The sequence below is a fragment of the Phyllostomus discolor genome, chromosome X (assembly GCF_004126475.2).
Source record: "Phyllostomus discolor isolate MPI-MPIP mPhyDis1 chromosome X, mPhyDis1.pri.v3, whole genome shotgun sequence".
In the NCBI taxonomy this organism is placed as follows: domain Eukaryota; kingdom Metazoa; phylum Chordata; class Mammalia; order Chiroptera; family Phyllostomidae; genus Phyllostomus; species Phyllostomus discolor.
The window spans coordinates 77,767,001-77,839,089 of NC_050198.1; the positions used below are offsets into that span (position 1 = coordinate 77,767,001).

Below are 72,089 nucleotides of genomic sequence, written 5' to 3' on the forward strand. Positions count from 1 at the left end.
GAGTTAGAAAAATGTAAAAGAATTATTCAGACCTGAAGAATACAATAACTAATATGAGAAATACATTAGATAAAACCAATAGTAGTTTAGATAGAGCAGAGGATAGAATCAGTGATTTGGAAGATAAGGTAGCAGAACCACCTAATCAGAACAACAAAATAATATTAATAACAATAATCCACAAAAAAGAGAATAGTTTAAGAGACCTCCGGGACAACGTCAAGTATAACAACATTCACATCCTTTGGTTACAAGAAGAAGAAAGAGAACAAAGAATCCAAACTTGTTTGAAGTCCTGGCTGGTGTGGCTCAGTGGATTGAGTGTTGGCCTGTCATCCAAAGATTTGCTGGTTCAATTCCCAGTTGGGGCACATGCCAGAGTTGCTGGCCAGGCCCCCATTTGGGGGTACATGAGAAGCAACCACACATTGATGTTTCTCTCCCTTTCTTTCTCTCTCCCTTCTGGTTTCTAAAAATAAATAAACAAATAAAATATTTTTTAAAAAACTATTTGAAGAAATGATGAAATACTTCCTTAACCTGGTGATGTAAATGGACATATAAGTCCACAAAGCTCCGAGAGTCCCAAACAATATAAATCTAAACAGGCCCACACCAAGACACAGTAATTAAAATGCCAAAGATTTAAAACAAAGAGAGAATCTTAAAAGCAGCAAGAGAAATGCAGATATTTACAAAGGAGCTCCCATAAGACTACACTGATTTCTCAACAGAAATATTTCAGGCCAGAAGGGATTGGCACAAAATATTCAATGTGATGTAAAGCAAGGATCTACAACAAAATTGATCTATGTAGCAACACTATTATTAATCAAATAACAGATAAAAAGCTTCCTAGACAAGAAAAAGGTAAAGGATTTCATCACCCTAAAACCAGTATTACAAGAAATGTTTAAAGGACTTCTTTATGAAAAAAGAAAAACATGTAAAAATGTAAATAATAAAATGGCAATAACTATATATCTATCAACAATTACTTTAAAGGTAAATAGATTAAATGCACCAATCAAAAGCCATAAGTGGTAAAAAAAAACAATGATAAAAAATATGAACAATAAAAAGGCAATAAATACTATCTATCAACAATTGAAGAAAAACAAATAACTGAATAAGCAGAACAGAAACAGATTCATACGTATGGAAAACATTTTGATGTTTGCCAGATGGGAATGGGGAATGATGGAATGAGTGAAAAAGTTGAAGGGATTGAGAATTACAAATTGGTTGTTGCAGAATAGCCATTGGGATGTAAGAGTACAGTATATTGGATATAATCAATAACATGCTAATCACTATGAGGGTGGCCCCCAAAACCCAGAATTTTTTTATAACAAATTGTGTACTTATTCTTACATGCTTAGACTTTAGTCACCTTCAAAGCACTCTCCATTTGATGCAATACACCTATAGAGATATTTTTCTCGCTGCTCTAAACAGTTTTTAAGCTTGTCAATTTTGATGCTATTTAGTGCTCCATTTATTGTTTCACCTCCTCCACATTTGAGGAGTTTTTTTTAATCTGGGGAAACAAAAAAAATGTGACTCAGGGCAAGATGGGGTGAATAGGGAGGGCAGTGCATGGAGGCCATGCCTTTTGTAGCCATAAACTGCTGAACACTCAGTGTGGTGTGGGCAGATGCACTTATAAATCACCCACCATAAAATGGGCAAATGCATTGAAAGAGTCTTCAAACAAAAAATTCACTAAAGCCAAACACATCCTCTAGCAACAATGACAGCTGTGCATTGATACAAATAGGATCCCAGAACACTCACCTAGCAGGGGAATCGTGTACAGAAAAATCTACCTGTATAAAATTTGCCAAGAATTGTTTTTTAAAACACATCCTAAATGTTTGTAAATTTGTTATATTAGAGTTTAATTTAGCATGCTTTCAAAAACGTGAATAGAACTTGACTTACGCTATACATCTTTCAATGCATAATAGGTTAGATTATTATTTCACCAAAACATAACTGTAAGTTATAAATACTATTTTTATAGGCTGCTGTAACATAGGTCTTGAACTTGTCTCTCAATACTTCATCATTAGACAGGAAATATAGTTGTGGATTCACAGTCAGGAAGTCCAATAGGATATTTTCTCCATCTAGTAGGCAAAATAACATTTCATACACCCTGACCTTGTCTATGTTTCAAGAAAATTTGAAAAACATGTTATAGTGATTGCAAATTAATACAAAACACTCTGAGATCAGGGTTAATATTTAAAAAATAGGTGGCTTTATAGACTGCTTTCCCTATAGTTCCTCCTAAAATGGCTTACCCCACATTCGATTCTTCCATTCTCTAGTATCTGTTCATTAAATTTGAAAGAATGAGACATGAATTTAGCAAAATATTACCTTGTTACCCAGATCATATAAAAAATGAGTGAACTTATGAAAACATTATGCATTGCTTCCATGCATTAAATAGTAAGAGACATGTTCTCATGAAGAGAATTCATATTTTCTTATGTTTATGGTATTTTAAAATATATTTTATTGATTATACTATTACAAGTGTCCCATTTTACCCCTTTATGCTCCTCTGCCCTGCACATTCTCTCCCACCCGCATTTCCCTTCCCCTCCCTTAGTTCATGTCCATGGGTCATACATATAAATTCTTTGGCTTCTCCATTTCCTATACTATTCTTAACCTCCCCCTATCTTCTACCTAACATTTATGCTACTTATTCCCTGTACATTTCCCCCATTCCTCTCCTCCCCTTCCCTACTGATAACCCTCCCTGTGATCTCCATTACTGTGATTCTGTTCCTGTTCTAGTTGTTTGCTTTGTTTTTGTTTTGTTTTGTTTTAGGTTCAATTGTTGATAGTTGTGAGTTTGTTGTCATTTTACTCTTTGTACTTTTGATCTTCTTCTTTTTCTTAGATAAGTGCTTTAACATTTCTCATAATAAGGGCTTGGTGATAATGAACTCCTTTAACTTTACCTTGTCTGGGAATCATTTTATCTGCCCTTCCATTCTCAATGAGAGCTTTGGTGGATAGAGTAATCTTGGATGTAGGTCCTTGACTTTCATGACTTTGAATACTTCTTTCCAGCCCCTTCTTGCCTGTGAGGTTCCTTTTGAGAAATCAGCTGATAGTCTTATGGGAACTCCTTTATAGGTAACTGTCTCCTTTTGTCTTGCTGCTTTTAAGATTCTTTCCTTAGCTCCTAGTCTTTGCAACAACATGGGTGGAACTGCAAAGTATTTTGTTAAGTGAAGCAAGTCAGGCGGTGAAAGACAAATACCATATGATCTCACCTATAAGTGGAACCTAATTAACAAAACAAACTGACAAAATACAGCCAGAGACATTGAAATCAACAACAAACTGACAGTAACCAGAGAGGGTAGTGGGAAATGACATGGGAAAGAAGGGGAAGGGATGTAAGTGAACATGAATGAGGGACCCATGGACAGAGCCGGGGGGGTTGGGATTGAGGGTAGGAAGTGGGCAAGGGTAGGGTGGAGGAAAGTGATGGTGGGAAAATGGAGACAACTGTATTTGAACATCAATAAAAAAAGTTTTAAAAAGATTCTCTCCTTATCTTTAACCTTGAGTAATGTAATTATGGTGTGCTTTGGTGTGTGCTTCCCTGGGTCCAAATCCTTTGGGACTCTCTGAGCTTCCTAGACTTCCTGGAAGTCTGTTTCCTTTGCCAGAGTGGGGAAGTTCTCCATTATGTTTTCAAATAAATTTTCAATTTCTTGCTCTTCCTCTCTTCCTTCTGGCACCCCTGTGATTTGGATGTTGGGACATTTAAAGTTGTCCTTGAGGTTCCTAAGCCTCTCCTCATTTTTAAAAACATATTTATTTATTTATTTTTATAGAGCGGGAAGTGAGGGAGAAAGAGAAGGAAAGAAACATCAATGTGTGATTACCTGTTGTGTGCCTCCTACTTGGGACCTGTCCCACAACCCAGGCATATGCCCTAGACTGAAAATGGAACTGGCAAGTCTTTGATTCACAGGCCAGCATGCAACCACTGAGGCATATGAGCCAGGGCTCTCCTCGTTTTTTTGAATTCGTATTTCTTCATTTTACTCCAGTTGGATGTTTATTTTTTTCTTTTGTTCCAAATCACTGATTTGAGTGCTGATTTCCTTCCCTTCACTGTTGGTTCCCTGTATATTTTGTTTTATTTCACTTTGGGTAGCCTTCATTTCTTGCTGCATTTTGCTACTGAGCTCCATAAGTTCTATGAGCATCCTGATTACCAATATTTTGAACTCTGCATCAGATAGATTGTCTATGCCCTGGTCACTAGCTCTTCTTCTGGAGTTTTGGTCTATACATTTTTGGACCATATTTCTTTGTCTCAGCTACCTGTTCAGTTGTAAGGGGACAGAGCCTTAGGTATTCACCAGGCAGGTTAATCCTCTCTGCTGCATTGTGGCACTGTCTTTGACAGAGGGGTCAGAGAGAGAACAGTGCGGCTTCCTTACCCCACTGTAGCCCCACTTTCCAATGAACTCTCCTGTGAGATTGGGAGTTTCTCCCACTGTTGCAACCCCTGTAGTATTTTACAGCAGGAGGTTTTGATTCTTTTATTTCCCGTTCAGCCAGCCCTGCTTTAACTGCGAAGTCTGTTGCCTTGCCACATGTCTTCTCCTCTCAGCTACCCATCTCCAGTCTCCACCTCTTCTACCAGTCTGGATGAATATTTCTTTAACTCCTTGGTTATTGGCATTCCATGCAGTTTGATTTTTGGCACTTCTGGTTGTTTATTGTTTCTTAAATTGGTTGTTACCCTTCTTTTGGTTGTGCAAGCAAGTGAAGTGTTTCTACATATGCCTCAGTCTTGGCCAGAACCCTCTGGTGCAACTTTTAAAATCTCAATTCTTATATCTGAAATAAGACTACATGTTTCTATAAAAGAAAGAGTTTAAAAATAATTATGCTTAACAACTCTAACTTGCTCATTATACATTCTCATGCAAAGCTAAGGTAGTACATACTTATTTGATCACTCTGTGTTTATCGGCTGCAATAAATCTGGGAAAATCTAGGCACTTTCTAATATACATCAGAGTAGCCATTATCTGACATAGTTACTAATAGTCAAGTGTAGCTCCTATAAAACTTCATTGTTCTTTTTCTTCTCTCTTCATTTCAAGATGATTTCTTTCTTTAAAATCTTTTCTGCTTCCAATTCAGAAACCCTTTTCACTTTTGTTGTATTTTGGGGGAGTGAGTTTCCATAAAACTGAAATTCCCTAAAACACACAAAATTGAAATTAAATATCTAGTTTCATTGGTACACGCACACGCACATATAGTCTGTCCAGAAGATATCTGGCTATGTAATATTAAAAACAGAGACATCTATTGAAGAAGATACAAGAAATATTGTACATAGGACAATGATGCCTCAGTCCCCTTCAAAGTAGGCACCTTGGGACCTCACACAGTTCTCAAAATCACCATCAGTTGCCCTATCGTATTTTCCTGAATCTCATTGACAGTCTGAAATGTTGTCCCTTTTAAAGGTGATTTCAGTTTTGGGAAAAGCCAGAAGTCATGGGTTGCCAAATATGGGCTGTAGGGGACCTGAGACATCTGGGTGATTTGATGTTTTGTCAAAAACTGTGCATGAAAGGTGATGCATGAGAGGGTGCTTTGTTATGATAAAGTCAACAACCACCAGATGCCCATACTTGTGGCCTTCTGAATTATCTGAATAGTTTGCTTGGAGCAATGTTCAAGCTTAACACAAAATTTGATGCAGATTCACTACTCTACTTGCTCTGTCATTTGACTATACTGGCCACACAGCACACATGCTCACTCAATGGTGTCTACCACCCCCACTGACTAGTACAGTGAAGTCATCTTTGTTCTTGCATATGTGTTCCAATCCACTCTCCTTGGCTGACAGGTCACATTGATGTCATGCAAACTGTTCTTGTTATATTAACAATGACTTCTTCCAGACAAATACGTATACATACACACACATGGTGAAGCAAAAATAGGTTTATGGTTGCAAATATGTGAAATCTAGAGCTTATTCTTGTATTACTATTTATTCATTATTGTATTATCTTTATACTCATTTTACCCTTCTTAAGTTGAATTCTCAAAGGATTACCAAGATGAATGGCATCACACTGTAATTTTCCTAGGTGTATTTCTTTCATTTTGCCAAAGAGATACATTAGAACAGTAGAGAAGACTATGCAATGAGAGGAGATAGAGGTAGGGGTTATGAAAGAGAAAGTGTCTTACAACTTTCCACTGAAATACTCAAGAAGCTATATAAAAAGATAAAAAACCATAACAAAAAGGGTTGAAAGACTCTTGCCATGATTTAAAAATACACTTCACTACTTATAAAGCAAGTGGCACATAGTTCATAGAAATAATTATTGGCTCATCTATGAAATGTTAAATTTTTCCATAACTGGTAAAAAGGTAAGAAGCTCATTTTGTTTTACTTTTCTATAGGAACCAGCCAGGTAATTGGACAGCCATTCCTTTGTCATAGTGATTGTTGCCAGCATATTCTCTCTCTTTCTCTCCCTCTCTCCAACTATCTATGTATATCTATCTATCTATCTATCTATCTATCTATCTATCATCTATCTATCTATCTATCTATCTACCTATTTCTCTAATTTTTCTATCCTGCTATCTGGTAAAATTTATTCTGCGGGGAACTTTGGAGAAATTATACAGGGGTGGGCAAAAGTAGGTTTACAGTTGTCTGTATGGAAATATTTCAGTAATTAATAAATAATAATACAAGAATAAACTCTGTGTTTTGAGTACTCACACCTATAACCTTACTTTGGCCCACCTCTGTATGATGCTCTTGGAGCAGTGCCATAAAGTAAAAAATGTCTCAAAAGGTAAATTAGAAAATGAAGAGCCTGTGTGAGATGTGCAGGTCAATACTATGATTTCTGTCCAAGGAAAAATTAGAAAAAAATATTTTAATTCTTACCTGGATTTATTTTTCTTTATCACTGTCTAACATACTTTTGTAAGTTTTTAATTATAACATAAGTGACAGAAGAGCAGATGTTGGTCACTTTTTGTCTATTTCTTAAATTAGGTACTAAGAAGAATGCCTGGCACATTGAGATGCTCAATCAATATCAAATAGCTAGTTGATGGAATCTTTCTATATACTCTTAAGGAGAAAATCTGAATAAAATTTACATCTATAATTTGTCTCTCTCTGACCTCTACTGGAATTCAATATTCTTCAGAGGAAGGATGGAACTTTACTTTGATCATTTTAATTACTTTAATTCAAAAGTATCCTGTCACCTTTAATTTCCTTTATAGCACCTAAAGCCTATGCTAAACCTAATATCTGATCAAATATCATCTGATCTTATCTATATTTTTATCCCAACATGGTAGATAACTTTTGGAGAATTGGACACAATTAAGCACATGGCAATTATATGCTTTATACATATACAAGAATTTTATTTGGAAATATATTTAATGAACTTGATTATAACAGTGAGATAAATTTCATATGCAAAGTAAAATTCCCTCTGTAAATCATTTGGTGTCATTACCTTTTGCCCTTATTTTTGCCCTTCCCCACCTTTGACATGGATGTTCTTTCCTACATTCTAGAAGGACTCCGCTTTGACAGAATAAGGAAGAAATGAAACACAGTGTGGCTGATTGACTCACTTGATAAGCATGCTTTATTATCAAAGTAAACTTGATCTAGTCCATCATGCAAATGTTAATTTGTGTTTTGCTGAAAACTGAATGTAGTGTTAATTGTTGATTTTTTTGGATTGAGTGGTCTTGCCTATATTAATGTGGTTATACAAATATAGATGAAGTAAGAATTTAAAATGCTACATAGACATAGGAAATAACCATTTCTTGGTATTCTTTGCACTACAAAGCAAACAAATTTAGTCTTTTTGATTATTATCAAGAAACACATCTGGATTTTCTAAATTTTCATTATTCAGAGTTCAACAGAAGTCTTAGCAGGAGACAATGACATGAACATTAAGCCATTTCAATAGCTAGTTCTTAAAAGAATCCTATTTAGGGCTTTGGAGCATTTCAATTTCCCTATGCAGTTTATAAATTTGTGACTTTTGGAGGTCAACCTGGACCATCTGCTAACCATTCTATATTAGTTTACCGGAGCTTGAGATGATGAGGGAGCAGGTGAATCAGAAACAGACGTATGGTTTCTGAAGACAACAAGATATATAACACCTGGGTTCTTTTATTAGTTTTTATATTCTTTCCCTGTGACTGAGAGCCAACCACCTTTTCTTCCTAGCATTATGAGTTTTCTTTCCCTTTATTTCTCTGATTTTCCTGTTTCTTATTTCTATTTTCTGCCTTCATTTCCCCAAGTTACAAGTGGGAAAGGCCATGCACAGCTTGATTTATTATATTATTCTATACCAATCATGAAGTTATACTGATGCATGAGTACATGTGTGTATATGTGTGATAGCAAAAACTTCTATTGTGTACCTAATGTGTCAAGAACAAGAACAAAAGCTTTCACATGGAGTCTCATGTAATCTCCACCCCCCAAAAAACAGATACCCTATGCAGCGGCTGCAATGAAGATCTCCTTTTCACAAGAGATTAAGTAGCCTGCCTATAGTCATACAGCTAATAATGGACACAGTCACAATTTTAAACCAGTAGGGGATGGTTTGCGGATTAAGTCAGACTAAATTTATACCAAGGTAACTCTTAATCCATGCTTTTAACTGTCAACCTGAGTCGTTGGTGAGAATTCAACACCAACAGGAATCCCCTATTTGTAGTATAGTTAAGAAGGAAATTTTATTCATTTCAAATAGCTTAATTATGATACAGCACAGTTGTGAGTACAGCAGAGCTGTGAGGACTCCCATGGATGAGGTGGCCCCAGGGTGAGGACTCTCTAGAGCTAGACAACTCTGGTCTACTGTGATCTGCTCCACCTGCTCGGACTTTGTCCACTCAGTTCTGTTTTGTGCTGATCTGCTTCACTGTGCTCCTGTGAGACACCTTTGGTGTTTAGGCCCCAGCCAGGGAAATGCAGTCTTTTAGCCTTCAGTGAAAAGGGAAAGGGTACTTGCTGAGCCAGAGGGGAAATGAGAGATGTAGACAGAAGTTCTGTCCCTGATCCTTGATTGGTCTGTCCTCATGCAAATGAGCACTCCAAATCATCACAGTTTGATTGGCCCCAAAGGCACTGTCCTAATTGTTCAAAATAAAGATGTTTTGATTGGTTGGTGAAGATGCTGATGGGAATATAGCTGTGCAGCTCTGATTGGATAGGGAAATCCTCTATCCTATTGGTTGATATACAGTTTCAGGAATTCCTTTGTAAGGGCTGGCTCAGATGGCTGAAAAATAGTGCAGGCTGGAAGTTCAGTGCAAGCTTCTTCCTGAAGTGCAGTTTGCATGAGAGGTCTCTGTGTAAAAAATGGCTGCTGGGCTCTGTTTTGTTTGCTTTTTTTGTTTTGAATTTGAGCCAAGTTAGCCACCAGAAGACCTACTTACTAGGTATCTTCTTTCTTAGGGTGTATATAATCACTGTGCTGTGTTTTGTGTAATTTGTTGATTTGACCAACCTGTCATTTAGATTTTTGTCCATATAACTAATAAAAATGTGAGACAGAGCAGGTCTGTGGTTCATTGCTCATCCATTTTCTTATCATTGGTAAGTGTTCTGAAGCATCAGGATTCTAATCTCTGTTAATTTACTGTCAACTTATAAATAGCCAACATTGCTATCCTGCTCTGAGTTATTACCCAGTCCACATATAGTAAGAACATAAGCAGTCCATCTGAGTACTCAGATCTAGCAGATACTATGGTTCTCCTATGATGGTGCCATGGAAAGACCTGATTGGTGGAGATTATGTTTTCCATGTAGACTGGAGCTGCTAATGCCAATGTTTTGGCCCATAAGCAAATTCCACCTGGAGGAGGCAGGTTAACTAAGCAGCTTTGAACTGACCCAGATAACAGCATTAGTCTGTCTAGCTATTTGTTCAAAGTCATTTTATTTTAAAATAATAAAAATATGTATTAAGTAATTATTGTCTACCATACACCGTGGTAAGCACCTTGTATTTATTATCTTATTTATTGTACACAACTATCATAAGAGGCAAGTGTCTTTATTATTCACATTTTACAGATGAAGAAAGAAAGCTAGTAAACTAGGAATTTGAGAATAAATCCAAGACTGATTCAAAAGCCTATGTTTTATCCATCATGCATATTATCTTTATTTAAACTTAACTATTTGAAGGTTGTCATTCATCTTTACAATTTGTACCAAGAGAAGGATGTTATCCCTCAGAGTAGCAATCACCTGTTTGCTTGTGAGATCATGACTGCCCCTGGCATTTTCCTAGTAGTTAACACTTCTTTTCTAGATGGAAGGAAGAATAATAGCCAGTAGCAATCATCCCTTACAACTCTGTCACCTGAGGTGGTGTGATTTTACTCTTACAGGGTTGTGCTTTCTTTCTCTTTGTCATTATCTTTGGCAATAATTCTTGTTTCTTAACCTGAGTAATGTCTACTGCCTTCCTTCTAATATCATAAATGACAATTATCAAGAATTACCACAAATTTTTTGGTACTTTGCTTGAGACAGACTATTTATAAATAGTTGATTAGGCTGATCCAAGAGGAAACCCTTGTGTTGCTTCTATTTCTTCACTGGATATATGCTTAATGGTGATAGGGGACTCAAGGCTTGGAAAATTTTAGCTTAAGGTAATAAGTTATAAGTCTGGAAAGTAATTTGTATGTTAAAGCTTTTATTTCAGACACTACAGATAAGGCCCCGTCCTGGTTCCTGGGAAAACAGCTGACCTCCTGGAGGACTTGCTAAAGATTACTGTCTGGGGACAACTGGAGGCATCCAGGCCTTTGTGTTCCAGGGAGAGACAGATGACCACCCTCCCCTGGAAACAGCTAACTGCCCAGGACAGGAATGTTGCAACTTCTTTCACCTAATTCTACCTGAATCTCAAAGCCCTCACCGCACCTTGTTTATTCCCCCCTTTATAAAAAGTCTGGCTTAGAAAGAGAAGACAAGATGGTCCATTAGGGTATGAACCCACCATCTTCTCAGATTGCTGGCCATCTGAATAAATTAATTGAAAATATTCAGTTGCTGCCATTGCTTATTGGGTTTGGTAGTGACAGGCAGCCCGAATGCCAGTGTCTTTTCCAATTTCAGTGCCTTTCAGGAATTTAACAACTAATTACTCAATAATTAGTTAATTTTTTTCTTGACCTCCTGCTGGGTTCAGACTCAATACTGATTGCCAGTAGCACTGGGTAAAGTCTCAATATTGGAATCTTCACCCTTGATATTGTTACAAACAACAAGAAGGATGAAGACTTTATTAATAATAGTTGTTTCAGGGAATTAGTTATTTCTCAGATTATTTTAAAACATTAAATTATTTCCTTTTTTAGCTCCAGAGTCTTATGAAGTAAACTCATACCTAGAAAATATTTATTTATTTTTACCAAGACTTAACAAAATCACTTAAAAAGTTATAGAAAGGTTTTAGAAAAGTGGCAGTTATGGAAACATGCAGGATATGCACTATCAAGTATTTTTAAGGGGAAATGCACAGCTCAGAGATGGGCATTCAGTATCAGAAAACCTAATTTTTCCAGCAATAAATCAGTGGAAATGATCTCTAATATGACAAATGTGTCTAAATGTATGGTCTAAATATGACATTGTTTACTATTATCACCAGTGACAGTCAACAAGCTCAGAAGCATGAAGAAGCTAAAAAAAGTCTCAGCTTATTTTGGAATGTGGGAGGCCACACTCTCAGTGATGCAGAGGAGAAATCCTTTAATAGCAGCTACTTTTTATTAACTTTTTACCAACTGCCTGCCCCCTTTGTATCCAATATGTGATTTCATTCTTACACAAAAACTATATAGAAGTAAAATTGTTTTTTATTTGGTAGATGAAAACAACAATGGCAGCTCAAAAAAGGGTAATTAATTTAATTGCTTATACATTGTTTTGGATTCAGAATTTACAACTAAGTATTTCAATATTTAAGAACTCAAACACTTCACTTTAGTTTTTTTTTTTTAAGTCATCCCCAGAATCCTTCCATTTACTCTGCATTGCAGCCATATTTCTGTCTGTTACTCTCCTGCCTTCATGACTTTGCATGCACTGTTTCTTTTTTATTTTTTTCCCTCAACATTTGACTGAAAGAAAAACTTATCTGGGGCAAAACTTTTATGCAGATTATTTGTTCTGTGGAAAACTCTCTCTGACCTCCCAACTAACAAAGGTTGGCTACCTTTGAAAATATTTATTTATTTTTACCAAGACTTTACCAAGCAAAGGTTGGCTACCTTTGCTAGTGCTCTTATAGCATATTGTGCTTCCCTTCTTATCACACTCTTTTGTAAAGATTATTTTTGTTTGTTCTTTTCTGTATTATAAATCTTTAGCTATAAGTGCTATATTCAACTTGTTCAGTATTGTGTCCCCAGTCACTAACATAGTTTATTAAACATGGTAGGAGCTTTAAAGTAGTAACTGAATGAGAAAGCTATGCAAAATGGTGTTATTTTTATTCATAGTTTGCACTTATTTCTGGTTTTCCTGTTATTACTATTACATTGGGTTGGCCAAAAAGTACATTCAGTTTTTTCCATGAAATAAAATACATATTTTTCATTTTCACCAATAATTTTATTGATTTGGATATTTTGACTGTGTCAGCTATCTCCCACGTGGTATAACATCAATTGTTCTCAATTAATGTCCTGATGAGATCTCTCTCAACTTCAGCTGGTCTACCCAACCTTTGAGCATCATCCAATGTGAAACCTCCAGTGTGAAACTTTGCAAAACACTTCTTTTTAAAATCTTTTAAATTGCCTTTATTGGATTAATTCTTTTTTTGTTTGTTTTTTCTTGTTATCTATTACAGCTGTCCCAATTTTTACCCTTTGCCTTCCTCTGCCCAGTCCACACTCTGCTCCCATGTCAATACCCACACCATTGCCCATGTGCATGGGCCATTCATACATGTTCTTACAATAGTCCCTTCCCCTTCTTTTCACTATTATCCCCCTCTACCCTCCCTTCTTGTCACTGTTAGTCTGTTCCATGTTTCCATAGTAGCACCATTTACAGTAGCAAACCACTTTGATGCATTTGATTAATCACAGTACCTTCTCCATACACTGCACAAATATTGTTTTTTGCATTTCAGTTGCATTTTTTACCTTTCTTGAAGTAATAAACATAATATACCAAAATATTGCATATTTTCTTCCATATTCAATATTAAAATGGCTACACAAAAATTCACCCATTTTGATACTTTTTTTAAATGAACACTGATATGACAGCTGTCACAACACAATCTAACAATTTTTTTTTCAAATGAATGAAGGTAAAGACAACTAAGGGCTACTAGAGCCATTTTATGGAAAACAAACAAACAAACTTTTTGGCCAAGCCCTATATATGGGAGCCTTTGCATGCATGCTAAATTTCTTTTTTTTTTTTGCAAGTTCCATGTCACTGACCTTGTCATTTATATTTTTTACATCCTATTTTCAGAATATTGGTCTAAAGTTTTGCATATAAAGATATTCAGTAATTATTGTTGGTCACTTATCTAATGCCAGAAACATTGAAGAGAAATTATACATAACATGTTAAAAATAGTTCAGCATAAAATGGATGTGACTTTGTGTTTTCAAATACTATTTATTTTTTAATTTCCAACAATTCTTTTATTATATAAGTTTCAGGTATATAGCATTATAATTTGGCATGTGTTTACACTACAAATTTATCAACACAACTCAAGTTGCTATCTAATACACTATTCTGCTGACTTCCTTCACTCATTTTACCCATCCGCTAATGCCCTTCCCTTCTGGTAACCACTAATAAGTTCTCTGTATCTATGAGTTCATTTTTGTTTGTTTGTTGTTTTGCTTCTTTTATGGTCCATACATGGGCAAAATCATATAGTATATGTCTTTCTCCACCTGAATTTTCTCACTTAGCATGATACCCTTAATGTTCATCCCTGTTGTCTCAAATGGCAAGATTTTATTCATGTTATGGCTAAGTAATATTCCATTGTGTGTAAATATGTATGTGTGCACACACACACCCCATATCTTTTTTATTCATTCAACCATGTGAACACTTAGGTTGTTTGAACACTCCATATCTTGGCTATTGTGAATAATGTCACAGTGAACATAGGGGTGCATATATATTTTCAAATTTGTATTTTCATATTTTTCAGGTAGAAACCCAGAAGTGGATTAGGTGGGTCATATAATAGGTCTAGTTTTAATTTTTTGAGTAATCTCCAGATTGTTTTCCACAGTGACCACACAAGTTTATAATCCTACCAATAGTATACATGGGTTTCCTTTTCTCCACATTCTCACCAACCCTTTTCTCTTGATGTTTTGACAATAACCATTCTAACAGGTGTGACATGATATCTCTTTGTAGTTTTGATTTGTATTGTCCTTATAATTAGTGACATTGAACATATTTTCCTGTGCTTTTTGGCAATCCATATGTTTTCTTTAGAGGAATGTCTATTCAGATTACATACACTTTTTTTTACTGGAGTTGGTACTGTTTATGTTGTTGTATTTTGTAAGTTCTTTATAAGTTTTGGATATTACACTAGAGTCAAAGACAGATAGTTGTGAATGGGACAATCCAATCTCGCATTCTCCTGAGACAATTGTAAATAAACTTTACCTATTTCAAGCCACTGTTTCTAAATCACAATAACTGAGCAACTAGTGTTGCATAACTGTCATTGAGTAAGTAATAGAAAGAAAGGACAAGACAAAGAGAAAGGGAGAAAGAGAAATAAGGTTTCAATATATTGATTTTGTATGTTAATATATTCATTATATTATGTATAATGTATATATTATATATGAATGTATATATTGCACATTGATTTTATATGCATACATGTGTATATGTATATGTACATATAATGTATGCATATTGTATATGTACATGTGTATAAATATTATGTATAATGATAATTTGATCTATTCCAACATATATTTTCTTATTTGAGTTTACTTTGAGAAATAATAATAAATATTTTTGTTTAGCATATTGTTTATTTCTAGGATAAAAATATTTATCCTATTATCTACTGTTAAAAATAAGACTGTTCTCTTGTTGAGGTACTAGTTCTAGAATCAAAACTATCAAAATGATTAAAATGATTTTTCATATATATGATTCTTTTTAAGTTTATATATGTCTTTAAACAAATATGTTGAAAGACAATTCAATATCTTTTAATAATGATCTTGGTGTCAACCTTCTTCTTGCCAACAGCTGTTTCATGCTTCTTTTATTTAATTCAAACACTAAACAAAGTGGTATTCAAGGAAATAAAATATATATGTACATATATACATACACATACATACATACACTTACATACATACACACACACAGCCATATATCAATCAGTGGGTAGATATATAGTGAGTAGAATAATTTCAGCTCTCATTTGTTCTGATTTTTATATATATATATATATATATATATATATATATATATACATTTTTTTGCCAGAGGGAGGAAGGAAGAGAAGGAGAGAGAAATATTGATAAGCTCCCTCTTATATATGCACCACTGTGGACCAATCTTACAACCTACGTATGTTCCCTGACTGGGAATCAAACCTACAACCTTTTGTTGTACAACACTTCAACCAACTAAACCACATCTGCCAGTTTCCAAATTTATTTATTCTTAATTAACATGATTCAAATTATTTCTGGTATTACAATTTTAGTGTCCATTGTTGAGTTGGTCCAAACATTCAAAATTGTAGAATTTTATATGCATTATATGTATTCTTAATATTTAATAAGTCAAAGGGGGAAAATAAAGAATTGAAGTTAGTCATTTTGTTTGTTTACTAATATTAATATCAGAAATAATTTTAAAGTAATTCATATATTTTTAATCTACAGGGTATTCCTCAAATTTTACTACAAATTTCCCCCCAAATGAATGCAATTATATATTCTTTGAAAAAACTCTTTGCTTTTTAAAGGTATCTTTCTTACATAGTTAAAGTATACTGATATTCATAAATGCATTGTTTTTCTATTTATAATTTTTCTTGCTCTATTTCACATTTTATTATATTATTTATAGGACACAAGGATTAACTTCCATTGTTTTATTGCATTGTTTGTTAAACAATGTAACACACTAGAAAACTAGAGTAATAAAATTAAGGTTATTTAGCAATAAAGCACTTCTCTGGATTTTAATTAAATTATGGAAAGTTATGTTCTAAAGACTCTAAACTAGGACTCTCTAATATATGTATGTGGAATCACAGACTTAAGCATACCACTATAAATATCATGTAAACTAATTAGTTAATTTTGATTATGTATTAAAAAATGAAAAGATGGGGTGAAAGATGGCATCTTTGCTCCAAGCAGTGTGATTCTCAGCTTCTGTGAAGAGGAGGAAAAGTCGCGGATTGGTGGAAGAAGAGAGCAAGTGGCCTAGGTTACTGAAACATTTTTTAAAACAGGACATCAAAAATTATAGTGATTATTGAAAAACCAGACGGTAAGGAGACCACTTCAGGACAAAAGGGACCCAGGGATCAGCGCAGGGACCAGGGGGGTTGCAGTCCCCAGGACCGGTGCTCCCGGGTCTGCCTCAGGGCACCCGGGAGAGTGGAGTGGTTGCTCCCTCCCCAGACCATGGGTGTTGAGCAACACCAGGGGAGACCTTGTGGCTTGAAGGCACAAAGAGGGCAGTTGGACTGGGAAACAATCGCCCAGGGGCTGCGAGCACCCACCCATAGCCCTGGGAGAAGTGAGTGCCCCCAGCTGGCACAACCAGGGGTGGCCTGGGCGTGCACCCGCACCCCCAGCCTGGTGGGAGTGTGGATGGTGGAAAACCCAGATATTGCAGCCCAGATCCAGGAAAGGGTGCTGGCATTCTCAGGTTTCTGGAGCCTGGGGTAGTGAATTGTGGAAGCACACGCCCCCTTGGGAATCCTAACTCTCACACTGTGAACCTGGAGGGGACACAGCGCTTACTGCGTTCCTAGAGCCCAAAACTCAAAAATTTGGTGGATGGGCATGCCCTTTTACGATCCCCAGAGATTGCGTTGTGAATCCAGGAAAATCGCAGATGCTTCCTGAGAACATAGCACCTGCCTCGGTGGAATTTAGGGGAAGGGCATGTCTCCTTGCAATCCCTGGAGCTTGCATCATGAAACCGAAAAGACACAGGAGCCCTGTGGACCCCCGGAGTCCAGGAGACCTCGGCAGTGGGTTCCGAAGGGACCTGTAAGGGAAAGCCAGATTGGCTCTGGGGAGAGCTCAGTGCTGGCCCTGGGGATAGTACCTGAGAGACTTACTGAGATTTGACTGGGAAGAGTGATAAGCATTTCAAATGCCCTCAGCCTGCTGAAGCCAGCAAGACCAGAAAAACTGTTATGGCCAGTTAGAAACCAACAAGAGGTTTTTTTGTTTTGTTTTGTTTTGTTTTGTTTTGTTTTGGCTGTTGTTGGTTGATTGATTTTTTCTTGTGTTTTAAGTGACTTTTTATTTTTCAATTCTTACTATTTTTATATCTCTCAATCCCTTATGTTTCTCTTCCATTCATCCTAGTAGTATTCCCTCCACTCCAAATTTATCTCTCCTGCACCTTTATTTCCTTTTTTTTGAGCTTGCAAGTTACTGCAAATTTGTATTATCTTTTTCTCACTTTTCTGACATTTTTTATTTTCATAGTATATTGGTATTCTTTTTCTTTCTGTATAATCTTCTTTGCTTGGCTGATTATACTATCATTTGATAGGTTCCCCCTGGTATCTCAGTCACAGTGTGTTGATAATTTACTATCCTTCATCTGTGTTCCATAGTACACCTCTCAAGGTTCTATACTCCTTAATCTTGTTATATAGATCTCATAGATTCCGCCACAAGATTGTTGCTTTACTATTACTGTAAATAAGACCTAGTTCATACAATTGTAAATACTACTCAACACCCCTCACTGATCTCAGCCCACTTCAAAATTTCCTGAACTATATTATTGTGGGGGTTGTCTCTATTCTTTTACACACTACTCCTATTTACTAATCTTTATTCCCACCCTACCTCAGAAATCTGACCTCCCACAGCCAAAAAGCTTTCTAAATCCAACTAACAATTCTTTCGTCCCCAATAAGAGTCTTACCTTCTTTCCATCCTTTCTAAAATATGGCTAGTAGGGTGGAGGATCACGATTAACACTATAAGGAGCCAAAGGATATCCCATCTCTTCTCTACTGGCTGCCACTGTAAATATCATAGTATATTGTCTTGCTGTCTTAAACCATTTTGCCTTACTCCTCCAACTGATCACAAAAAAGAGTAAGGGGAAGTTGTGAACACCAAGATACATGAAGGAGACTTCACCACTGAATCTCACAGGTATTCTACCACAGAAGTTCACACCATAATCACAGGGAACCAGAACAGATCAATTTACGAAACAGAGGCTAACAAGAAGAATCCCATGAACAATGAGAAAACAAAGAAACAAATCCCCAATTGAAGGGAAAGGAGGAAGCCTCAGAAAAAATGCTAAATGAAATAGAGGCAACTCAACTATCAAATATTGAGTTCAAAACAATGATTATCAGGAAGCTCAATGAACTCACAATGAGCTACCAGAAACCAGAGGGAAGCTACAATAAACTCACTGAAAACTATATAAACATGAAAAAGGAAATAGAAACTCTCAACAAGGGCCAAGAGGAAATGAAGAAGACCATTTCTGAACTGAGGAACACAGTAGAAGGAATGGAAAGCAGGATTGATGAAGCAGAAGACCGGATTAGCGAATTGGAGGACAAAGTAGAAAACAACACCCAGAAAAAGCAAGAAAAGGAAAAGAAGCTCAGAAAGAATGAAGAGTGATTAAGAGACATGCAAGACAATATGAAATGTAATAATATCCATATAATAGGGATACCAAAAGGAGAAGAAGAAGAGCAAGGAATAGAAAACCTATTTGAAAAAAGTAATGAAGGAAAACTTCCCCTAATTTGATGACAGAAATAGTCACACAAATCCAGGAAACACAGAGGGTCCCAATCAAGAGGAACCCAAAGAGGCTCACCTCAAGATACATCATAATTAAAATGGCAAAATTTCAAGACAAAGAGAGAGTCTTAAAGGCAGCAAGGGAAAAACAGGAAGTAACATACAAGGGAGCCCCAAAAGGCTAACAGCTTACTTCTCAATGGAAACACTCCAAGCCAGAAAAGAATGGCAAGTAATATTCCAAGTAATGAGAACCAGAGTTCTGCAACCAAGGCTACTTTACCCAGCAAGGCTCTCAATCCAAGTAGAAGGCTAAATAAGAAGCTTCCCAGACAAAAGATGTCTAAAAGAATACACTTCCACCAAACCAGCTCTGCCAGAGATTCTAAAGGGACTGCTTTAAGGAAGGGAAGGAAAAGAGAGAGAGAGGAACACACATATATAAAAGACCATGAATAAGTACCTATCAATAATAACCTTAAACGTACATGGATTAAATGCTCCAATCAAAAAGCATAGAATTGCTGAATGGGTAAGAAAACATGACCCACACATATGCTGCCTACAAGAGACCCACCTCAGGATAAAAGACCTGTACAGGCTGAAAGTGAATGGCTGGAAACAAGTCTTACAAGCAAATGGACAGGAAAAATAAAGCCGGGGTGGCAATAGTCATATTTGACAAAATAGACTTCCAAAAAAGGAACATAAAGAGAGACCCAGAAGGTCATTTCATAATAGTCAAGAGAAGAATCCATCAAGACATGAATGCTGTAAATATATATGCACCCAAAATAGGAGCACCCAAATACATACAGAAAATCTTAGAGGAATTCAAGAAAGATATTGACACCAAATCAATTATTGTGGGGGATTTTAACACCCCACTCTTCAAAAATGGACAGATCTTCCAAACAAAATATCAACAAAGATATTGTGGCATTGAACAATACCCTTGATGAAATGGGCTTGAGTGATATATATATAGAGAGAGCCCTCCATCCCAAAGAAGCTAAATATACATTCTTTTCAACTGTACATGGAACATTTTCAAAGCTAGACCACATGATAGGACACAAAACAAGCCTCAACAAGTTTAAAAAAATTGAAATCATACCAACCATTTTCTCAGATCACAAGGGACTGAAGCTAGAAGACAACCCCAAGGAAAGACCCAAAACACTCAAAATCATGAAGTTTGAATAGCATGCTATTAAACAATGAATGGGTCAAGAATGATATTTGGGAAGGAATCAAAAGGTTTCTAGAAACAAATGAAAATGAACTCACAACAACCAAAAACTTTTGGAACACAGCCATGGCAGTCCTGAGAGGGAAGTACATAGCAATACAGGACCACCTAAAAAAGTTAGAAACATCCAAACAAACAACCTAACCCTACATCTACAAGAACTCAAGGAGCAACAACAAAGAAAACGCAGAGCAAGCAAAAAAAAAGAAAACGACCAAGATCAGAGCAGAATTAAATGGCATACAGACTAAAAGCACAATTTTAAGGTTCAATGAATCCAAGAGCTGGTTCTTTGAAAAGATAAACAAAATCGACAAGCCTTTAGGCAGACTCATCAAGAAAAAAAGAGAGAAGACCCAAATAAACACAGAAATGAAAGAGGAGAGATTACAACAGATACCACAGAAATAAAAAGGATTGTAAGAAATTACTATGAAGAACTGTATGCCAAGAAATTTGAAAACCTAGATGAAATGGACAAATTTCTAGAAAAATATAATCTTCCAAAACTCAATCAAAAGAAGCAGAAAGCCTGAGCAGACCAATAACAGCAAAAGAAATTGAAGCAGTAATCAAAAAACTTCCAACACACTAAAGCCCTGGACCAGATGGTTTCACAGGAGAATTCTACAAAGCATTTAGGGAAGAGCTAACCCCTATCCTTCATAGACTATTCCAAATAATCCAAAAAGATGGGAGACACCCAAAATATTTTTATGAGGCCAACATCTTCCTAATTCCAAAACCAGATAAAGACACAACAAAGAAAGAAAAATTTAGGCCAATATCACTGATGAACATTGATGCTAAAATCCTCAACAAAATACCGGCAAACCGCATCCAACAATACATTAAAAAGATCATACACTATGACCAAGTGGGATTCATTCCAGGAATGCAAGAATGGTACCATATTCGCAAATCAGTAAATGTAATACATCACATAAACAAAAGCAAAGACAAAAACCATATAATCATATCAATAGATGCAGAAAAAGCAATTGATAAGGTACAGCACCCATTTATGATAAAAACACTCAGTAAAGTGAGAATAGAGGGAGCATTCCTCAACATAATAAAGGCCGTATATGAGAGACCTAAAGCCAACATCATACTCAATGGGCAAAAATTGAAATCTTTTCCACTAAGATCAGGAACAAGACAAGGATGTCCACTTTCACCACTTCTATTCAATATAGTACTGGAAGATTTAGCCACAGTAATCAGACAAGAAAAAGAAATGAAAGGCATCCAAATCAGAAAGGAGGAAACAAAACTGTCACTGTTTGCAGATGACATGATAATGTACATGAAAAATACTACAGACTCCACTAAAAAACTTCTGGACCTAATAAATGAATTTGGCAAAACAGTGGGATACAAAGTCAATATCCAGAAATGAAAGGCATTTCTGTACACCAACAATGAAACAGCAGAAGCAGAAATCAATGAAAAAATCTCATTTGAAATAGCAACAAGGAAAATAAAATATCTAGGAATAAACCTAACCAAAGAGGTAAAAGACCTGTATTTAGAAAAGTACATAACACTGAAGGAAGAAATCAAGGAAGACACAAACAAATGGAAACATATACCATGTTCATGAATGGGAAGAATTAATATCATTAAAATGTCCATACTACCCAAAGTAATTTACACATTCAATGCAATTCCTATTAAAGTACCAATGGCTTATTTCACAGACATAGATCAAACACTTCAAAAACTTATATGAAATCATAAATGACCCCGAATAGCTGCTGCAATTTTGAGAAAGAAGAGTAAAGTAGGAGGGATCACAATACCTGACACTAAACTATACTACAAGGCCACTGTAATCAAAACAGCCTGGTACTGGCATAAAAACAGGCACATGGTCCAATGGAACAGAACAGGGATCCCAGAAATAAACCCAAGTCTCTATGGTCAATTAATATTTGACAAAAGGGGCAGCAACATAAAATGGTGTAAAAATAACCTCTTCAACAAATGGTGTTGGGAGAACTGGACAGCTATGTGCAAAAAAATGAAACTCAAGCACCAACTTACACCTTATACAGAAATAAATTCAAGGTGGATAAAAGACTTAAATATAAACTGTGACACCATTAAAGCCCTAGAGGAGAACATAGGTAGGAAAACCTCAGATATTTCCTGCAGAAACTTTTTTACTGATATCACCCATAGAGCAAGGGACATAAAGGAAAGAATAAACAAATGGGACCTCATCAAAATTAAAAGCTTCTGCACAGCTAAAGAAAACAGTATCAAAATAAAAAGAGAACCTACTGTATGCGAAAACATATTTGCCAATGATACCTCAGACAAGGGTTTAATCTCCAAAATATATAAAGAATTTACACTCTAAGAAGACAAGCAACGCAATTAAAAAATGGGCAAAGGGCTTGAACAGACACTTCTCCAAGGAGGACATACAGAAGATCCAAAGACACATGAAATGGTGTTCAATATCACTAGCTATCAGAGAGATGCCAATTAAAACCACAATGAGATACCACTTCACACCTGTCAGAATGGCCATCATAAACAAAGCAACAAACAACAAGTGTTGGGGAGGTTGTAGAGAAAAGGGGTCTCTAGTGCACTGTTGGTGGGACTGCAGACTGGTACAACCACTATGGAAAGCAGTATGGAACTTCCTCAGAAAACTAAAAATGGATCTGCCTTTTGACCCAGCAATTCCACTGCTGGGACTTTATCCTAAGAACACCAAAACACCAATCCAAAAGAACCCATGCACCCCAGTGCTCATAGCAGCACAATTTACAATAGCTAGGTGCTGGAAGCAACCTAGATGTCCATCAGTAAATGAATGGATTGAAAAACTGTGGTACATTTACACAATGGAATTCTATGCAGCAGAAAGAAAGGAGCTCCTACCCTTTGCAACAGCTTGAATGGAGCTGGAAAGCATTATGCTAAGCCAAACAAGCCAGGCAGTGAGAGACAAATATCATATGATCTCACCTTTAACAAGAACCTAAGCAACAAAACAAAGAAACAAGCAAAATATAACCTAAGACACTGAAATAGAGGACAGGCTGACAGTGACCACAGGGGAGAGAAGAAGGAATTTCAGGGGAGAATTAGAAGGGTTTACAGGAACAAAGTTAAAGGACACATGTACAAAAACTAGGACGAGGGTGGTAATGGGAGGGAGGAGGGGAGATTTGGGTGGGTGGGCTGGATTGGGAGTAAAAGGGAGAAAACTGTACTTGAATGATGATTAAAAAAAATGAAAAGACAAGAAGAGACAAATAACACCTGTATCCTATCTTTTTCCTATGAATGGGGATCCATGGCAACAGGGAGAGCTCCTGACACTTCTGAGGCTCAAAATGAATGTTACTGAATGAATGAGTCCAAATATGAAGTAATTTTCAAGCAGATGTTTAAAGTAACTGACTTAGTTGTTCTTTAATACTCAAATGCAGTTGTAGAATTATTTTCCAGATCTTGTGTAGATAGACTGTACATCTAGGTAGATGATTACAAGAATGAAAAACATTCAATGTTTAAAATGGAATTTGAACATATCAAATAGTTGGGGCATGGGAGAGGCTTACTTTTTGATAAATATTCAATGACACTTTAAATATATTCTAGCAATGTTTTAAATGCTAATTTATTATATAATTTAATCTATATTCATTAAAAATGTCCTTTCTTTCATGTGATTGTCCAAGTTAAAGCACTCTAAGATATTTCACTGCACTTAAACCTTTGCTAATAATTAATTACAATGTACTAACAGTAATTCAGGATGGATAACAAAACACAAATTTATCAATCTACCGAAAATATAAATAGACCAAAGTCTTATTTATAACCAGATAGTCCATTAGTGGGAAGTCTAAGCACAGAGGTTGACAAGAAGAGAGTAAATATAAGATTATGGTTAGGGTGGTAATCTAGTAAGAATTTGTGCTTGTTTCTTCTTATCAGAAACTTAAAATGGTTTCACAAGTGACTGAACTTGTCAAAGTTACACATGCCTACGATTCATTAAAACATTTTTTACAGATTTTATTTATTTATTTTTAGAGAGGGAAGGGAGGGAGAGAGAGAGAGAGAGAGAGAGAGAGAAACATCAATGTGCGGGTGCTGGGGGTTATGGCCTGCAACCCAGGAATGTACCCTGGCTGGGAATTGAACCTGGGACACTTTCGTTCCCAGCCCGCGCTCAATCCACTGAGCTACACCAGCCAGGGCCAAAACATTTTATAATTATTTATCTGAGTCTTATTAACATTGGATTTAATGGTCTTAAATTTTTATTTTAATTTTAAAGACTCCTTGGCCATAAAAATGTCTGATTCACTAGATATAGATGCAAAATGGACCCTAAGAATATGATAGTATCATTTCGTTCCTATTAAAGATAATTTTACTTCATGATTTACCTTTCTAACATATTTGGTGTATTTACATATTATGAATTTATGCACTTATTTTTTTCACGTTAAAGCTTTTGTGCCCACAGTTTTTTTAAACATATTTATTTCTTTGTAAAATACCATTGTAATACATCGATATCCCACTTGACCAGTAAACATTGACATACTACCGATTTATGTGCTTTGCCATTTTCTCATTCTACATGCTCTTCTTCAGTACATCCTCTATTTTACACTGCTTTACTTACTAGTTTTATGCTAATGACTGACAAATATATATTTCCCATGATACACTACCTTAATGATTTAGATATAGTTGACATCTCCTTTTGAATATCTCATAGGACTGAATGTTTATGTTCTTTGAAAATTCCTCAGTGAACCCCTAATCCCCATGTGATGGTATTTGGAGGTGGGGACTTTAAAGATTCATTAGTTTGAAAGGTCAGAGCCTACAGGAATGGGGCTAGTCCTCATAAAGAAGAGGCCAGAGACCTTGCGAGCTTTCTTTCCACCATGTGAGGACACAACAAGACTACTCTCTGTAAACCAGGAAGAGGGCACTCACTAAGAGCCTGACTATGCAGGCACCCTGATGTTGGATTTCCAGCCTCCAAGACTGTGAGAGGTAAATGTTTGTTGTTAAAGCCACCCAGTCTCCAGAAATTTGTTATAGCAGCCCAAACTGGCTAAAATAGGCACTTAAACTTAAAATGTGCCAAATCAACACCCTAAGTTTTCCAACTTGATATTACATTTCATGAGGGCAGAGACTATACAGTATTCATTCAAAAACATATTTCATTACCTTTGACAAAGGAGATTCAACATTTTCATGTGGTAATCAGCACACTTAGATATAATCCATTAAAGAGACAAAGAGTTCAATTTATGTAGTTGCTTTTCTTTTATAACTTCAATAGTTATCTTTGGCATTGTATTAAAGGATTGAACGAGTCAAAAATCTTAAACCCATCTTTTTTTATTAGCATGGCTTCTTGAAGATGGTAACCTGAATTTTTGATGAGTTTGCAAGGAAGAAAAAGGCCTGAAATCTAGCAACTCAGAGTCAATATAATGCTTACTGTAACATAAATGACAAAGTGTCAGTGATGACTGAGATGACAAATGACAACATGCATATTAATAAGCACTAGACAACATTCAATCACTCTCCAATATTCTTAGTCATGTTGAAGGACAATGCGATCTTCAAATGCAACACCTCACAGAGGAGGTGTGACTGTCACCAAACAACTTCTTGAACTTAGAAAGTCAGCAGAAAAATAGCAAGGTTATGACTTCCTTTTGGAGGGGTGAATGACACCTCCATATTTCTTATATTCATACAAAAGGACAAAAACAATGGCTACTAAATTGTTATATAGAATTCATGTTTATACATGTCATCAGTTCATGCTTTTCAAATGAATTTAGTAATAAATAAAAGTAAAATGTCTCTTTCCATCTGTCTGCCTCTCCCTCTCTGTCTCTGTTTCTCTGTCTGCCTACCTATATAAATATTTGACTGAATTGCTTTTTTGTTTATTTGATCAATTCTGTCAAAATAGTCAATATAGCTGGAATTCATGTACTTTCATGTTATTAATCTAATCATGTGACATGTGAACTAAGTGTATGTGTGCATTAATGTAAAAATACATGTATGTAACTTTTAGATTTCAAATGTCCAGAGTCTTATAAGAGTCATCTACTTTATCTTTTTACCTGCAGCATTTTTTCCATTTCAACATAGAGAGGGATTCCTTAAGTAAATTTATTATCAACATATAGTAAGTTTAAACAATGTAGAGACCTGACAAAAACATTCAACAATCTGGCAAGGAGGCCCTGAGTTGAACAATCCAGTCTAAAATCTTATTGTTCAAAAATGACAAACAGAGCTCTGGCTGGCATAGCTCAGTGGATTGAGTGCAGGCTGCAAACCAAAGTGTCGCAGGTTCTATTCCCAGTCAGGGTACATGCCTGGGTTGCAGGCCATGACCCCCAGCAACCGCACATTGATGTTTCTCTTTCTTTCTCCCTTTCTTCCCTCTTCAAAAATAAATAAATAAAATCTTAAAAAAAAGATTAAAAAAATGACAAACAGAAATTCCTTCTGGCAGTGCAGGATGGTTAATATTGTTACTGTTGTCACAGCCCTAATGTTGTTCAACATATGTTTTGGACTAAATATAAAAATGTGTCAGAAAATTATATGTGTACCTAGGTTTGACTATAAATACATATGAAAGACTTATACCTTCAGCTCTTATCCTCATTTCTTTTTTACTAAAATCAACAGATATTTTATTTTTTACATATAAAACAATAATCTATGTTTCAGAGATAGGTGGGCATTCCAAATGTGCTTTCCTGAAATAATATTAAGAATGATTATATTAAATAACCCTTTAACTTCACCCAAGTAACAAGAAATTACCTATCCAAAATACTAGAAATATTTGGCTTTTTTCATCTAATAATTTATGTTTAGCATAGTATAGCAGTCATCTAGGATTTCATAACAAAATGCCCCAGACTGGGAAGCTTAAACAACAAAAATTTATTTTCTTAGATTTCTAGAGGCTAGAAGTCTCAGATCAATATGTCAGCAGGTTTTTTCCCCCCAGAGGTTTCCCCCCTTGCCTTGCAGTCTTTTTGTCCTCTATATGGCCTTTTCCTCTGTGCATGCACTCCTGCTGTTTCTTTCTCTTCTTATAATGACACTAGTCTTATTGTATTAGGATCCCACTTTTTTATCTCATTTATTCCTAATTATCTTTTTAGACGTCTTATCTCCAAATACCATCAAGCTGGAAGTTAGATTTTCAATCAATGATTATAAGGGGAAACATATAGTTAAAAGAAGATTCTATCTCTTATAAGAAAACACTTGGTACATCATTTTCAACTAAATTCAATTTAATTTGGTGACTATTTATTTAACATACATTCTGTGATAAAGCATGTAAATCACATAACACATTTACTGGTAAATAGTACATTTGCAGAAAAATTTATCACTAGCTCCTAGAGCAAAAATTAAAACAGAGAAAGGAATAGGATTAGGGAAGAGAGATTTAGTGAGAGAGATTTCAGCTTTCGAAAACCGAGAAATTGAGGTGAAAGGACAGCCACGTGTAATGAAACAAAGCATACTGTAGGATCTAACACTGAAAGGGACATCAGAGATAATTAGTGATACTAAGAAGGAAAAACAGGGGAGAGGTTTGTAGGCAAGAGAGTGTGAAAAGGATTAATGAAGGAATTGAATTTCTAGAGAGTCTTAAATAAAAAGCAAAGTGGAAATTCCAAGCAGGGAAATCAGCATGAGCAAACACACAGGGATGGGAATGATGACCATAAGGTATTATTGTATGTTCACTCTACACCCTGTTCATTCTCCGAAGAGAAAACAGGCTGACACACTCAACAGAAGCTGCAGCCTATGGAATGTTTTGTGATCATTACTAAACTAGGATACTCCAGATAAAGTATCATTCAGAACTTCAAAAAACATGCATTCATATTATTAAATCAGCATATTTTTGGTTCATGTTTATCCATATTCCTTTATGAATTGGGTAATAGTATATTTATAGAAAATTTAGTCACATGTAGACAAATGCAAAGGAGAAAAGCAATATATCTAAATGAAGTTACAAATTCTTGAAGAGGTTGCTAATAATTGGATATCAAAATGTGGAGTTGGGCCAGATACAAATTTTGTGAAGGATGTTTTTCAAATGAAGAAGTCTAAATTTATATTATGATTCAAATAGCGCATTCAATTTTTGTCAGGTTTTGGTCAGGATTTCTAAGGAAAAAACAAATATGGAACATTTATACATACATAGTTATACACACACAGGTATATACATATTCACATACCTTTAATTTTGGTAGTTTTTGTTTCAAAATTGTCCCTCAATGAAAATGGGAGAATGTCATTAAAAATGTTTCCCTTTCTCAGCAATCCAAAAGGCCCTATGCACTCCAATGTTCATCGTGCAATTTACAATAGCCAAGTGCTGGAATCAATTTAGGTGCCCATCAGTAAATGAATGGATCGAAAAGCTATGGTACATTTACACAATGGAATTCTATGCAGCAAAAAGAAAGAAAGAGCTCCTACCCTTTGCAACAGCATGGATGAAACTAGAAAGCATTATGCTAAGGGACATAAGCCAGGCAGTGGGACCATATGATCCCAACTTTAACAGGAACCTAATCAACAAAACAAACAAGCAAGCAAAATATAACCAAAGACACTGAAATTGAGAGCAGGGTGACAGTGACCAGAGGGGAGAAGGGAGGGAATTTTAAGAGAAAAGGGTGAAGGGTTTCCAGGAGCAATTATAGAGGACACATGGACAATAACAGGGGATTGGGTGGAGGTGGGAGGGAGGTGGAGAGGGCTGAGGGGTTGGTCTGGGGTTGGGGAAAAAGGCAGAAAACTGTACTTGAACAAATTTTTAAAATGTGAAAAAAAATGTTTCGCCTTCTCAGGACTGCTTTTCCTATGTCCCACAGATTTTGGGTTGTTATGTTCTCAATGTCATTTGTTTCAAGGTATCTATCTTTTTATTTCTTCCTCTCATTGTCGACCCATTCATTGTTTAATAACATGTTATTTAGCTTCCACTCCTTTGTGTGTTTTTCAGTTTTCTTCCTGTGATTGATTTTTAGTTTCATAGCATTGTGGTCAGAAAAGGTGCTCAATATGATTTCAATCTTAAATTTATTGAGAGTTGTTTCAGATCCTTGCATGTGGTCTATCCTAGAAAATGTTCCATGTACACTTGAAAGTATGTATATTCTGCTGCTTTGGGGTCAAATGTTCTGAAGATGTCAATTAAACTTATTTGATATAGTATGGCATTTAAGGCCACTGTCTCATTGTTAATCTCTCTAGAGGATCTATCTTTTGAAGTCAATGAGATGTTAAAATCCTCTGCTATGACTATATTTCTGTTGGTCTCCCCTTTTATGTCTTACATATTTACAAGATTTTTTTACATATTTAGGTGATCTTTAACGGTTGAAGAAATGTTTACTAGGGTTATATCTTCTTGTTGGGTTGTTCCCTTTATTATTATTAGTGTCTAGTTGCATTTTTATATGCCTAATGAACTATCATAAAGTAAAATTAAGAAAATAATCACACTCACGATTGCTTCAAAAAGAATAAAATACCTACCTAGAGGTAAATTTAACCAAAGATGTAAAAGACCTGTACTTAAAAATTATATGATATTGAATAAAATACAAATAAGTGGAAGCACATACCATGTTCGTGGATAGGAAGAGTTAACATCATTAAAATGCCTGTACTACCCAAAGCAATCTATAGATACAATACAGTTCCTATCAAGATTCCAATGATGTATTTCAAAGACTTAGAACAAACATTTAAAAAATCTATATGGAAGCACAAAAGACCCTGAAATGCAACAGCAATCCTGAGAAAAACACAAAGTTGAAGGTACATGATATCAAAATATACTACAAGGCCACAGTAATCAAAAGAGCATGGTACTGGCATATTAACAGACACATAGATCAATGGAACAGAATAGAGAGCCCAGAAGTAAACCCACACCTTTATAGCCAATTAATATTCAACAGAGGAAGAAAGCACATGTAATGAGTTCAGATAGTTTATTCAATACATGTTGTTGGGAAAATGGACAGATATGTACAGAAAAAAAATGAAATTAGAGTACCTTTTTATACCACACACAAGAATGCATTCAAAATGTATTAAAGACTTAAATGTTAGAACAGAAACCATAAAAATGCTAGAAGAAAACATAGGCAGTAAAATCTCAGATATTGCTTGCAGTAATATTTTTTCCTGATCTATCTCCTCAGGTAAAGGAAAAAAAGAAAAAAAATAAACAAATGGGACTACCTCAACTAAAAAGTTTTTGTACAGAAAAGGAAAACATCAACAAAATAAAAAGACAACCCATGGAATGAGAGAACATATTCACTGATACATTAGATAATGCTTTAATATCCAAAATTTATAAAGAACTTATAAAACTCAGCCCTGGCTGGCGTAGCTCAGTGGATTGAGCGCAGGCAGTGAACCAAAGTGCCGCAGGTTCGATTCCCAGCCAGAGTACATGCCTGGGTTGCAGGCTATAACCCCCAGCAACCGCACATTGATATTTCTCTCTCTCTCTCTCTCTCTATCTCCCTTCCCTCTCTAAAAATAAATAAATAAAATCTTAAAAAAAAGAACTTATAAAGCTCAACATGAAAAAAACAAACACTCCAAATAAAAAATGGACAAAGGACCTAAATAAACACTGCTCCATAGAGGGCATACAGATGGCCAATGGACATATGAAAAGATGTTCAACGTCACTAATCATCAGAGAAATGCAAATTAAAGCCACAATGAGGTATCACATTACACCTGTCAGAATGGCTATCATCAATTAATCAACAAACACCCTAGTGCACTGTTGGTGGGAATGGAGATTGGTGCATCCACTGTGGAAAGCAGTATGGAGTTTCCTCAAAAAATAACAAATAAAAAATGGATCTGCCGGTTGACCCAGAGATCCTACTTCTGGGAATTTATTCAAAGAAACCTGAAACACTAATTTGAAACAATATGAGAAACCCAAAGAAACCCAAAATACTAATTCAAAAGTACATAAATACCCCTCTGTTCATTGCAGTGTTATTTACAATCACCAAGATATGGAAGCAGCCCAAGTGTCCACTGGTAGATGAGTAGATAAAACAACTATGGTATATATACACAATGGAATGCTACTCATTTATTAAAAAAGAAGAAAATTTTACCCTTTATGACAACATAGATGGACATTGAGAACACTATACTAAGTGAAACAAGCAACTCAAAGGAAGATAAAGTCCATATGATTTCACTTATATGTGGAAAATAGTGAACAAACTGAACTAACAAGCAAAACAGAGACAGATTCATGGATAACAGAACAGAGGACAGCTATGGGGGTGGTTCAGTGGTGGAGGGACAAAGCAAAAAAGAAAAAAAGACCCGTGATCATGGACAACAGTGTGGTGATTGTGGGGTGCAGTAGAGAATAATGGGGACAATCTGCAGAGAGATGGTTGGACTATATATATACAGAAAACTGAGACTGATCAGAGAACACACAAAACACAATGAGTTTGACTTATAAACTATCTATGATGTCTAGTTATCGTTTCTAAAAACCATTTTCAGTTCCTTTGTAATCATGTCCATTCAAATAAGCAAGCTTGAGTTATTGTTACTGGTAATTAAAAAGTCTTGGACTAGAATAGTATTCATTTTTATGATGGGTGTTTTTGGACCTTCTCAACTACCCCAGAAATGAAAATGTTTGTTTGGATACTGCTTGCTTAGAAGGTAATAAATCATTTGCCTATCGTGTGAGGCAAAACCTACAATATATGCTGTAGACTCCCAAAAGATATTGAGTGGATTGAACAAATGTTTAAAGTTTGAACTCATACAGTAGTAACACAAATAATATTATGGGATAGTGGAATTTAATTATGGTATTATGGCATTTAACCCCAATATAATCCTACACTTATGAAAATTGATTCAAAGTAGCCAGAGCATATGTAACTAGTGCATAGTGTATCAATTTGTATAACAGATATTTTAGGGGTCATTCTTAATTAATATATAACTAGTAAGCAAGATTCTTCTTTCCTTTAAATAACTCACTTCTCATTATTTATTCAGGTAGAGATAGCTAACATAACATAAGTAGCTAAGGCTTAGTCAGTGCCTGTACTAGTGTATATTTTTATTTAATGTTTATCAAACAGATGAAGTTACTCAGGATCCAAGGCTAAATATTTATTTTGTAAAGTGCTCTAGTTTTCCTCTGTAAGGTTGATATTTTTTTCTGTTTCTAGTAACTGCACTATTGGGATAGAGGAGGTATATATTTAACCTCTATTCTTTAAGAAATGCTTTTACTTTAGATTTAATATTTCTAATATTGTGTATAGTACAATTGTGGACATAAAGGTTATGACTAACTCAACCCTATTAAATAAAGTGCTGCAAAGATAATATCCTTTTAAATCCTGTTTGTGAAAATTTCCAATAAGTACTAGATTCTAGATTCTATATCTGAGTATGGGGACTATAAGTGCCATTTTGCATCATTGATTTCTTCTCTATGTGAAATGATTTCTCACTGATTTATATAGAATAGCTTTACAAATAATATGCTCTTTAATATGAAGAGAGTTACTACCTTCAGTGTACTATGTTGAATCAAAAGGATGAAGTATGAATAGAGGAAACATGTCACTTCACTTTTTCAGAAGAATTTAACTTATTTTCTTTAAGCATAGGTATGAATAAACAGATTCTAATTTAGGTAAAACTAAACCTCACTACTTGATACTTTAGACTCCTATTGAAGGATAATTATTCAATAATAAAAATAACTTAAAGTGCATTTAATGAGGCTTTCATGGGTAGATCATTCTCCCCATTCCATGTTGTAGTTTATTTTTATTGAAATAAAATTCACGTACCATAAAATTTATCTGTTTATTATTCGATCATTTTTTAGTATTTCAACAGATACGTTCAAATTGCCACTTTTACAAATTTTATCAGTTCAAAAAGAAAACCTAAACCAGCCCTGGCTGGTGTGGGTCAGTGGATTGATTGCCAGCCTGCAAACCAAAGGGTCATGGGTTCAATTCCTAGTCAGGGCATATGTTTTTTACCCCTCCTGTCCCCTATCTCTAAAAATAAAAAAAAATAAAATCTTTAAAAAAGAGAACCTAAACTATTTAGATGTTATCTCCATATACCTTCATTCCTTTAACCAGACCTAATAAACCACTTTTCTCTATCTGTACAGATTTACCCTGTTTTGTACTGTGATACAAATGAAATCATATAATATGTGGTCTTTATTTTTTAAAAGATTTTTTATTGATTTTTAGAGAGAGGGGAGGAGAGGGACAAAGAGAGGGAGAAAAACATCAATGTGTGGTTGCCTGTCATGTGGCCCCCACTAAGAACCTGGCCCACAACCAAGGCATGTGCCCTGTCTGGGAATGAACCAGCAAACCTTTGGTTCGCAGCCTGCACTCAATCCACTGAGCCACACCAGCCAGGACCATATGTGGTCTTTATAAGTGGCTTCCCTCACATGGTATAATGTTTTCAAAGTTTGTAAACATTGTAGAATCTAAAAATATATATTTCATTCCTTAGAACTAAATAATAGTATCTTTAATGAATATACCACTTATTTATCCATTCAACTGATAATGGATATTTAGATTATTTCTACATTTTATTTATTATGTTATCATAAATATTCATTAGAAATTTATCAGGGCAATATATTTTGATTTCTCTTGAGTTTATCTAGGAGGGGAATTGGTGTCAAGTATTATAACACTACGTTTAATTGTTTAAAGAAGTGCCAAACTTCTTTCCAAAGTTACTTCAACATTTTACATTTCTACTGTGTATGAGGGTTACAGATTTGCCTCATGCTGGACAGTACTTGTTATTATCACACTTTTCTTATATTGAGACTTTATTTTACTGCAGTTGTTTTAGCTTTACAGAAAAAAATTGTGTAAAAGGTACAGAGATTTTCTATATAGCCCCTTCCTCCACATATACATAGCCTTCCCCATTATATAATATATACAGAGAATATGCATGGTCTGTCCAGAAGGTATTCAGCCATGTAATATGGAAAATAGAAACATTCACTGAAGAAGATGCAAGATACAAGCAACAGTGTACATAGGACAATGACACCTCAGTCCCCTTCAAAGTAGGCACCTGGGGACCACATACAGTTCTCTCAATCACCATCAGCTGCTCCATAGTATTTCCCTGAATTTCATCAATGGTCTGAAATCACTTCCCTTTCAAAGGTGATTGTAGCTTTAGGAAAAACCACAAGTCCCAGGGCACCAAATTTTGGCTGTAGGGGGATGAAAAACCTGGGTGATTTGATGTTTCACCAAAAATCTCTGCATGAGACATGATGCATGAGGGGACACATTGTCATGATGAAGCTGCCAATCATGAGTTGCCCACAGATGCGGCCTTCTGAATCATCCAAATAGATTCTGTGGAGGACTTTTCAAGCTTAGTACAAAATTTGATGCAGATTCATTGCCCTACTTGCTCAGTCATTTTGAATACAGCAGCCACACAGTACACATGCCCACTCAGTAACCTCTACTGCTCTCACTGACCAGTACAGTGAAGTCATCATTGTTCACACATGAACATTCCAGTCCACTCTTTTTGGCTGTAAGGTTACATCAATGTCACACAAACTGTTCTTCTTATATTTGCAATGGCTAGATTTTTTCCAGACAGACATCACTTTGTGTGTGTGTGTATGTATGTATATACAAATAATGGAAATTATTCAACCATGAAAGCAAATGATATCTTGCTATTTGCAAAAACATGGAGGGAACTTGTGGGCATTATACTAAGTGAAATAAGTCAGAAAAGAAAAGACTAACCCTGTATGACTTCTCTCGTATGTGGAATATGAAACAAACAAAAAAAAAGGGAGTCATGAACACAGAAAGAACAATAGCAATTGCCAGTGGAGTGTGTGTTTGTTGGGGGTGAGTTGGTAAAATGAGTGATGGGGTTAAAAAGTACAAACTTCCAGCTATAAAATGTACATCATGATCATGTAATGTATAGCAGGGCTACTACATTTAATGATACTGCAATGTATATTTGAAAGTTGCTAAGAGAATACGGCTTAAATGTTTTCATCACAAGGTAAAAAATTCTTATAACTATGTATGGTGATGTATGTTAACTAGCCTTGTGATTATCTGGTAATATATACAAATATCAAATCATTATATTGTACATCTAAACCAATATAATATTATGTCAGTTATATCTGAAATTCTACTTAGCTCTATTTTTAGAAAAGACCAATAAACAAATGTCAAATGAAGTAATATGAAGGGTTTTTAAATGATGAAATATGGAATAAATGAAATAGAACAAAAATAGGCAAGTTATGCTGTCCCCAGCTCCATGTGGAGTCCCCAGGTGTCCCTTTGAATCTTTTGAACTCCCATGAGTTTCACTTTGCAATTTCCAAGGAGCAGAATAACTCCTTGGAAACTCCAGGATTATTTCAAACAATAAAATCAGAGGCTCTAGTATCTGGCAAAAAGAGGTGAGACATCAAAATCTCAATACCTATGTATGTATATATCCTCTGCAAATACAATATGATCAATAAGAACAGCATATGAAAGTACACATAAACCACAGCCTCTAGATTACTAGAAGGTAGAGAATATCATAAACTTGAAATTACATTTACATAGAGAAATAAATAATAAATTCTAAGAGAATTTCTGCTCTGAGTACAAGACTATGAATACAGAGAGCAAGGGAGAAGGCTTAAGAGATTTTGTGACATACAGGTGAGAGTATTGGCAGAATTAATGAAGGAGGGACAAAATTATCCTCAGAAATGAAATATCCAATGTTAAGAGCCAAATTATTAAACAATGGCTTGGCTCTTGGTAGTCCACTACACCAGATACAAGGGTGGAGCATAAAATTATAATGACATTGAAAGTGACAGTATTAGAGAAGCTTTATTCTGAGGGAGGAGATAGAGAATGGGGCTGTGCTTTTGAAAATTATAATAGTGAAAATAAAGGAAAAAATAAGAAAGGAAAACAACAGAATCCTGAAAATGGAAGAAAATATTTTCACAACATTTTTTACTCCTACCACTCCCACCATTAATCTTTTATTAAATAAATAACATTTCAGTAAAGCAACAGAAGAGAGTGTGCTTCAAGTATAAACTCTGTCCATGACATGAGTAAGAATTAGAAAACACACACACATGTGCAGTGAGAGAAAAGGAGGGAGAAAGAAAGAGAGAACATCTCTGCACAAGGTGACTGGGCAAATAAAACAGGTAACATGAATAAAAATATTTCAACTGATGAAAAATTGCCATCCCCAAACAACCACAAAGAAAAAAAAATGTAGTGCATACTTCTAACTAAACTACATGAAAGTATTTTGACATCTATCTCTAAAACCTATCTTTCTTTAAACTTGTACATTGAAAATCTAATGCAGAAATCAATTTTACAAAGGAAGAAATTCAAAGAAGGTTAAATTCAGAAAAAATTATTAAATTAGAGCAATAAGTGTATTTTATAATGCTAAAAGCCACTCTCATAATGAAGACAGAACAGAAATTAATATCTATGTATAATATAAACTTAGACAGTAATGGTCTATTTAAAGGTGAAAATACAGGCAATACATGGATAAATACATGAAAACTTTAATAATGAGAAACATCGATATACCACAATCAGTATAAAATAGAATGAAAAGATATGAATAGGTATGAGTATAGGAAATAAAAACAGCATAATTAATAGAGTATATTTTATAGATACATATTAAACACTACTGTATAACAATAAACAGTGTATGTTCTTTCATACCACTTGTTATCTCAGATTTGATCACATATGCAGACCCATATCAGGAAAATATCAGGAAGTATCATAAAGATAAAATTTTTAAATATCATCTTGTATAAGATCTGGAAATTAAAAATGCAATGCAAAAAAATTGAAAATTACCTTTCCCTATAAATATTAAACAATTTTTGGAGCAAAGGAAAATTGCAGCCTTTCTAAGAATTAGTGATAATCATAATAAATGAGGTACATGTGAAGCAGTTACCAGAAGGAAATTTGCAGTTTACAAACATATAAAGTACACTTAAAAAAATATTGTTGTTCCATTACAGTTGTTCCTATTTTTCACCCATCATTCTCCTCTGCCCTACCAAAACCATACCTCCCACATTCAATCCTCCTCTATCCCATTGTTTTTGTCCATGGGTCCTCCATACATGTTTTTAATGCTATTTGGGAACAAACAATCAAAATGGGGCATTCTACAAAGCAACTTTTAAATAATGAATTTAATTTAAAAACAAACAGGTTTTTTAAATGAAAGGAAATCGTACAAATAACCCAATACTATGAATGAATCTTAGTTGGAACTTGGTTGAACAAAACCAAAGATGGGTTCTATTTTATGATAATTGGGAAAAATGAATAGAGTAGAGGATATTAGATAATATGTTATTTCTTTTCTTAGGTGTGATCATGATAGTGTGGTTATATTCGAGAATGTTTTAATTTATAGCAGACTGATGCTGAAATATTTATGTAGGAAGAGTACAAAGTAAAATATAGCAATGTTGATTGTTGTTGAATCTGAATGGAAGATATATGGAGGTGAATTTTTTAAACTTTTGTGTATATTTGAATAATTTGTAAGTATAATAGAACTGAATTTATAAATCACAAAATAAAAAAATATAGAAAGGAAATAAATGTATGCACAATATAGTACCATTTATGTGAGTGCTTTAAGTGTACAATATATACTATGTATTACTTCACACATCAATCATGTGTGGTGATATCACATGCCAATTTCAGGTAGTGATTAATTCTGGAGAAGTATATGGCAGTGATGGATGGGGGTGTGGTGAGGCTTATGTTTCAATTCCTTAATAAAAATAGAGGGAGAAAAGGATCTTCAGCAAATAGGGCAAAATGTTAATCTTTGTTAAATGTAGCTTGTGGTAATTACTATTTGTTATAATATGCTCTATATTTTCTATGTTTAAACACTTAATAATTAAATATTCTAGCTTAAAGTGTCTCCATATAAAATATAGAAGATAGTGAATATAAAACTAATACAATAACTGTCAAGAATTAAAAAGAGAGAGAATATGAATCTAGATAAAGTAACTATGCAAGCATTCTGCACTGCTGATAACTTCCTGAATTTTTAAACAGGAAAGGAATGGAATTCATATTCTAGAAGGTTAGTACAGTGCATTCTTACTACAGAAGCAATGTTTGTCTTTGGATGTTTTAAAATTTTATCATGCTGAAAATGCCAACTTTGTTCACAATAAAGGAGCCATGCAGATAATTTCACAAGTTTTATATAAATGGGATTAATGCAGTTATATGCAATAGTGTGCTGAATCTGGTTCATACTGGATCAATAAGGTTGATTGTGCACATTTCAGAGAGCTGGCTTGCTAGCATACCACTCCTTACATAGGAATTGAAGTGATGAGCTGGTAAATGTCTAACAACTGATTTTCCTGGGGATAAAAGCTTTTATTTGTAATGCTTGCCAGTTTCTATGGTCTATATATTTCTACCATGTCAATTTTAAGCTACCAATGTGACCTCACTAAACTCGTGGATTTGGGAATAGAGACACACAGTGAACACTTTTTTAAATCATATATATCACTTGGAAGAATTATTAGGGTAGATCACAGGGAATTCTATTAATTGATCTCCATATACCAAATGCCTGCTAATCTACTCTTGCTATGATCAAAATAGTCATCATGAACACCATAATGCAAAATATCCACATGAAGAATCAGTCTATGACTTTTGCAATCTTCTTCCATTTACTCCCCTTGCAATTGGTGGCCTTGTGGTCTTTGAGGCACTTGGCAATGTATTTGATATTCCTCATCAGCATTTTGTACCATGCACAGTAACTGTCAGCATGCTGCAGGTCCTCTCCCTGATATCCCAAGTCATTCTTTTTTTTATTATAGTTCAGTTACAGTTGTCTCATCTTTTCCCCCATTGCTCACCCTTATCCCGCTCGCCTATCACTCCCACAGTCAATCCCCCACCATTACCCATGTCCACAAGTTTGTTCGTCCCCTTCTTTCTAGGAAGGCATTTGTTCCTGGCTGTTTTCAGATAAGGCTCTGGAAGTTTGTCATAAACCTTTATGAGGTGATCCTGTTCCTGGTTATGGCAGGGGCTAAGGCAGCTCTCACCCATGTCATAGACAAATAAAATCCTGGATGTGTATTTCAGTATAACCACCCTGGCTCAAAGTGGCTCTAGCCAGGCCTCAGCCCCACAGAAGTGTATATTCATCACCACAATGATCAAGACAGTGGAGGCTGTGATCAAGGCCATCATGGCTATATAGTATTTTCCTACCAGAGGGACATTTTCTGAGTACAGTATGATCTCTGCCACCTTGAGCTGAAATGCAGACATGACCAGTAGGACAGTCACTCCAAGGAGACCTTTTTCCCAAAGGCTGCAGAGAGATAAAAACTCAAGGAAGCCAGAAAAGATATGAGGATACAGAGGATGAGGAGATTGACAATATGGAAGGGGGACCTCCTCTTCAGAAGGAGAGTGAATGTCACATTGGGATAAGGCTCAGAGCAGCAACAATAGGGCATCACATTCTGCATAGCAGGCATGCCATGGATCCCCAACTCCACATCCTCAATGAAGTCAGACAGATCTCTGCACAGTCAACACTTTTAAACCAGTTTGTGTTGACTCCAATACATCACTAGAGCACACTTATCTCAAGCCTTCCTCTCTGACTTTGTAGTGAATTCTAGTGCTACATGGTGGAAACAATAGAGGAGAGAAATCTATCATTTGCAACTGTATCAAGGAAGGGAGGAGTGAAGACAAGGCTGCTTTGATTAATTCACTATATCTGGAATTCCTTACATAGTTTAAGCAGTGGGCAAAAGTAGGTATGCAAAACAGGGCTTATTCTTGTAGTATTATTTATTAATATCTGTGTAATTTATTTGTATTATAACTGTAAACCTACTTTTTCCAACCCCTGTGTGTATGTGTATAATTCTACTCTATCCATTATGCAGGCATTCAGATTATCATTTTACTGTGGTAGAATAATATTGTTTCAATTTTTCTAGAATTTGAAAGAATAAATATTATTGAAAAAATAACTTTGAGAATGGTTAATTCTATAGTTGCAATTTTAAGTCAAAGGAGTTTTGAAATTCAGGCAATTTAGCACAGAAGATGATTGGGCTGGAAAAATATTCTAAAAATAAACTACTCATCCAGATTTTTCTGTTTTGTTGTGTTTTTTAACCTTACCACATGAAAGAAAGGTTAAACACCCATTCAAAACAGACGATTGGCTAATTAACAGAACATAGATGCTGAAAATACACTACATTGTAAAACAGGTTATTTCAAAGTGATTTTCTCTAAGAATAGTAATCTAGAGGACCAAAATGTTATAGTTTCATGTGTCTGAAACTACACAATAAAATTTTAATCACATAAAATCGCATAATGATTTTTATGCATGAATATTTCAACCACCAGTCTTAATATGAAAGACTAGGGCCTGAATGTATATTATTTGTAGAAAATATGGCACAATTTATTTAGAACTACTTGTAATAGAAACTGCCTGTATTTTACAAGTCAATATAAATAAGAACATTGGAGAACATCTTGACATATTTAAAATGCATCTCTATAGGAATACTTTTCTATATAATATTGTCTTAGTAGTCTCTTCAGGCTGATATAACAAAACATCATAGATTTGTTAACTCATAAATAACAAATTTATTTCTCACACTTCTGGAAGATAGAAGTCCAAAATCAGGGTGCCAGCATGGTTGTGTGAGGGTCTTCTTCCTGGCTGTGGACAGCCAACTTCTGGCTGTGTGTTCACATGGTATTAAGCAGTTAGCTCTGTGGGTTCTCTTTTAACAGGGTACTAATGCTATGCATGAAGACTCCACTCTCATAACCTAATCACTTCCCCAAATCCACCTCCTAATAATATTATATTGTGCATTAGGATTTTAACATATACATTTTTGGGGAACACAAACATTCAGACCATAGAGAGTATGAACTGGAATTTGTTACACTTACTAAAGATTTTTGAATGTCCCATAGCTGTAAATTATACCATGTCCCTAACCAATGTTAGGAATGATATTGCAGAGATAAAAATAAGGTGTACATGTATTTATAGACTCCTCAACGACATTTTCTCTTTTAGTATCAAAGTCTGATTTAAAGTATATTTATGGTAATCAAAGTTCCTGAGAAATATTGTCTCCTTAGTAGAATAGAGTGGTTACCTATAGAAAGCTTCAGGCCTAACATATAAAACACTTAAACCATCTAACATTAAACATCTTATAAGTTTCTCATACCATACCATAAATTGAGATCTCTGGGAAGTAGACTCTGAAGCCAGATATACCATGCAGGAGGTTTAATAGTTAGTGCTCTTAGAATCAACACCTATAGAGATGACAGGGAGAAAGGAGGATTAGACAGGAGGGATAAATTGAACTGTGATACAGTCCCAAGTAAGGTTTCAGCTGATCCTCCCTGGGAGCTATAGAGCTGGGACCACCCATTACAGTTATCCCAAATAGAAGCAATGGGGCTAGGTCTTTATACTTTCACAATGATCAGTAATGTGATGTAGTCTGGCTCAAGTAAGGGATCCCCAGGTAAGACAATTTACTTCACTTGAGGCAATCTCCAAAGAGGGCTAAGAGTTGAGGCTAAAACCAGGAGTAAGTTCATCATTACTGAGGGGAAGTCTGAGTGCAGCATCACAATCTCTACCACATAACTCTGATGAAATAAGAGAAAGTGGTCACCCTACCAAAGGGTAATCTTTTTTCTCAATAGTTTGAGGGAGGCATCCATTGAAAAGTTTGTCTGCTCACATCCATTCAACTACTGTTTTCTTCTTATGTGAGCATCATTTGATTTAAATTATACACTTTTATGAAAAAAATAGTCACTCTTTTCTCTGAGCTATGTAATAAAGAGTGAACACAATGCAATGAAAAGCAATGCTGATGGTATAAAAATTATTCAGATATTGAATATTTCTACTTAGTTTCTTCTCTGTGAATGACATTAACACAATGCATTGCATGTGCTTTTAATATTATTTGATGTATACACATAAATATTGACTTTTCTAACTGATTCTACAAGATAAATAATAGTCTTCCCAAACATATTGGGCCCAATAAGAAAAATGCAGATCCTTAATATTTAAAAGTATTTACTCTTGATAAATATTTGCATTTTCACAGCTTCCCAGTGCCAGAAGTGCAAAATTCTTCAGCTGTTCATGAGAAGACTAAACAAAGAGGAGGCATAGTACTATCAGTAGACAAACTATAATAATCTGTAAAATCTAGATATACAAAATTAATTTTATTCCTATTTTTAACCCAAAGGCAAGGCAAGAGAATAATATAGCCAATGTGTGTACTCTGCTGTGTTTTGATTGGGTGTTACTGCAGAAAAAAGCCTAGTGGAATTAGCTAAGGAGCAATAAAAAATCTGACAGTAACCAGAGGGGAGAGAGAGGGGGTAATGAGAGGGAAAGAGGGGAAGGGTTTATAGGAACAACTATAAAGGACACATGGACAAATCCAAAGGGGGGGTGGAAGCAGGGGAGGGAGGTGAGGATAGCTGGGGTGGGAGGGAGTAATGGGGAATAAATGCAGACAACTGTAATTGAACAACAATAAAATATTTTTTTAAAAAAAGCTTGGAAGCCCTTTTGCAACATATGTTGTATGGGAAAACCACATCAGTGAATTCTCCCTAACAGAGTATCTATTGTATTATATGTATAGTGTCCAAGTTCCCTAATACTATTTATATGATCCTTTTGCAAAATGTTTTTAATCAATATGAAAAACAATAAAAATTCAATTGTTAATTCTTATAATATTATTTCCCACAGTTTGTGACTTTATTAGTTTAAGAATAGCCTTAGATATGCAAAAATACTGTATCCAATTCTGTACATTTGTTACATTAGCTAAGGGATTATAGATATAGATAAATACAGGTATAGCTGTATAAATATAGATATAAATATAGAAATAGATATAGATCTTTTATGACTACTAACTAGAAATGAAAAGCACACTCATGTATTTTTATAGCATTTTCTATTTTCAACTATATTTAAGTGTAATTCAAGTACAATGAACTGCACATATTTAAGGAAAACAATTTGGTAAGTTATGTGAAATGTATAGACCCATGAATCCTTTGCCCAAATGAAGATAAATATTTTCATCATCCAAAAGTTTCTCCATGCCCCTTAGTAATTAATGCCTAAATCCACTCCTGTCTCTAGGCAACCACTGATCTGCTTTCTGTTATTATAGATACATCTTCATTTTATTAGAAGTCTATGCAAATGGAATTATATAGTATGCACACTTTTTGATCTTGCATTTTTCCTCAGCATGATAATTTTGTAACTCATTCATGTTGTTTTATGTATCCATAGTCCATTCCTTTTCATCACTAAGTAGTTTTCTATTGCATGTGTATGCCAAAATCAGTTCATCTATTAATATGTTTTATGAGCATTTGAGTTGCAGTCAAACTTTGGCCATTACAAAGTTGCCTGTAATATTTGTATAGAAGTCTTTATGGAGGCATATGTTTTTCTTTCTTTGGTGTGAATTCCTAGGAAGGGCATGACTGGGCCATACGGCAAGTTTACTTTACAGTTTTTCAGTACCAAGGTGTTTTCCAAAACGTATGTAAAACTAATATTTTCACCACCACTATATGAGAGTTCTAGTTGTTCCACATTCATTTCAACATTTGGTACAGTTTGTTATTTTAATTTTTTCATTTGTGATGGTATCTTGGTGTGATTTAATTTGCAATTCATGGATGATTCGTAATGTTCCAACACCTTTTTATGTGCATGTAGGCAATTAATACATGATCTTTTTAAAAAGTATCTTTTAAATATTTTGCCTGTTTTCTTGTAATTAAATTATAAGAGGTTGTATATACATATAAGAAAATATATAAATTTATTTTATATATAAATGATATATACAATTTATAAAAAAATTTGGTTATATTGTATTTCTATATATAACAATTATATATATATATATAACATAATACTATATATATTTAGAGTTCAAGTACTTTTTCTGATTCCAATTACTTTCTCACACTTTTAACATCACTTTTTATAGAACTGAAAAATATTTTGATTATGTGACTCACAAGTTTCAACTCTTTTCCTATTTTATGCCTTGTACTTTTTGCCTTGCATAATAGTAATGTTTGGCAATTTTGTGACCATTTATGTGTTTTATTTATTTTTTATTGTTGTTCCATTATAGCTATCCCCATTTTCACCCCTTCCTCTCCCCTGCCCCACTCGCCCTTCCCACAGCCTCAATCAGTCCCCACATTGTTGTCCCTTACCATGGATCCTGTATACATGTTCCTTGATGGCCCTTCCCCTTCTTTCCCCCATTAACCCCTCCCCCCTGGTTACTGTAACTTTGTTCTTTATTTCAATGCCTCTGGTTGTATTTTGTTCCCTTGTTCTTTTTGTTGATTACATTCCACATATAGGTGAGTTCACATGGTATTTGTCTTTCACTGCCGGGCTTATTTCACTTAGCATAATGCTCTCCACTTCCATCCATGCTGTTGCAAAGTGTAGGAGCTCCTTCTTTCTTTCTGCTGTGTTGTATTCCCTTGTGTAAATGTACCAGTGTTTTTGGATCCACTCATTTACTGATGGGCACTTAGGCTGTTTCCAGCACTTGGCTATTGTAAATAATGCTGCTATGAACATTGGGGCACATAGGTTCTTTTGGATTGGTGTTTCAGGACTCTAGGGTATAATCCCTGCAGTGGGATCACTGGGTCAAAAGGCAGTTCCATTTTTAGTTTTCTGAGGAAACCACACTGTCTTCCATAGTGGCTGTACCAGTCTGCATTCCCACCAACAGTGCACTAGGGTTCCCTTTTCTCCACAACCTCTCCAACACTTTTTTGTTGATTTGTTTATGATGGCCATTCTGACCAGTGTTATAGAAAAGTTATGCCTTGTGGACAGAATGTAGTGGAGTCTTGCTTTTTAACCAATTCTATTAATCTGAATTTATTAATAGGTTTTTTAGATAATTCATATAATGTAATCATTGATATCTTTGGATTTTACTTTGCCAGTTTATAACTTGGGATTTCTTTGTGTGTCCTTTTCAGTGTTTATTGCCTCCCTCCCTTGGTCTGTTTTTTCTTCCTTCCTTTACATTACTAGACTACTTTCGCTATAACAGTCCTTTGATATAAAAAGAACACAACATACTTTTCTTATTTATCCTTAAACATTATGAAAGCCTGACATAAGAATAGTAAGTAGGTCAATCTCATTTTAATAACCGTGCCTATTGTTTCTACTCTGAAAGTTTGATCAATTTTGATTCACTTCTTATACTGACAAATTATGATATTTTAGCAATATTTCTGCTGAAGAAAATGTGAAATGGGAGCAAAAACTATTTGAACATTTATAAGACCTAACAAACATTGAAAACTTATGGACTCAAGATACGAAAAATGACTAAAATTCATAGATGTTATCCAAAAATATGGAACTGCTTTTAACCCTGTGAATATTTATTGTTTCCTTGAGATGCACTAGATATGCTTAAAAGATAACAGAGTAGTTGATAAGCTAATTTGATTAAAGCATCAAAAATTGAAGTCTTCTGTCAGCCAAGAATTGACCAGGTAAACCAACTACACAAATGAAAATCAGTAAAAGAGCCCAGCTTCAACTGTTCTTCATGTTTATCAGTAAATTAAGAAAATTTTGAGTGATACCAACCTCCTGCCAGAACTAAATTTTAATCATCTTTTGAGGAAGATAACATCATCCAAGTCTTAAAAAGTATTTCTACATTTTCTTCATATAAAATGAATTCATTAAATCAAATTAACTGGACACATAGGAGGTGAGAAAAGCATGAACAACAAGAACGATGTGAAAATCAGACAAGAAAAGCAGACACACTGAAGCTCCAGATAATGCAGGTATCAAACGAACTTTTAAATATCTTAATTTGATTAGAGATATTGCATTTTTTGGCCAAGAATTAAAAGCTGAAAAAAATAATGCATTATCGCTGACATTTTTGTTAATTCATCTCATCATCCCTTGTCACATTAAAAAATATTCACTAATCAAAATTTCCTTAAGACAGTGAAAAGCAGCTTTTGGCACAGAATTTAAGTGGGAGCGGGCTGACTCTGGTCCTTGAGCCAAGTGTGGCCCACTGCCAGTTTTTGTTTGGACAACATGATAGAAGTATTTTCACATTTTTAAAGAGTTGAAAAAATAAAGTATTTCAAGCATGACATGTTAACATTATTTACAAATCAAATATCAGTGATCACAAATAAGGTTTTACTACAACACAAAAAATAATGAAAGTTTGAGAATTGAGAATTATAACAACTGATATTAAGAAATTAATGTGTGGCCCTGGCTGGTATAGCTCAGTGGATTGAGTGCTGGCCTGCGAACCAAAGGATCACCAGTTTGATTCCCAGTCAGGACACATGCCTGGGTTGCAGGCCAGGTTCCCAGTAGGGGGTACACAAGAGACAACCACACATTGATGTTTCTCTTTCTTTTCCCTCCCTTCTTCCCTCTCTAAAAATAAATAAATAAAATCTTAAAAAGAAATTAATGTGCAATTTTACAAGAATACTAAAGGTAGCTAAAGGTGTAATCAGAAACTAGAAAATGTGTATTAAAAGAAAATATACATCTAAAGTCTGAGAGAAAAAACAACAAGAATGGAAAATATGTAAGTTGGTAAGAGCAATGAAAGACAGATTGAAAAACTTTTACATATAAGTATAGTCCAAGGTAAAGAAGGATAATGTAAATATATGATAAAATATATAATAAATATTCACATAATAAAATATATTAATATATAATATGTATTTATATAACATGTAATAAAATGTAATAGATGAAATTCTATTATATATAATAAAATATAATAGATGGAAATTCTTTAAAAATTTTGAAAGCCATTAAGTTATAGGTGCTATAATTCATATGAACCTTAAAAAGAATAAATACAAGGTAAGGAACATGAACATGAAACTCATATAAACCAACAACAAAAAGCATCTTAAAAGTTTTAGGAAAGAAAAAATATTTTCAAAGGAGTAATACTAATGCAAGTATCATAAAATATAATAAAATTATCAAATTGCTTGAAAATTAATTGTATGCATAAATTCTACATCAAACAAAGATAACTTCTAAGAATAAATTTGAAATGAATTTTTTAAAGCAAATATTGTTAATCTAGTCACGAGTAGACTCACATTAAGGAAATATAAAAGGTCCTTTAGGCAGAAGAAAAAAGTTACCAGATGGCAGCTTGTCAATTAGGAAAGCAATGAAAAACAATGAAAGGATACATATGTAAGAAAATAAAAATGAGTATTGACTATATATTATAAACTGCTCTGTGTGGCGTGGGCCCAGCTCCCACTTGGAAAGGCAAGTGGAATGTGAGGTCCGGTACACAGGACCCATGCCCATGGACAGGTTCTTCCATGGAGAATCAGGCCTGCATTGTACATAGGCCACTTTGAGACTTGATTTTTGCTACAACTCCTTCACCCTGAATTGAGGCAACAAATGTTTACTGCATATCTTTAAAGTAACTTCCTAAAATCTATGCTAAACCTTCCAAAGCTGAGTGTAACCAGTTCAACCACTTTTCCCTTTACATTTGCAAATATTCTTCTTTTTTGATATAATAGCAACATCATCTCCTTTTTCTGTAAAAGGTAACCACCTAAAGTGAACCTGTGCATAGCAAATGAGGACCATCCTCAATGTAATGTGCCCAGAAAAGCAATAAAAGCTTGTCAGGGCAAGGCTCGGGGCACTATCCCCTTGAGAGAGTAGCCACGCTGTCCCTTTTCCTCCAGAGGACTCTGTAGTCTGTGTAAATTTGTCTGATCTCAGCCACAACACCATGGATCCCATGAGCCAGGGTCCGGATCAATATATCAATAATTATAATTTATACCTAAATGAATAATTCCAGAAGACTTAAGGGAGAAAAGGGAATATCAAATATGAAGAGAATAGAAGGCCAAAGTGAGATGGTATATTTAAACCCAAATGTATCAGTAATTACCTTAAATTTAAATAGACTACATTTTCCAATTAAAAGACAAGGTAATTATGAGTTACATAATATTAAAATATGATTATATACTATTTAAAATGTCTCCAAATTATTAGAAAAACACAGTTTTAAGGTAAAGTTAAGGATAAAATATGCCATGGAATTAGTGGCCAAAACAAAATAAAATAGTTACATTAATATCAGGGAATGTGTATTCTAAAGATAGGGATTTTTTTCTAGGGATAAATAGGAATAGTCAATAATAATTAAAGTTTCAGTACACTATAAATATATAAAAATTCTAAAACTGCATGTCTTTAACAGATCTTTATATTAAAAATAATAAAGTTATATGATCAACTCAATCAAATGAAATGAAAGCATTGATAAAACTTACTATTGAATGATAAAATAACTTTTTAGCAAACTGTTAATAAAAGAAACTCCTTTAATCTTTAAAAACTATAACAAAAATTCACAACACACATCCTACTTCATTGCAAATGTTGCAAATTTTCTCCTTAAGATAAAGAGTGAAACAAAGTTGTCTATCACAACTACTTCTATATTCCACATAATTTTGTATATTTATTATATTCTATAATTTTGTAGTAGGGTACAAAGCCAGTGCCAAAATCAATAAAAAGCAATAAAATATGTAGGTATTATAATGAAAGAAATGAAACTCTCATTATCCACAGACAATATAATTTGAATAAATTATTACAATTAATCGGTAAATTTAGTGTGGTAGCAGAATATGAGGACAATATTTCAAAATAAATTGCATATCTACATCCTGACTTCAAAAAATTAGAACATGAAATTTTAAACTATGCTACTTATAACAGACACTTCTTCAAGTACATGTAAAGACACCTTACAATAACATAAAAATGTTTTAAAAAATACCAAGGAATAAAGTTAATGGAAGATATGGGAAAACTCAATGTAGAAAGCTGTAAAAATATTAGTGAAAAAAATTTATGTAGGTATAAATAAATGGAGCATATAGCATGTTCACTGATTTGAAAAGCTCATTTTTTAAGATATTCTTCCCAAATTTATCTATGCACTCATTACTCTCACAGCAAAATTCTATTATGTCTTTTGTGAAAACTGACATACTTATTATAAAAACTTAATGCTTAGGTAAGGATGAAAATTGACCAAGTCATTCTTGAAGAAGAACAAGGTAGGAGGGTGTAATTTACTAGATGTCAAATAGATGACTAGTAAAAAGAAATTAAAAATGTATAACTATTAAGCAACAGTAATTAAGACAGCATTTTACTGATTCAAAGGTAGACAAATATAACTATGTAACATAATATAGAGTCCAGAAACAAACCTATACATACATGGAGCTTTAGTTTATTATGAAGTTGACATGGAAGACAAGACAGTAAACAAAAAACATTTTGTTAAGTGGGCTGATTCAACCGGATATTAATGTGAAACAAAATGAAACTGAACCCCTAACTCACCATTCACATACACTTTAAGTGAATTGTAGATATTGAAGTAGAGATTAATTAATAAATCTCATAACATTAGTATAGGATAATCATAAATTCATTAAATTTAATTCTGGGAAGAAAAGATACTCAATTTTTTTTTTCTCTCAAGGCCAAGAGAGCAGTTCTGCTTCACCTCATTCATCCCAGCTGCTTGCCTTCTACTGGCCCATCACCTTCCTGCAGTTACCACTCCTCCTTTGAGGCTCACACTGTTCTCAAAGTATACATGCATTTTCTCATTTTCCATATTGGCATAAACCACCCCAGGTTCCTCTCCTGCAGTGTGTTTTTAACATTTTCTTCTACAACCTCTTGTCTGAGGTGACATCATTTATCTCCATGTATTTCTTTTTCTTCCCTCCAGTCTTCTTCAGAAGAAATGTCTCTTCTATTGATCCATATCTCCTCATATCTCATCTAGTTGAATTTCTGTACATGTATATATGTGTCTGTCTCTATATGTCATTCTTTTTCTCTGCCTCCAGACTTTACTAGATCATTTTATTTAGCCCAATAATTTTCAAATCTCTTCACTGTAAAAAGAAATGATGAAACTATTTTTGGGACACCATTGCTCTCAAGCCATCTTTCTGTGTCTCTTTTTACTCCCCAAAAATGATTACTATATTTTATTTATATGTATATCTGCTCAATACACACTCTCTTATTAACCTCATGTAATATAATAATCAGCTAATTACAAAATCCATCAGCAGTCTTTCCTTTCTGCATTGTGAATATCTGTCAACAGAATTTAGTTACCACATATTTAATACTCTCCTCTCCCAACACTTTCCTTTATGAGTTACATTTCTCTTCTAGCTCCCATTCCATTTGATCATATCTGTTTTCTTTTCCAGGTCTTCTGTCTTTATTCACTATTTAATTATAGATGTTCTTCAATGTTTTGATTTTTTCTCCCTTGTCTTTCCAAGCTTCAGTTTATTATTCACACCTCCAGCTTCATTTTCTTATGTGCTTATTAGTTTTAAATTCATATTTTAATACACACCTCAAAATTACTTCAGTGCTAGCTGTTCATTGAGCCCAGTATTGATGGTCATCAAAATTAATAACTTCTTTATCTTGACTCACACAGCACTTCACATGCTACATTTTTAAACATTTCTGTATTTAACTGCTGTTCAAGTACAGTTGTCTCCATTTGCCCCCACCACACCCCTCCACCCCAGCCATCCCCACCTCCCACCCTTTATCCTTATCCCCTTTGGTTTTGTCCATGTGTCTTTTGTACCTGTTCCTGAAAACACTTCCCCCTCCCCCCCCCCATTATCTCCTCCCCTACCCTCTGGTTACTGTAGCTTCATTCTTAATTTCAATGTTTCTGGTTATATTTTGCTTCCTTGTTTCTTTGTTGTTGTTGCTGTTGTTGTTGTTGTTGTTGTTGATTACATTCCACATATAGGTGAGTTCACATGGTATTTGTCTTTCACTGCCTGGCTTATTTCACTTAGCATAATGCTCTCCATTTCCATCCATGCTGTTGCAAAGGGTAAGAGTTCTTTCTTTTTTCTGCTGTGTAGTATTCCATCATGTAAATGCACCATGGTTGTTTGATCCATTCATTTACTGATGGGCACTTACTTTGCTTCCAGCACTTGGCTATTGTAAATTGTGCTGCTATGAACATTGGGGAGCATAAGTTCTTTTGAATAGGAATTTCAGGTATCGTAGGGTATAATCCCAAAAGTGGCATTGCCAGGTCAAAAAGGCAATTCTGGTCCATATGATCAATATGAAGCATTTTTAGTTTTCTGAAAAAATTCCATTCTGTTTTCCACAGTGGCTGCACCAGTCTGTACTCTCACCAACAGTGCACCAGGGTTCCCTTTTCTCCATAACCTCTTCAAAACTTGTTGTTTGTTGATTTGTTTATGATGGCCATTCTCACTAGTGTGAAGTGGTATCTCATTGTGGTTTTAATTTGCATCTCTCTGATGGCTAGTGATGCTGAGTATCTTTTCATATGTCTCTGGGCCCTCTGTATGTACTCCCTGGAGAAGTGTCTGTTCAAGTCCTATTCCAAAATAGGAGACAAAAGACTCCCAAAGTATTTTTATGAAGCCAGCATCATCCTAATCCCCAAACAAGATAAAGACACAACAAAGAAAGAAAATTACAAACCAATATTGCTGATGAACATAGACACTAAAATCCTCAACAAAATATTGGCAAACCGCATGCAGCAAACATTAAAAAGATCATAAACCATGATCAAGTGGGATTCATCCCTGGGATGCAAGGATGGTACAGTAATCACAAATCAGTAAACATAATACATCACATAAACAAAAGGGAAGACAAAAAACACACGATCATATCAATAGATGTGTAAAAAGCATTTGATAAAGTACAGCACCCATTTATGATAAAAACACTCAGCAAAGTGTGAATAGAAAGAACATTCTTCAACATAATAAAGGCAATATACATGCTACATTTTGAACCTAGTAATAATATTTCCTTGTATTCAGAATAGCTATTTGCATGTCTGTATCTTTCACTTTCTCCAAAATACAAGTGCTTTGGAGGCAAGGACCATGAATTTCCCATCTCTTTATAGTGATTTGGGGTATTGTGCTTTTCTCTTTTCCAAGAGAAAATTTAAGGTCTGTGACAAAATTTCCTATCAGTGTGCCCAGCTTTAGCCCTGTCCTACCACTAGCATTATCTGCAGACAGATAGCATTGAAATGGAAGTCAGTTTTTGCTCTGCCTCATGGATATTTAGCCCCATTCCAATTTCTGTGTGCAATTACAAGTTTGTTCTTTGCATTGTAGTCCATTAATTCTAAGCATTACACTTTTGGCACCTGACTTTCTTAAGTGTGTGTGTGTGTGTTGTAAAATCATTCAATCAAGTCTCAAATGTCTTCCCAAATAGATAGCTGATAGAAGTCTCAACAGCACTTCCTGTAAGAGGTAACAGAATAAGAGTCATAATTGAGGGAATCACTGTTTCATTTGTTGTAATTTTTCCCAGGAGCTCAGGCAGTTATTTCAAATCTTTGTATTTATGTGTTTTACGTTTTTTAAAATTATTTAAAAATCGACTACATGTGTTAAAGTAATCTACAATAAAATAAAGATTGCAATTTTAGCTGATATTTTCTCAGCAAGTTCATTGAGAGAAATGAAGTATCTCTATCTTTTTATTTTTTGTTATACTGCTTTTCTTTTCTACGTAAAGAATGCTTCAGTGGAGTTAAAGAGGCATATCTGAGCTGTTTTTTTCCAGTTCTATGATTTCCCTATGTCCTTTCCCTTATCTCATTTTATCTTCATATGATGGCCAGAATAGAATGCACAGTTTTGTTAGGTCTTATCAAAGAATAAGGGAAACCAATTAAATTAGCATTCCTCTAAATTAATAAGTCGTTCTCCTTGATATTTTCCTTTGCATCCTTTGCTTTTTATAAGATAATGACCTTAATACTAGTATAAAAACACAGTTAAAATTAATAATTTGAAATTACCCTTCTCTCCATATGCTTACTCAGCCCACACTTTGTTCATAACTGCCATGCAGTAAAAAGTAGAAAACTGCCCTAGCTCTAACTTTATTATTGAGTACTCCCTCCCTCATCTTGAATGTTTGGTAGGTTTTCTTGATTTATATTGCCTCACCATGAACATAATTTTTAAAAAATATTAAAATGTTACCAAACTTTTAGTCAGTTCTGTTTTGAGTAAACAGAGCTCAAAATGTAAAGTTGATTTACATTTTGAAATTTAGCATTAGACTTATCCTATGATTTTTTCATATTTGCTGGCCCACAAAATGTGGGTCAGAGTTTGTCATATGATATTCAAAAGGTCATACATTTAGTAGGCATTGTCACCCACCCACCATTACCAGTTGTGCCTCTAACTAGAAAATAATAAACAAACAATTTGCAAGATGCATGGTGTTGATTAGGAGAGAACTATAATAGTTCAGAGATTATCACATGTTCCTTATCTAGGTTGTCCTAAAATGACTAAGAACTAAAACAAAAACAAAAACAAATAATAAAATCCATCTTGGGTGAAATGAGCTTTTTAGAACCAAATAACTTCATCATTAATGTTGTCATGTATACATTACATGTAAGTATTATATTCTGCATTAAGGTTTTCTACCCCTTTAAGTTTTCTTGCTAAAACATAGTTCACTGATTTGGGGGGTTAACGAAAGTGCTAAAACAAAAAAAAATACCTGCAGCATAAGGAAACATCAACAAGAGGAAGATGAATTATGCAGAATATTTTAATTGAGTTAAGCAGAAATTTAAACAGAATAAAGATACAAAAGCTTAAAACTCTCTCCATCCTCAGGCATAACTCTGATGTTTAACCTCAAGATATGTTTAATGCTCTTGCCTATAATAGAAATGTGATATAGAAGTTGAGAGACTGGGTGATGAAACAGATCATTAGCTGTCAGGGAAAATGGTGCATCTTTGCCTCAGCATAGTCAGTGATCAAATTACTTATTCAAATCAGTTATTTTACACAAAAGAAATGAATATTCAATATCTAGTGACCAAGATATAAACTTCATAAACAACATCTGTTTAAAATGAACAATACTTTTTACTATGAAACATCTCGAATCCAGTAAGTTAGGTATAAATTTAAACTATCATGATGGAATGTACCTAGTACAATTTTGAATCTTTTATATTTTCAGTTAGGGCCATTCTGGGAAGATTTACATGTTCATTATATAATTTTTACCTGCTGTTTATATAGCTCCAATGGTTTTAAGATACTTCTTTCAAAAGTCAAGGAATTATATGTTCCTATTTTAAGTCCTTAAACACCTCTTGCCACACACTTTTTGGTTTTATTAAATTTTACCGTATTGCCCACAGCTTTTATTCTCTTTGACCCATAAGACCTGACATTGTTGCTTGAGTATGTATGAGTGTCTCACCACAGTTTCCATCATTTTAGTTTCCCTTTGTCAAACATTTTCTAGCTGAGTTTCTCTGAACCATGCTCTTGAGCTCCATAATGAAATTTCTGTCAAAGCAAGATACTTTTCCAGCTAGGAACTACAACATAATCTATCAGGAGGCACTTCTTTTTCTTTTTAAAACATATGTTACTGATTATGTTATTACAGTTCTCTCATTTTCCCCTTCTTCCCCCCTCTGCCTGGTATTCCCATTCCCTCTAGCAATTCCCATGAACTAAGGTTCATGTCCATGGGTCATGTGTATAAGTTCTTTGTCTTCTCCACTTCCTATACTGTTCCTAACATCCCTCTGTCTATCAGGAAGCAATTAACTATGACATTATTAACTATTTATTTTAGTGCTTGCCAGGGTATAATATTGATCAGCTATTCACTATGTGTAATTTTTAGTACTGACTTGGCTGCTGTAGGAAGTATAAGAAGTAACTCAACCCATAAATAAGTATGATTTTACTCAGGGGATTTATGGTAAAATTGTGCATAAAGATAAATACTACCATTAATATTTAAAATCCATGTGGCTTGGACTAATAATTTGTCACTAGTAGGAGGTTCACCAAAGCAATGTTTAAAAATTGTGACATAAATTGATCAATCTTGTGTAGACATGAATTGGTTAAGCTACCTACAGTTATGTATTTTAAGTTCACAGTATTTGAAATATTGAATTTCCACTTCATTTATAATTTAAGGTGAGTAAAATGCAGATAGCATTTAGGAAACTGAATATAATATTGAGAGAAAAAACAAGAGTTTAGTTTGAACTGCGCGGTCTTCTACTACTTACTCAGTTGTTAATTTGCTCCATGACCTTCAGGCAGTAACCTCATTGTGTCTCAGAGGATATAATAATCCTGATCTGCTTCACAGGGGCGTGCTGTACCTTAATTGATGTGTGTTAAGCACCTGGAGGTACTTTAATGAAAGCTATTATTGAAATGCAATTATTAACATTTAGGATAATGAAGTTAACTTTAGCTTAGATGGTTTAGCCAAGCCTGGTATGAAGATAGTTTATAAGTTCAAGAACACAAAAATTCCCTGATACAATTCATTTTTTTAAAGGCCTAAAAAAGCAAAACTAAAAAAATGAAACCATAACTGGCTTATTTGCTGACTTTAGCAGCATTAGGGCCTGCAGTTTATTGCTTTGTCTCTGATCAAGTGCATTGCAATCAATGCAAATTACTACAGCAAAGCCAGGAGATAATTTTGTAAAAATGTCAAAAATGCAAAATTTGGGAGAGCTGGATAGGCTAGAAATGACTATTGATTTTGTAAAGGTTGGTAAATTACTACAATATCTCCTTACTTTAAGGTAGATTGCAGCTCTTGCATTTTAAACAAGATCAACTCTAATTTTAAACTTCAGGAAAGATTTAGTGTATTTACATGCATTACTTTTATCCATGAGAAAGTTAGATCATGTGCTTACCTAGTAGAAATGAGTTGAGAAATTCCCAGTAGGATTCATCCTTCTGCTGAACAATTCCTACCTGTCTATACATTTCAGCAGGCTTGTCTTTTCACTCAGAGAGCCCCAAGACAAGATTGAAAATAAGTTTTAAAAAAGGAAAAAATAACCCTCTTATACTCAAGAAATTACAGAAACACAGATACAAACAAGCCAAAAATAAAAAAGACCATTCATAAAATGGTCTGAAAAATGGTCATTCCATCTTAAGTAATGTCACACACTCGTCAATTTTCTATTAATGCTATTCTTTAACTAGTATCAATTGAATTTAATAGTACAACAATGTCTAAAACACAGGGTCACACACACTGAAAATTCAAGACAGAGGGATTTTCTTCAATTAGATCTTAGTTTAGTGTGGAAAGCTTCCATGCATCTAAAAGTACACAATATGGCTGGTACAGCTCAGTGGATTGAGCACTGGCCTGTGAACCAAATGGTCCCTAGTTCAATTCCCAGTCAGGACACATGCCTGGGTTGTGAGCCAGGTCCCCAGTGAGGGGTGCATGAGAGACAACCATACATTGATGTTTCTCTTCGTCTCTTTCTCCTTCCCTTTCCCTTTCTCTAAAAATAAAATAAAATCTTAAAAATAAATAAATAAATGGAAGTATACAATATAATATTTTTAGGATTTATTTTTTGTTTCTTTATATTTGCTAAATATTTTTAGAAAAAACTATCTTACAATTGCAATTACCTGGCTGGCGTAGCTCAGTGGATTGAGCACAGGCTGTGAACCAAAGTGTTGCAGGTGCGATTCCCAGTCAGGCCACATAGCTGGGTTGCGGGCCATGGCCCCCGGCAACCGCACATTGATGTTTCTCTCTTTCTCTCTTTCTCCCTCCCTTCCCTCTCTAAAAATAAATAAATAAAATCTTTAAAAAGAAAAAAACTGCAACTAACACCCATGATATCACTTCTCACAATTAACAAAATTATTTTATTATTGAAAAATTTTTAAATTTTATATTATACATGTATTTAATGTGGAGAACATGTTTAAACCAATGTGTTTTGTTCCACTCAGCCCAATTCCCATCTATACATTATCAGAGCAGAACACTATTATGAATGTGTTTATAATTATAATATAATTTAATATTTTATAATGTGTGTATATATATATATATAAGTAAATAATAGATACTATTGGGTTTGGGGTATATATATATATACACATATATATATGTATGTATATATATATATATATATTTGACATTTTATTGAAATCTTTCCCAAATCTCGTTTTTTTAAAGATGTTATTTATTTATTTTTAGAGAGGGAAGGGAAGGAGAAAGAGAAAGAGAGAGAGAAACATCAATGTGCGGTTGCTGGGGGCTGTGGCCTACAACCCACGCATGTGCTCTGACTGGGAATCGAACCTGCGATGCCTGGTTCACAGCCTGAGCTCAGTCCACTGAGCTATGCCAGCCAGGGTGGTATTTATATATTTTAATTATATATTAATGGCATTACACTGTTTGTACCATTGTGCAATTTGCTTTTTCACTTAATATTCTATCCTTTCTTTATATTTATGTTCACACATACAAATCTACTTCACTCATCTTAACACACCACTGTATTCATAAACCATAATATTCTTTTTTAATCCTCACCCTAGGATATATTTTATTGACTTTTTGAGAGAGAGGAAGGGGGAGAGAGAGAGATATTGGTCCATTGCCTCCTATAGGCACCCCAACTGGAGATCAAAACACAACCTAAAAATGTACCCTGACTAGGAATTGAACCTGCAACCTTTTGGTTCATGGAATGATACTCCGACAAACTGAGCCATCCAACCAGGACACCATAATAGTCACATATATATTTCTACTGATAGATGTTTAGATTGATTATTATGATTTTATTTTTTACCAATCACAGTGTATAACTGTCTCCCTGTGCATGTGTGCAAAAGTTTTTCTTGAGTATTTAACCTAGGAGTCAAAGTGATAAATAATTATATGTGTATATTTAAAAATTTGCCAGCTATTATACATTGCCTTCTGAAGAGCTTATGTCAGTGAAAACTATCAAAAATACATTGCAGTTAAAATCTTTCTTTAAATATTATATTATCATGTAACAAGAAGATGCAGAATAGTGTTCACTGGTGGAATATATATGTAGTTTGGTAGGGCCACCATGAAACAATAATACAGATTGTTTGGCTTAAATAACAGAAATTGATTTTTTGCAGTTGTGGTGGTTTAGTTTCTTCTGAGGCCTCACTCCTTGGCTTGCAGTTGGCTACCTTCTCCCTGCATCCATACATTTCCTATCTTCTGTGCTCATGAAGCACTGGAACTTCTTTATGTGTTCAAATCTTTTCTTCTTTTGAGAATACCAGTCAGATGGATTAAAGTCTACCCATATGACTTCATTTAACCTTAATTACTTTTCCAAACAACTTACCTCCAAATATAGCCACATTTTAGGCTACCAGCAGTTAAGATTTCATTGTATGAATTTTGGTGCAATGATATTCAGCTCATAATGTGTGTGTGTGTGTGTGTGTATAATTTCCCTCAGATATATATGTGTAGATATGTGTGCACATATCTATATCTATACTATATGCATATCATCTATATCTATCAATTTCACCTATATCTACAGTCTATCCAGATGGTAGATAACCTTCATGGTAACCAGACATGTAGTATGGAAAACAGACATTTATTGAAGAAAAACATTGTAAATAGGACAGTAACACCTTAGTCCTCCTCAAGTAGGCACTTTGGCACCTCACACAGTTCCCCAAATCACCTCACACAGTTTTACCCATCACCATCAGCTGCCCTGTCATATTTTCCTGAATCTCATCAACAGCCTGAAATCTCTTTCCTTTCAAAGGTGATTTTAGTTTTGGGAAAAGCCAGAAGTCACAGAGTGCCAAATCTGGGCTCTGGGGGGGCTGAGTCACCTGGGTGATTTGGTGCTTCACCAAAGTACTCTGCTCAAGACGTGATGCATAAGCAGGCACATTGTCATGATGAAACTGACAATGTCCAGTTGCCCATAGCTGTGGCCTTCTGAATCATCTGAATAGTTTCCATGAAGGAATGTTCAAGCTTAATGCAAAATTTGATGCAGGTTTGTTGCTCTGCTCACTCAGTCATTTTGAATGTGATGGCCACACAGTACACATGCCCACTCAACAGCGTCTGCTGCCCTCACTGACTAATACAGTGAGGTCATAATTGTTCATGCATGTACATTCTGGTCCACTCTCCTTGGCTGCCAGGTTGCATGAATGTCAGGCAAACTGTTGTTATTATATTAACAAAGGCTGGACTTTTCCCAAACAGACCTCATGTATACACATATATGAAACTTTATTAAAATCACTTGCATGTCCCCATTCACTTATGCATCTATTCAACATATTGAAGAGTAACTATATGCAGATGCTGAACATACAGAGATAAAAAGGCATGTGGTTTGCAGGCTTTCAGACTTGAGTTTGAATTCTGACTCTGTACTTAGTATCAGCAATATGTCAGGTAAATTACCTATGCTTTTGTCATCAGTTTCCTTATCTTTAAAATAGAAATAAAACTACTACTTACTTTATGTTAGAGTGGTCAGTGATATGGGCTGTGAAGGAATTCACAAACAGAAGAAAATACAGAGTAAAAGTTTTTGTTTTTACTTTCCCCAGGGAGGGTAAGGGCTAGGTGAAGAAAAATGTGCCAGCCGGGGGAGTTAGGGCTTTGGGCTTTTATTGAGTAATAGGGGTGGTTGTAGAGCAGGATGTTTCAGTTAAGTTTCAATTTGTTCCGATTTTATTTTTGGGTTCAGGGTTTGGTCTGGGTTGTGCAGTAATTGTGGTCTGGTACATCTTGTTTCATAAGTTCCTGGAACATCTGTGCTTTCAGGGTGCTCTCAGTAATTTTCTCATCCCGAGGATAAAGGCTCATAAAACAATTAGGGTCAGTCATGCTTTATGGGGTCCAGTTGTCTCTGGCAAAAAGGGCCTGAAAAAGATGCTTTTGGCCTATTACTTTACAAAACTTTCATGTTGCTACATACAATGAAATAATCAGTGTCTGTTGTCCTAACCATCTCTGTTAATAGAAGATAGAGTTTCCTTTTTCTTAACACTCTTCATTCCACGAGCTTCTGGGAAACAACTATTCCTGAGTTCTCATAAATTTTCTGATAGTTATTTCTCCTGCTTCACTGTGGATCTCTTTCCCCTATCGATTTCTTAAAAATTAATTTGCCTATGGCTCTGCCTCCAGGACACTAACTGGGCAGTGTCCCTGTGACTCTTATAAAAGCGCATGGTTTCTCCAAAGCCATACAGTCAATGAACACCTAGTCTCTATTTCTGGCCTCAATTGCTGCACTGACACGTGTGTGTATGTGTGTCCATATATAAATTATTTATTGAAGTATTCATTTAGCAACCAATATAAGATTTAAGTTGTATTTTCTAAACAAAAATAGAAACATGTATAAAGGGTACATGGACAAAGCTAAAGGGTAGGTTAGAGGGTGAGAAGTGGGGATGGGTGGGGTGGGATGAAGGTGCATGGTGGGGTGATAATGGAGACAACTGTACTTGAATAACAATAAAAAGGATCATTAGTGAAATTGAAAAAACAGACTCCCATTCTGAAATTTAGATCTAAAATTTATACAAGAAACTTTCTTTCTGAGAATGGAATCTCCCTTCCTCCATCTTGTAACTCACCCGTCTCAACACTTGCCAAGGATGTCATAAATGAGTTCTTTTTAAAACTGAATGACTGTTACCCACATTTTAGTGGGAAACATTTGCTATTGAACAAAACTAGCTTCATAAACAGTCAAATCTCACAATTTTAAATCAGAGCAAGCAGGAATAATTACTGTATCTCAAGTGAGACAGTGAAAAGGAAATGATTTTTTTTTATTTTAATTGTTGTTCAAGTACAGTTTTCTGTCCTTTACTCCCATCCCAGCCCACTGCCCCCAGCCCTCATCACCTCCTTCCCATTTCCACCCCCTTAGTTTTTGTCCATGTGTCCCTTTAAAGTGTATTTAAAATGTACAGTGTATTAATATAATTGGGCAATAAATGGAGGTACTCCACATGCAAGTGACACAAATGAAAAGGAGTCATTATGAAGTAGAAAACTTGGTGATATATTTTTATTTTTATTAAATTTATTTATTTTAAGTACATTTTATTGATTATGTTATTACATTTTTATTTTTTATATTATTACAGTGTGACTTTTGCTATGTCTCTCACCTTCCAACTACAACCAGAAATACTTTTTTCCAATGTTTAAACTAAACACTCGACTATAAAACTTTTTCTTTCTTTTGTAGATAGCAAGACTGAAATTCTTTTGAAATTTGAGTCAAATAATGTATTAAATGTGATTTTCAAGATAGCATTCACATTTCACTTTGATTTAAAAAAAGAATAAAGTTGACCTTAGTGTTTTGAAATCCTCAGATAATAAAGCCTTTCCCTTGTTAAGAAGCTACTGATTATTACCTTTGTTTAGTTTCCTGCCTCTGTTCCAATTTTGTTTTAGCCTGTTTATGATTCTCTGTTATAATTTTGTAATATACTGTGAGGTTTTTAAATTGATCATTTCCATAAATAAATGAATTTGGAATGTCACATGTATAAAAGTAAATATGTCATAGATTTAGGCTTATGATAACTGTGGCAAACCATCCCCCTTTTGAATTTAAAATGTCTCCTGATGTGTTACTCTTCTGTTGGGCTACATAAGATAAAGCTCCTCAAGCATAATAAACATTATTTTTGTAGAAATACAGTATTGTGGTCAATAAAGGGAGATTATATGAATACCAATAATTCAAGTACTTTGAACTTCTCTGTACTCAGACTCTCCCAGACACAGTAAACACATTTCAAATCCTAGGTGGTATATTGTTGAAATATACAACTTTTATTTTAGCAAAAACAAATACTTTTTACCAGTTTTATTAAATTCAAAAAGGAACAGTCTTCTTGCATTTCAATTTGATAACAGAGATTGCATTTGTTAAAATTATTTGATTAAGTATAATCACCATTATTAGATTAGAGGGAATTAAATTATAATTGCTAAAAATTACAGGTAATTACATTACAGCTTAATTTCAAAGCTAAATTCATCTCCCCCCAAAAAAACATTTTATCCATGTGCTTAAATTATGCCTGTATATCTATTAATGTGATGCATAATAATGGCTTTGGTCATTTGAAAACCAAAAGTATGTAATTGAACAATTATTACAGCCACACTGCCTGAAGGCACTATTTGTCAAGTGAGTTATATGATGGCCAATTATATCCATTCAACCTTGAAGGATAATTCTATTTTCTGATGGGAACAAATCACTATTACACTCCCCCCCCCAAAGTTTAACTGTTGGCTTTTACAATGTAAATTTTCTCAAATGAGCAATCTTTTTGAGTGCCAGATTTGCTTTGATTTAAATACAACTGTTTAACACATACATGTATCAGGATATCTCACATTAATATTCAAAGAAAATTAAAATAAAACCTAAGCCCTCAAGAACACAGACACAATCTAAGAAGTAAAGTTAAAGTTTTGAGTCCTTATAATAGTCTGAAAACTCCTAGCCTTGAACTATGCATTTTTCTCAATCAGAGAGTAGTGACTTTACTTTAACATACAAATTGATCATCTGGCTTCCTGGCTCAGAAAGGATTAGAAGTAATGAACCAGGAAGAAACTGGAGGAAATGGTTAAAGCCACTTATACTGGTGGCAGGAAAAGTAAAACCTCAAAATGTGACTTTAAGAAAAGGAATAGCATAACTAATAAGATAGTCATGAGTTTTAGTCTTACATAGTGTAATGATCTTAATGCTCATCTTGAGTTATCAAGAAATGGTTAGATTATGGTCAGTGTCCTTTTTGGAATACCAGAGAGTAGAATAGATATTAGAAATGCTTATATGAAATATGTCCTTTTTTTAATTTTCAGTTTGCAGAATGACGCCCTATCCACTGAGCCACACCAGTCAGGGCTAATGGCTATTTTTTAATCATAATGTATTTGAAGACAAATAAGGTAAAGATTATTCTACATTTATGTGATACAAGACAATATTTAAGGTTCAAGAAAGAATAGTGCTTTCTTGGGATGATATTAAGCTATACTTTCTTGACTAGATACTTTATTTTAAAAATGAAAGAGTTCAGAATTTCAAAAATATGATGGATGTACTCAATTAATTTTGGTTTGTACATGTGCTCTGTAGCTTGGAATGTGTCAACTTGTCTCTTTGTGGTCTGGAGAAAATTTTAGGGCAGTATTTGACAATAACTTTTATATCAGGAATTTTTGATTTGTGTTTTTTGGTCCTTCTGATTCCAAGAATGATAATTAGAAACATACAATGCTTCTTTGGTCTGTGACACAGTGTTGGGAAATATTGAATTGGTCCTTTTTAAAATAATGTTTCCAATGAATCTGATTAATTTAAGCAAAATAAAATAAACAAAACAAGTAAACAGAAAAAAATTCCTTATTGAGAGCCAGAGATTTTTCATTATAATAGGTACATTTTCAAACACTATATTTCTTGTAAGAGTTGTTTCATGTGGTTACAATATTATATGAAGTAAATAATAGCAGACTGTGATAAAAATATGTCAGAATGTATCTGGGTTTTTAATTGGAAGTGGATACACTTTGTCATTTCCCATCAGTATCAGCTCAATTAAAAAATTATCAATCCATTTTCTGACAGCTTGATTCATTCTTTTTTATCTTGTTTCACCAGTTCGTATGAACCTGTTACTAGGTGTTTCAAGTAGCCCTTTCTCACTAACAGTACTTATGGTTCTACTTTCTTCAATCTCTTATCTTTTCTGCTTCCTTACTTTATTCAAGTGTACTTTGGAGCCCCATGGGAAAATGCCAATGAGGTATAAACCCCTGTGTGAGAACCTGTTTCTCACCCTAGCAGAGCAGGTTAATCGCACACATTTTCTAAAGGCTTGAAAGAGATTTTGACATCTTATGAGTGAGTAGCTAATGGCAAAGAAAACACTCAGTATTGATTGATGGAAATATCCTGAACTGTGAATCAGAAGTCCTGACTGACTAATTACATATTACTTTGGATAAATCTCTTAATCTCTGAACAGCAGATACTTTGAATATAAATTGGGGTTTGAAGTAGACAGTTCCTTTTAAACTCTAAAATGCTGTGAATGTGATGTCAAATTATGGATCGATGTATTTCCCTACATTATTCATTTTGTTTCCATTAATCACTTACTATCATTAAACATATCTAAGGGATAAATTTCAAAATATCATCCATTTTTAAAAAAATAACAAAGTATAACTTTTACTTAGTTCAATATCATTCTATTAACAAGGAATTAATAGTATACAATAATAATAGTATAATATTAACTACGATCCTGAAAAGAACAATTCCTCCGCAACATTCAGTCTTTTTCTAATTCAGTCACATTGTGAAAACTGACTGAATTCTGAGTTTTAAAAAATTCTATAATCACACTAGAAAAGAAGAAGCCTATGCAATTTCTAACCTTTATTATGGTTTAATTATTGCAACCAATTAGAGAAATTGCATTTATTCTATTATCAATAACTCACAAACAGTAAATTGTTATTTTAGAATTGAGCAAAATTAAGTAATCATGAAGTTCTAAAATGAGATTAACCAAGAAAATGTGCATAAATGAACATTTGAGAAAAAAATGAGTATGTTTCCAGAGAATGAAGTACACTGAATGGAAAATGTGGAGGTGAAAAACATAATAACAGAAGTCTTGGATATTCATATACAATCTTCTTTGCTATTAAATATTTACTGCTTAAGTAAAATAGTCACTCAGAAAAATGTCAGATGTAATATGTCATGACTTATCATTTTAAAAATAACAACTGCTGCTTTTTTGAGATAAAAGGAAGCCACCTTGGTTTTCTAGGCAAGTCTAAGGAATAGAGACAAATTATGCATTGAAAAGTAAAATTCTTCCTTAACTGCTTTTTAATTAAATTTAATATTTACAAAGTTCCTGTTAGGGAATGAGCTAGATGTCTGGGAGATTACAAAGATAATTTAGTCCTGGTTTATACCTTACAACTGCCTATAATCTCATTTGCTTTAGACTCTTCAAGAAATAACTAAGTGATTTGGAGGTTGTTGTTTTTTTAGCTAGCTCATTAAATTATTATTGAAAAGTCTCTTTCTATAAGTATATTGTCCTGAAAAACTAGAACAGTGTCAAAATCAACACATCTTTATTAGATGAATTAATGATTGAGTGTTTACAGTTTGGAAAGAATGATGCTTACCTTCAAATTTTCAAGAGCACGTTGAAATTTCCTGTTTACTTTTAGATAGTGACATAACAATAATTTTATTCAGTTTGATATATGAATATTTAGTATACCAGGAAAAGTTGAATTACTTTCACTATTCTGCTAGATGTCTAATGGATACCAGATAACTAAATTTGTAATTTGTTCAGAAAACTGAAATAGTAGAATAACTAATTTGGTTAGGAACACAACCTCTAGACTGATTTTTAAACTGTACTCCACAATTTGTTACCTATGTGATCTTAAACAAGTTACTTATCCTACCTGGGGCTCAATTGTTCTATAATCAAAGTGCAAGTAGAAAATACATGCTATCTCCCAGGGTGGTGGCTGATTTTACAATGAGATTATAAAATTATGTCTGTTTACAGCCATGAGGGAGTAACAGGGTCTCACATCCTCTTTGAATTTGTATTAACTTGAGAGCTAGACAAGTATATAAAACACTGGAAAACAGTCATCACAGGTGTTAGGAAACAAGCATAAGGAAACAGGCCTCACAGGATAGTGGGCCCTGAGAAAAGGGAAGTAAGCAAGTTGTGACATGCAATTACTTGAGCTTTCAGCCTAGCAATAACTCCAGACTATGACACAGATTGGGGGAAGCCAAACATGCCCCAAAATTCTTACAAGACTGTGGAGATCGTGATTGAAAGTTGGAGAGGCCACAGTGGCTAGAAGTTGTAGGGTAGAATTCTGGAGAGAAGGAAACTACAAAGAATAAGCTCTATGAACCAGCATAAGGGTCACCCTTGGTCTTTGGCTTAAATCTATTTTGTATATGTATTTGGAGAAACTGTAAGACGGTGGAAAAATAATAACTTCCTGGGAGCAATATACTAAGGTGGCAGGAGTAAGATTCACAATTCCCCAAACTAAAGTTGTTCCAGGAATCATTCATAAAGATGAAAAAATGTAATACTTTTCATTGGGATGAAAAAATGTAACACCTTCTAAGTTCTTCTAGCTGGGCTAATACTCGAAAGACAGATTAACAGGAGGAAATCAGATTTTAATACTGGAGTATGGAAATTCACATAAGCGTGAGAAATTCCAAAGACAGTGAGGCAGCACTGGGTATATATGACATTTTGGACAAAGGAGAAAATGGGGAGAAGAGGGTCTTAGATTTCAGAAGTGAGAGTAGGTGATTTACAGGCAAAAGAAAACCTGAACACACATAGCAAGCAAATTATTGCTAGGTAACTCACAGCAGCACAGGGGGTATCTAGCTAACATTCCCCTATCTGATGCCATCCTATTTACCATATTTAATTCAAATTAAACCAGGGTAAATCCTGAGATTCCTTCTTGAAGCAGCTTTTTCTATCAGAATAGTTAGGAAAGAAAAGAAAGTCAAAGGGTTTTTTTCTCTGAGTCTTTTAGTTTCTTTTTTTAACTTTATTTTTATTGTTAACATTATTACAAATGCCCCAATTTTCCCCCTCTTGGCCCACCTCTACCTAGCCCCCACCCCCCCTTCCCTCTGGCCATCACCACACTGTTGTCTCTGCCTCTGTCATTCATATCTGTTCTTTGGCTATTTCCTTCACCTTCTTTCATCCAGCCCCTTTCCCATCTGACAGCTGTCAGTCTGTTCCATATATCCTTGCCTCTGTTTCTATTTTGTTTGCTCATTATATTCCACATATAAATGAGATTATATAGTATTAGTCTTTCTCTGACTGTCTTATTACACTTAGCATATGATCTCCAGTCCATTTATGCTGTAGCAAAATTAAGAATTCCTTCCTTTTATGGCCATGTAGTATTCCATTGTATAAAGGTAACACAGCTTTTTTTATCCACTTATCTACTGATAGGCGCTTGGGTTGTTTCCAGATCTTGGCTATTCATTTCTTAATAAACAACTTAAAATCAGTATCCCAAAAATGCAACTTCAGGGTGGTGACACTTTGGTCCTCCTCATGTTCAATTTCCCAATCTTCAGGGATAATACACAAGGCATTCAGTAGACACTTCAGAGAAATCTCATATGAATAATGACAGTAAATTCATCTTATATTGTCATCTACTCTGGGTATGCTCTAGTAAAAGTGATCCTTAGAAAGATCAAACTTTTTTCTAAGTATCTAAATTGCCTACCAGAACAAAGTCAAGCACTCTTTGAAAGAATACAACAAATTCTGAATATCACAAATGTAAAGTTTAAAATTTTTATAATCCAGTAAAGATTACTAGACATAATGAGAAAAACATGATTCATAAACAGGAGAAAACTCAGTCACTATAAATATACCCAGAAATAACAGAGTTTCTGCTCCTACCAGACAAGTTCTCTAAAATAGCCATTTCAAATATAGTCAATATGCTAAAGTATTTACTGGAAAACATAAAATTAAAGAAGAAAAAAATAGAATACATACCAAAAATAACTAAGTAAAACTTCTGGAAATTAAAAAAGTATGATATAGGATACTAAAGTTTACTGAATTGGATCAACAATGGTTTAGACACTTCACAAAGAAAGATGTGAATTTTATGACATCACAGTAGAAACTAATACAAATTAAGGAGCAAAGGGGAAAAAGACTGAATAAATGAATAGATTATTACTGATTTTTCAAACACTATAAAATTTTATGACATATATGTAATTGGAACATCAGAAGGAGAGGAAAGAGAAAGAGAGGCACACCCAAAAATTAAATAATATTTTCCATGTTTTTAAAAAATTATAACCTAATAAAAGAAAAAAACAAACAAGCAAGCAAAATATAACCAAAGACACTGAAACTGAGAACAGGCTGACAGTGACCAGAGGGGAGAGGGGAAGGAATTTCAGGCGAAAGGGTGAAGGGTTTGCAGGAACAAGTGTAAAGGACACATGGACAATAACAAGGGGGGGTGAAAATGGGAGGGAGGTGGGGAGGCCTGGGGGTGGGCTGGGATGGGAGTAAAACGCAGAAAACTGTACTTGAACAACAATTAAAATTAAAAAAAACTATAACTAAAACCATGAATTCAAAAACTTCAATAAAATTAAAACATGATAAAAACAAAGAAAATCAGATGAAGGCAGATCAAATTCAAATTTCTGAAAATAAATAATAAAGATAAACAGCTCCTTTTAAAAAAGAGAGAAAAAAGTTGAATTTTGTAACAAGGGGAGGATGTTACACTTCCTGCAACAAACCATGTAAACTGAGCAACAGTGGTAAAGCATCCGTTAAGGGATGAAAACCAAAACAAATTGAAAATCTATAATTGTCAAGCTATCAGGAATTTATTTTTAAAATGAAAGGAAATTTAAGATACTTTTAGAAAAATAAACTTGGAAACATCTGTCACCAGCAGATCATAAATATTTAATATCACAAAGAACTGAAAGTGAGGAATAGAAGTATAGCCAATAAACAAATAGTAGAAATGAAATGGAATGCTAAAATATGTAATTAATCCAAAATACAGCAGGAAAATAAGGAAAGGGGTCAAAGAAGAAATGTAGAAAATAGGAAGTCAATAGATTTAAATCAAATCTATCTATAAATACTTTACATGTATGAGTAAATTTCCAGTTAGAAGACTGAGAGCATATGATTACATGAAGAAAAGGCAGCATGAACCTTTATTCTTTCTCTAAGAAACTCACTTTAAATATAAAAGAAATATAGGTTAAGAGCAAAAGGATTTAAAAAGATATTCCACACAAATACTAATCATAAGGAAGTTGGAGTGGCAACATTAATACCAACCTTATAGCCTCAAAACAATAATTATTAGTAGAAATAAAGAAGAATATTTCATAATTATAAGAGTCATTTAATCAATAAGTTATAAAGACTCCTAAAGGGCATTCAACTAATACATAACTCATTAATACATGAAGCAAACATGTTAACAAAAAGAAGAAATACGTAAATTCTCAATTATATATGACCATTTCAACACTTTTCTCTAATAAATTGATAAAAAAGAGTTTAGAAAACTTAAATAACACTACAAAAATAAACTTAATTAACATTTATAGGTGACTTTACCCAAAGGAAATGAATAAAAATTCTTTTCAAGTGCACATGGAATATTTATCAAGATAGACATAAATGGGTATAAAATAATTCTAAAAAATGTAAAAGAAATTAAATCACACAAAGTATTGTTTCTATAACAACTATAAATCAATAACAGAAAGATATGTGGAATTTTTTAAGTATTTGAAAATTAAGAAACACACTTCCAAAAAGCCCACGGGCTAAAGAAGTCTCAGGAAAATTAAAAAAAATAATTTAAACATGAATAAACTGAAAATGCAGTATTTATTTTTAATATTATTTTATTATATTTTTCCATTACCATTTATCTTCCTTACACCCTCTTCTACCTCCACTAACCCACCTTGTCCTCCACAGTCACCACATTATTGTCCATATCTATGAGTGCTTTTTCCTTTTTGCTCAATCCCTCAACCTTCTAACTGCTCCCCCTTAGCTATCACCCTGCTCTCCATCTATGAGCCTGTCACTATTTTGCTTGTTAGTTCAATTTGTTCATTAGATTCCATATATGAGTGAAATCATAGGGCATTCATCTTTCTCTGACTGGCTTATTTCACTGAGCATAATGCTCTCCAGATCCATCCATGCTATCACAAAGGGTAAAATTTTCTTCTCTTTTATGGATGAGTAGTATTCCATGGTTAAAGGATCTGAATAGACACTTCTCCAAAGAAGACATACAAACAATTGGTATATGAAAAGATACTAAATGCCACTAAACATCAGAGAAATGCAAATTAAAACCACAGTGAGATATCACTTTACACTGCTAGAATAGCTATCATCAATAAATCAACAAACAATAAGTACTGGTGAGGATGTGGAGGAAAGGGAACCCTAGTGCGCTATTGGGGGGAATGCAGTTAGGTGCAGCCACTGCAGAAAGCAGTATGGAGCTACTTCAAAAAAATTAAAAATAGAACCACCTTTTGACTCAGCAATTCCACTTCTGGGAATTATTTAAAGACATATGAAACACTAGTTTGAAATAATATAAGCAGCCCTATATTCATTGCAACATTATTTACAATAGCCAAGATTTAGAAGCAGCCCAAGTATCCATCAGTACATGAGTGGAAAATGCACCATTTAAATGTTATGGTATACAGGTAAGTGTGAGAGAAAAATTACAGCTTCATATGCTTATATTATAGAAATATTACAAAAAATCAGTGTGTTAGGCTTCTCCATTATGGTGTTAGAAACAAAAAATACAATCAAATTATGTTGTAAGGTGGAAACCATAGTAATAAATGTGGGAATAATTGAAATGGATAATATACAAAATATAGAGAAAGGCAACAAAACTAAGAAGATTTTGTTTGAAAAATTCAGCATAATAATAAACTCTAAACTTATAAAGCAAAAGAAATAACACAAGGTAGCAATATCAATCACGAAAGAGGGAGCATTGCTACCAATGTTAAAAACATTAAGGAAGGGATACTGTGAATAATATTGTGAACTAAATTTGAAAACCTAGATGAAAAGTTTAAATAAATACCTTCAATGATATAAGTGACCAAAACCACCTCAAGAAGAAATGTAAATAGCCCCATCACAATTTAAAATCACTTTATTTTGCCCTAGCTGGTGTAGTTCAGTGGATTGAGCACGGGCTGTGAACCAAAAGGTTGCTGGTTCGAATCCTAGTCAGGGCACCTGCCTGGGTTGCGGACCAGGTCCCCAGATGGGGCCATGATGAGAGGTAACCACTTATTGATGTTTCTCTCCCTCTCTTTCTCCTTCCCTTCCCTTCACTCTAAAAATAAATAAATAATATATTTTAAAAATCACTTTATTTCAACAAAGAAAATTCCAAGGCCAATAGGCTTCACTGGTGAATCACTACAGAGTGTGACACTTAGAGAATTGTTTGATTAAACAATAAAAGAAGTGTATTCAGGAAACCTAAATCTAACTCTTTAATGTATTTGCATTAGCATATAACATACATCATTTTAGTTCTGGGAAGAGATAACCCCAGGATT

General features: G+C 34.4%; 1 pseudogene; it reads right to left on the reverse strand.

Moving 5' to 3' along the window:
- Positions 1 to 39,162: 39,162 nt before the first annotated feature.
- LOC114505508 lies at positions 39,163 to 50,507 on the reverse strand (annotated as a pseudogene).
- Between the last annotated feature and the right edge of the window lie 21,582 nt (positions 50,508 to 72,089).